Source organism: Antechinus flavipes, chromosome 3, assembly GCF_016432865.1.
Source record: "Antechinus flavipes isolate AdamAnt ecotype Samford, QLD, Australia chromosome 3, AdamAnt_v2, whole genome shotgun sequence".
Classification (NCBI taxonomy): Eukaryota; Metazoa; Chordata; class Mammalia; order Dasyuromorphia; family Dasyuridae; genus Antechinus; species Antechinus flavipes.
The window spans coordinates 585,068,101-585,139,887 of record NC_067400.1 but is presented as its reverse complement, the minus strand read 5'-3'; the positions used below and the strand labels follow the sequence as shown (position 1 = coordinate 585,139,887).

Genomic DNA, 71,787 nt, shown 5'->3' with positions numbered 1-71,787 from the left:
GGTAATATATGGTTTTATTTAGATAATACATAAAATGGGGAATAGATGGGAGATAAAATATGACTATATATGGATAATACATATACACTGTATATGTATGGAAAGAGAGACAGACACATACACACACATTCAGAGATGTGTTATCTTATTTAAGTAATATATGGCATACAGAGTAGATAGGAGATAATGTATGGTCATATATGGATAACTCTACATATACAGAGTAGATGGGTGATAACATATCTTCATATTTAAAGTAATATGTAGCATACACAGTTTAGAGATAATGTATGGTCCAAAGAAAAAGGAGAGCAAGAAAACAGAATGGTGAACTAATGAGGTTTCCCAAATAACTGAGGAAAGCAGGAAAATTAAAAAGTAAAGGAGAAAAAGAACGATATACCCAACTGAACATAGAAAATAGCAAGAGAACATAGAAAAGATGAGAAAGTTTTCTTAAATAAATAGTACAATGAAATAGAAGAAAACAATAGACTGGGAAAGACAAGGTATCTCCAAGAAAACTAGAACTATCAAAGTAAAGTTTTGTGCAACAATGATAAAAGGTACTATAAAAGTAAAAAAAAATGGTAGGGATTTAACAGAAGCAGAGAGCATTAGGAAGAGTTAGCAAGAATATACAAGAGAACTATTCAAGAAAGATCTCAACATCATTGATAATCAAGATGGTGTGGTTTCTGATCTAGAGCTAGACATCATGAAGAGTGAAGTCAAGTGAACCTTAAAAAAACATTGCTAACAATAAGCCTAGTAGAGGTGATGGAATTCCAGATGAACAATTTTAAATCCTCATAAATGGTGCTGTTAAAATGCTGGCTTCAGTATGTCAGCAAATTTGGAAAACTCATTAATGATTGCTGGATTGGAAAATATCAGTCTACATCCCAAACCTAAAGAAGAACAGTACCAAAAAATGTTCAAATGAACAATTGTGCTCATTTCATGTGCTAGCAAGATTAGTCTTAAGATTCTACAAGCTAAACTTCAGCAATATGTAAACCAAGAATTACCAGAAGAGTAAATTTGTTTTTAAAGAGGCAGAGGAACTAGAGACCAAATTGCCAACATTTCCTGGATTTTGAAGAAGCAAAGATATTCCAGAAAAACCTCTATGTTTGCTTCACTGATTATACTCAAGTCTTTGATTGAGTGAATCGTAACAAAATGTAGTAAGTCTTCAAAGAAATGGGTATACCAGATTGTCTTACTTGTCTCCTGAGGAACCTATAAATATGGCAAGAAGCAAACATGGAACAACTAATTGGGTTAGTGTGATGACCGTGTATTTAAAATCAGCTGGAGTCAGGAATTCAGGTTAAGGGAAAAATTTTCAATCTTTATTCTCAGTAGAGTTGAAGAAGGATAGCAATATGGGCAGCTGTGACACAAAGCCAACTAGCAGAGATGAAGGGGGATTGCAGGTGAAAGGGGATCGGAAGTGAAGGGCGGTCGCAATAGCAATGTGAGCAATGTGTCAAAACGCCAGCCAGCAGTCTGTCTTTCTGCTTCCCTCTCCACTCCTCTGCCTCCACCCACCAAAAGAGTCATTTCCTATACTACACATCAGGACTTGCACAAAGAATGGGCGGGGGCCATTCTTTCTCCAAGCATATATATCAATAAAGTATGGTCCAGTTACTATTTAGCCTCACGTGCTTGGGACTTCAGTGCATCAACTCGAGCCTCAGCCCATTACAGGTTAGGAATAGAAAAGGATTACAATAAAGCTCTATGTTGTCACCTTATTTATTTAATTTAAATGCAGAATACATCATATGAAATATCAGCCTGGATGAATCAAAAACCAGAAATAAGGTTACCAGAAAAAAAGTATAAGTTATCTCAAATATATAGATGATTATCACTCTGATGGCAGAATATAGGGGTAAAAGAGGAGACTGTAAAAGCTGGCTTGAAGTGTAATGTGAAAAAACCCAAGATTTTGATAATTTAGCCCATTGGTGAATAGAGAAGAAATGGAAGCAGTGGTAGAGTTTATATTCCTGGGCTCAAAGATCACTATAAATGGTGACTACTGCCATGAAATTAAAGACACTTGCTCTTTGGAAGGAAAACTATGGCAAATCTGGATGGAATACTAAATAGCAGAGGCATTACCTTGCAAACAAAGATCTGTATAAGAGTACGATTTTTCTAGTACTTTTCTAGATATGAGAGTTGGACTATAAGTAAGGCTGAGTGCTACAGAATTGATGCTTTTGAATTGTGCTGCTGGAGAAGACTTTTGACAGCAAAGAGTTAAATAAGTCAATGTTTAAATAAATTAATTCAGGCTTTTCACTGGAAGGTCAAATATTGGAGCTGAAGCTTAAATTCTTTTGCCACATAATGAGTAGGTGGGACTGTTGGAAAAGATTAAAAACAAAAGGAAAAAAAAGAATGGCAGAGAATGAGATAGAGAGTGTCATGGAAGCAATGAACATGAACTTGGACAGACTTAGAGACATAATAGAGGATGGAGGTTCCTGATGAGCTATGGGCTATGAGGTCAGAAAAAGTCAGACATGAGCAAACAACTAAAGAACAAAAGAAAAATACAAATATACATAATATAAACAGAGGAGATGAAAAGTCAGACATAGATAATATAACATATAGCAAGAACAGATGGGTAGTAATATGTGATTATATTTAGGCAACATATAACATATATAGGTTGGTTATTGTCCTTCATTCTTGAACAGTTCCAAAAGGACATCACTAAGTTGGGATCAAGGTACAAAATGTCCAACATGTGGCTAATCAGACCAATATGAACTTGGAAGGTTGAGCACAAATTGTCCATATGAACATTTGGAATAGATATGTTCCTAATTTTGCATGCCGCATGGTAAATTATTTTACCATCAGCAAAATGCAGTTTTTGTCCTTACTGAAAGTGTCTGATGGCATTGCTGAAAACATTATGGGATGTAAAAGGCTTGGGAGCAAGGACACACGTCCTGCTTCACTCCATTGGTGACTGGGAAAGTGTGAGAACATTGTCCATTATCCAGAACTTGTTCAAGCATTTCATCATGAAACAGACATACAATATCAATGAATTTCTCTGAGCAACCAAATTTTGCCATGTTTTTCCATAATCCCTTACAACTTACAGTATCAGTCTTTGGTCAGATGTATGAATATTGTATTCTTGGGTGTATGACCATCTTCCAAGTGCAGGATCAATCTTGCCAGCAAAAATAAAGATACCCTGCTCCCCCAGCTGCCACCAATTATCACAGGACAACCTATTTCCTTTTCCTTTATAGAGATGGATAATGACTGATTGATTCTAACTTTTTATGCTTTTCTCACAACACTTCTGTAAAGTAGGACTTTTTCATTTTCATTTTATAGTTGAGGAAACTGAAGAAATAGATTAGGTCTATGTCATTTTCCTTTTCCAGCACAGTGAAGATAGTAATTTGGATTTGGACTTGGAATCAGGAAACTCGAATTCACATATCAGCTCTGACAGCTTATTAACAATGTGAGAGAATCACAACCTGTTTTTCATCTCTAAAATGGGTCAAATAATACTTAGACTACCTGCCTATCTCACAAGTCTCTTCTGGGAAAATGTAATATAGTCGGGAATTGCCTGCCCTTATTGGCTCCAGGACCTCTTGAAGCTCACAGGGATATCAGGGGATTTTTTGTCCTTTGGAGAAAGCTCCAGGATATTTGACTCTTGAAGAATTTTGTACTTAGTGGAAGTATTGGGGTCTGAAGGCTCAAATTTCTAAAAGAAGAGAGAGGAAAATAAAAAGATGAGATGGGGAACAATATATAGGGGCAAAATCCCAAAATGTCCCTGGGCTGCCAGGAGACAGAGAGACAACTTGGAGGTTGTAGTCCTGATGGAGAAATTGAAGGGGAAGTGTGTACAGTGGAGCTGACATATTGGCTCTAAACTTAGAAGAGCTAGTGGAAATCTGATGACCTGAGAGCCATATTGAGGGTTTTTTTTTTTTTTTAACAGATTTCAGTCTGTCTTAAGAGGGCATTTCCTTGCTGGCCAAATATTTGTAGTGGAGAAAGCCAATCAGTTGGCAATTTCTTCATGCCATCTGCCCATGCACTATGGGATAATTTTTATACCTTTTTGTGAGTTTCCAATAGAAAGTTTCTATCCCAGACAGTGCATGGAGGTATTGAAGCTCATACCCCATTGGGTCTGGGATGGGGGAAACATAGAAAAATGAACTTACTATTTATTTTTTTCTTTTTTTTGCATTTTATTGTCTTAATTAAATGCTTTTGACCCATATGTCCAAAAATGTTTGTGGCAGCCCTTTTTGTAGAGACAAGAAATTAAATGGATCAATTGGGGAATGGTTGAATAAGTCGGGGTATAGGAATGTAATGGAATATTACTGTTCTATAAGAAATGATAAGCGGGCTGATTTCAGAAAATCTGGGAAAGACAAGAATTGATGCTAAGTGAAGTAAGAAGAACCAAGAGAACACTGTACCCAGTAACAACAAGATTATGTGATGATCAAATGTGATGGACTTGGTTCTTTTCAATAGTATGGTGATTCAAGGCAATTTCAATAGACTTGGGATGGAAAGTGCCATCCAAATCTAGAGAGAGAACTAGGGAGACTGAATGTGGATCAAAACATAGTATTTTCACCTTTTTGTTGTTCTGGAATTATTGAGAAAGTGCTAATCTACATGGAAATTACTCGTGAGGACTTCTCCCCATCTATGAAATCACATGAAACCACAGTCACATGCACAAAGGTGTGTAATTGTCTTTAGTCCTCTCTCAATTCATGTGTCCAAAAACAAAACAAAACTAGCTAATAACAATAAAGGCTGTCCAACCAGAGCCCAATCTTTATGAGTACATACAATTAGCCCCACCTGATCAATGTTTCTTATGGACTTTGGAGTTTGAACATATGTCTCCCGTCCGCTTTGTAGTATGAAAGCTTTTTTCCATTACTCTGAAGCCAGAAATGAGAATGCATTCCAAAGGCACCAAAAACCTGCCCTTTTCCTCCTTTCTTGCTGAACTTCTTTGAGTTAGGAGCCATTAACTACCTTAAGCCTCTCAGTGGGGAAAATGCTAGTAGCCTACTCTCATCTGGGTAACAATGAAACCTTGCAATTTTTCACTCCATCATTGTATAAAATATCACTCTGCTTAATTGGTGTCTAATGTCTATGATCCTTACTTTAGCTGATGATCTTTGCATCCAATATGACTTCTTTCCTCACCACATCTTGTAGAAAAGGGCAGTATCAGACAATGCCAGTAGAAAGTAAGCTAGATGAATATTCATTTGAGTCTTGAAGTAAGAGGGAGGAGTGGGGAATTGGAGTGGTAGGAAATTAAGGCGGCTAAGGAAGGGTGCGATAGTTCATAGAATGTCAGGTCTAGAGTCAGGAAGACTCATCCGCCCTCAGACATTCACTGGGTGATCCCGCCAAGTCCACTTAACTCTGTCTGCCTCAGTTTCCTCATCTGTAAAATGAGATAGAGAAGGGAATGGCAATTTACTCTAGTGTCTTTGCCCCTCCCCCCCAAAAAAACCCCAAATGGGATAGTGAAAAGTGGGACATTACTGAAAAAAACAAGAACAAGCAAAAATGGCACAAAATGAAGACTTTTAGAGACCACCAAATTCCCTCTGTTTGTAGGATCCACTGAAGGCAGACAGATGGGGGAATTCCCTAAAATGCATTCCTCTTTGTAGGATTGAGATCTTGAACAGGGCAGAAAGGGAAGTGGGGCCAGACTGATGCCTTGAATACAGAAGGGCCCAATGTTTGTTGAGTTGAATTGAAGCAGGTTGCCTTTTGTGCCCCTGAGACTTTATTCTCTGGCTTCATGTTGGAGAGAAAATCTTCCCTTCCACTCTGCCTCTCTCCCCCCTTTAAAAACCATATGTTTTGTCCATCAAACCAACCAAACCTTCCAAAATTATGGGAGAACTTGGCACCATATACATGAGTCATAGTTCTGTTTGAAGCTACACAGGAACAAACAAGGCTGTTTTTATAAAGACTTCCTCATGGTTTCAGAAGCCTTCTCAGTCACAACTTGAATGTCAGTATTAATGTCTGGACTTTGCAGATGATAAGGTGAATCCCAGACAGTCAAAGTGATGTGGTGAATCCTCTGAACAAGGATTAAGACTTCAGCCCATTTTGCCATCTACCAACAGACTACTTGTAGGGTTACCCCTTTTAGACCCAGACATTTCAGGTTTTACCAGATCATTCTGTCTGTCAATGATGGTCAAGTGTCAGTAGCCTCAGATGACCAAGAGAAATAACTTGTATTACTGTCTACTTCATCCATCCATAAATGGAAACACAGTCTTCTGCTTCAAGGAAATGAATTAAATAAGTGTATAACACATTGGAAATGCTTCAACGATACTTATCTGCTAGTCATCTCTTCATCACCCTGTCAATCTCAACTCCATGACATCATCTCAGACAAGCTCCAGCTGTTGCTCTGGCCAAAAAAATTCATCATCTTAGGATCATTTTGGTGATGGGCCCCATGCTGTGGTGTAAAGACAAAATAAAATATTTTGTCCTCAGGGAGTTTATAATCTAGCCCCAAATAACTGAGCTGGTCCCCCCCAAACAATTAATAACTAGGGTCATATTAATTGGCACTCTGATGGTGAGGTCTTTGAGAACCATAGGTTACTTATCTGCTATGACAAGGTATTAAGGGAGGCATTCATGAAATATACTGGAAATACTAGAAATAACTTGAGCAGTAAAATAAGACTCACAGGGAGACTTAAATGAGCTGATGTGAAATAAAGGAAGTGGAGACAGGAAAACAATATATATAGAGTGACAATAATAGATCCCAGAGACCATACCCTAGAGGAACTTCTACTCCAGGGCCCTACATTCTGACTGATCATTGCTTCTAGAACATTATTTCTGGAATAATGATATATTATTACATATATGATATAATATATAGCATATATATCATATGTTATATACATAATTGTCCCAGTGACACTTCCTGTTGCTTCCTATTCTCTGGCCACATCATCCACTGCTGCTTCCTCCTAGACAACAGTGAACATATACTTTCTTCCCAGTCTTTCAGTTCTGGAACCATAACTCATAATCATTTCAACTCTTCCAATATCCCTGGATGGGGCATGTCAATTTACTTCTCTAATATTCCACTCTCCAGCTTTGTAAATTTTTGGAGCAACATGTTCCTCTCTAGTCATCACTCTCCTATATGTGTTGCTTAAAGACAGGTACTGTCTTTGTTTTTATTCATGCATACCTTATTCTTGGAACATGATAAGTAATTAATATATGCTTTTTCATTTATTCATTGGGCAATGACTACAATTATATGAATGGAAAGAACCACAAAACAACAGAAATTGAATGTGGTGCAATTATAATGACCAAGGTTGCTCCAAAGAAAAACTATGAGAAGATACTCTACCCACTTTTTTGTAGAGGTAGGGGACTGTGAGTGTAAAACACCACATACAATATCAAACTTGTTTATTACATTGATTAGTATTGCTGAGCAGTTTTTTGTTTATTTAAAAAACCCCAATAACTTTATTTTAACAGATGACTCTCTGGGAGGAGAAGTAATGAAAGGTGTAGGTGATGTTTACTGTTTCATTGAAATGGCCTCTTTTGTGAATCCCTACTCTCATTGATGAGAGAACTTGATGAGAGTACTTTTGTTTGAGGGAAGGGCCCTAACCCAGCCATCTCTGATTGTCCAGATTTAGCTGCCATATTCTTATGCAGATACCTCTTCTCTCCCCCTACCACTTCTCACTTTTCAGCTTTCCTTTTATGTGTCTTCTCCCACTGGAATTATAAGATCCTTATGGGCATCTTTTTCTAGCTTTCATTGGTATCCCCAGTACTTAGTTCAATGCTTGGCATGCAAACAGAGCTTAATGAATGCTTAATAAATTTACTGACTGTGACATAAAAGTAAACAGTATCAACACAAATTTCTCCATTTCTCTTTTTAAAAAAATAAAAAAAAATTACGAGGAATTTGATAAATCTCGTGATGAGAAACATTTATTTTTACCCACTCATTTCCTGAAAATAAGGAACAAGGAATAAGAGGCAAACGTAATATTTTAATTAGTGCAGTGTTTTTTGTTATTATTGCTTGTCCTTCATTATCCAAGAGTGTAATGAGCCAGAACTTTGGAGAAAGATGTTAACTCAATGGAATTGATAAGACAATGGTTATCTAGTTCAGCATGGTGATTAATAGTTCTCTAGTTCAGTACATGTACTTAGGACTTAATATAGTTCTACAAGATTGACACCTATTCTACAAGATTCACACCTATGATGATGTAATTATACTAAAGTATTTAAGAGGTCAGAGACAGACCTAGAGAGGGCTGGGAAACAAATTTAGGGAAGATAGAGGACTGGAGGCTGGAGCTCAAGGTCTTGGAGCCAAGGAGAGATATTTCATTCCATCTCCTACCATTGTGGTGGTTGCTTCTGCATTTCTCTACTGAGACCAAGGCTTGTCTGAAGGCCACAAGAAAGCTAGCTGGGCCCCAGAAAAGGAGACAGACTGTGAAGGAGAATAGGCCAGCCACCACAAAGGTGGGAGATGGAATGAATGTCTCTGGCTGAGTTTGTGCCAGCTCATATATTCTATTATAATTACATCATTGTAAGTGTCAATCTTGTAAAACTATATTAAGTACTAAGTACATGTACTGAACTAGAGAACTATTAATCACCATGCTGAACTAGATAACCTTTGCATTATCAATTCCACTCACTTAAAACCTTGTTATAAAAATCCAGTATATTTCTCCAGAGTTCTGGCTCATTACACAAGAGGACCATGACATCAGGAAGGTAATGCCATGACATGCAAATGAATTGGATTTAAGTGAGGGAGGGCTCTGCAAGGTCACCTGCCTCACTTTCTCCTTTGGAACCCCTTGAGTCCAGAGGCCAGATATAGATCAGAAAGATCCTACTCCTGGTTCAATGAACTCAGATATAAGAGACCTGGGTTCAAATACTGCCCTAAGTATTTATTAGCTGTGTAACTTGGGCAAGCCACTGTACCTGGGGGGCTTCAGGTCCTCACACAATGACCATTTGTTGGATATATTACAGCAGTGACTTTTTTATGTGTGAATGAGTTGGATTAAATGATTTCAGAGAAGTCCCTTCCAGCAACACATCTGTGATTCTATAATCTAATGATATGCTTCCAAGAGGTGGGAACTGTTCACATGCCAGGCACACACAGTCCTGGTCGATTAGTCTTTTCATGATGTTCTGGGGCTGTGATTCATAGCTGTGATTACTGGCTGCAAAGCACTGAAATGATGGCTCTCCCAAAGGACAATGGAGGTCTTTTAGGGTGGGCATGAGGCAGGCTCCAGGATGTTATGATCAGTGGCAGAAAGAATTACATCAAGGAAATATAGGAGAGGGGAGTGGAGGAGGAAGGCAGATGTCCTGTGGCATTACAAGGACAGCCCCTGTGCTCCACTGGTATTGAGAGAACTCCAGGAAGGCCCTCAACATATTGGGTAGGCTCCCTGTAGTGGATTTGTGGGAAGAAATGGATAAATGTGGAAAGCTAGGTGGCACAGTAGATAGAGTGCTGGGTCTGAAATCAGGAAAAAAAATTTTTTTTAACTTTTTATTGACAGAACCCATGCCAGGGTAATTTTTTACAGCATTATCCCTTGCACTCACTTCTGTTCTGATTTTTCCCCTCCCTCCCTCTACCCCCTCCCCCAGATGGCAAGCAGTCCTTTATATGTTAAATAGATTATAGTACATCCTAGATACAATATATGTGTGCAGAACCAAACACTTTTCTTGTTGCACAGGGAGAATTGGATTCAGAATGTATAAATAACCCAAGAAGAAAAACAGAAATGCAAGCAGTTTACATTCATTTCCCAGTGTTCTTTCTTTGGGTGTAGCTGCTTCTGTCCATCCTTGATCAATTGAAACTGAATTAGATCTCTTTATCGAAGAGATCCACTTCCATCAGAATACATCCTCAAACAGTATTGTTGTTGAGCTATATAATGATCTCCTGGTTCTGCTCATTTCATTTAGCATCAGTTCATAAGTCTCGCCAGTCCTTTCTGTATTCATCCTGCTATCATTTCTTACAGAATAATAATATTCCATAACATTCATATGCCAAAATTTACCCAACCATTCTCCAATTGATGGGCATCCATCATTTTCCAGCTTTTAGCCACTACAAACAGGGCTGCCACAAACATTTTGGCACATACAGGTCCCTTTCCCTTCTTTATGATCTCTTTGGGGTATAAGCCCAGTAGAAACACTGCTGGATCAAAGGGGATGCACAATTTGATAACTTTTTGAGCAGAGTTCCAAATTGCGCTCCAGAATGGCTAGATGTGTTCACAATTCCACCAACAGTGTTTCAGTGTCCCTGTTTTCCCACATCCCCTCCAACATTCCGTAATGTCTTTCCCTGTCACTCTAGCCAATCTAGGTGTGTAGTGGCATCTCAGAGTTGTCTTAATTTGCATTTCTCTGATTAATAATGATTTGGAGCATATTTTCATATGGCTATAAATAGTTTTAATTTCTTCATCTGAGAATTGTCTGTTCATATCCTTTGATATCATATCCATCAATTGGAGAATGGCTTGATTTCTTATAAATTAGAGTCAGTTCTCTATCTATTTTGGAAATGAGACCTTTATCAGAACCTCTGATTGTAAAAATGTTTTCCCAGTTTATTGTTTTCCTTCTAATCTTGTCTGCATTTGTTTTGTTTGTACAAAAAACTTTTCAATTTGATATAATCAAAATTTTCCATTTTGTGGTCAATAGTGATCTCTAGTTCTTCTTTGGTCATAAATTCCTCCCTCTTCCACAAGTCTGAGAGGTAAACTATCCTATGCTCTTCCAATTTATTTATAATCTCATTCTTTATGCCTAGATCATGAACCCATTTTGATCTTATCTTGGTATACGGTGTTAAGTGTGGGTCAATGCCTAGTTTCTGCCATACTAATTTCCAATTTTCCCAGCAATTTTTGTCAAATACTGTGTTCTTATCCCAAAAACTGGGGTCTTTGGGTTTATCAAACACTAGATTATTAAAGTTATTGGCTGTTTTGTCCTTTGAACCTAACCTATTCCATTGATCAACTAGTCTATTTCTTAGCTAATACCAGATGGTTTTAGTAACTGCTGCTTTATAATATAATTTTAGATCTGGTACAGCTAGGCCACCTTCATTTGATTTTTTTTTCATTAATTCCCTTGAAATTCTTGACCTTTTGTTTTTCCATATGAACTTTGTTGTTATTTTTTCTAGGTCATCAAAATAGTTTTTTGGAAGTCTGATTGGTATAGCGCTAAATAAATAGATTAGTTTAGGTAGTATTGTCATCTTTATTATATTTGCTCGCCCAATCCAAGAGCATTTAATATTTTTCCAGTTGGTTAGACCAGACTTAATTTGTGTGGAAAGTGTTTTGTAGTTTTGCTCATAAAGTTTCTGATTTTCCCTTGGCAGATAGATTCCTAAATATTTTATACAATCAGTAGTCACTTTAAATGGAATTTCTCTTTGTAACTCTAACTGTTGGGTTTTGTTAGTGATGTATAAGAATGCTGATGACTTATGTGGGTTTATTTTGTATCCTGCAACTTTGCTAAAAGTGTGGATTGTTTCTAATAACTTTTTAGTAGAGTCTCTGGGGTTCTCTAAGTATACTGTCATATCATCAGCAAAGAGTGATAATTTGGTTTCCTCATTGCCTATTCTTATTCCTTTAATCTGTTTCTCAACTCTTATTGCCAAAGCTAGCATTTCTAATACAATATTAAATAGTAATGGTGATAGTGGGCAACCTTGTTTCACTCCTGATCTTATTGGGAATGGTTACAGTTTGTTCCTGTTACATATGATGCTTAATTCTGGTTTTAAATAGATACTCTTGATTATTTTAAGGAAAAGTCCATTTATTCCTATACTCTCAAGAGTTTTTAATAGGAATGGATGTTGGATTTTATCAAATGCTTTTTCTGCATCTATTGAGATGATCATATGGTTTTTGTTAATTTGATTATTAATATGGCCAATTATACTGATAGTTTTCCTAATATTGAACCAGCTCTTGAAATCAGGAAAATCTGAGTTCAAATTTGGCCTCAGACAGTCACAAGTTCTGTGATCCTGGGCAAGCCACTTCACCAAGTTTACTTCAGTTTTCTCATCTGAAAATGAACTGGACAAAATAATGGCAAACTACTCCAGTATCTTTGCTTAGAAAATCCCAAATGAGATAATGGAGAGTTGGACTCTCCTAGCCCTGACGCTATATATTCTAAGGTCTCTTCCAGTTCTGACATTCTATGTTCTATGGTCTTTCTCACCTCTGACATCCAGGGTTCTAAGGCCCTCCCGGCTCTGACATCCTGTTTTCTAAGGGCCCTCCCAGCTCTGACATCCTGGGTTCTAAGAGCCCTCCCAGCTCTGACATCTTGGGTTCTAAGGGCCCTCCTAGCTCTGACCTCCTGTGTTCTAAGGGCCCTCCCAGCTCTGACATCCTGGATTCTAAGGGTCCTCCCAGCTCTGACCTCCTGGGTTCTAAGGGCCCTCCCAGCTCTGACATTCTGTGTTCTAAGGGCCCTTCCAGCTCTGTTAGTATTTTAAGGATCCTCTTAGCTCTGACATCCTGGCTTCTAACACCCCTCCTAGCACTGACATCCTGTGTTCTAAGCAGCTCTGTCATTCCAGGCTCTTACACTTTATTCTAGCCTCACTCTGTAAGGCTCTCACTTGAAGTCTTACGTGTATCATTAGAGCACTCACCCAACTCTCAATACTCATGCTGAAAGCACTGATGAGCTTGCTTACAGGACAAGGCATTAGATAGGCCCCTCAGGCTTTAAGACTTTGCTCCTAATTATACTCTATACCCAGAAGTGAGCCATTCCAGCTTCCAAGAATTGTAGCTGGAAAACCATTGGCTATTCAAGACCTGGGTGGGCTTGGGCAAGTTTTCTAAGCCTTAGTTTCCTCATCTGTAAGTGGGTTAGTTAGATGATCTTCCAGATCTAAATGTAGGATACTACACGTGTTCTAGGAAGGGTGCCACAGATGATGGCAGGTACGTTCAGGATCTAGACATTTAAAGTGAAGACTCCCACCACCAATGAAAAAATGAGTTAAATAATATATTGTTGGTGCAGTGGAAAGAGTATTGGATTTGGAATTAGGAAGATTTATCTTCATGAGTTCAACATGACCTTAGAAATTTAGTGGTTGTATGACCCTATGCAAATCACTTAATCCTATTTTGCCTCAATTTCTTCATCTGTAAAATGAGCTAGAGAAAGAAATGGTAAACTACTTCAGTATCTCTATCAAGAAAACCCCAAATGGATCAGTGAGAGTTAGACATGATTGAACAACAATAAAAATCACACTGTAGGGTTTGCAAAATGTTTTACCTGAATTATGTCATTTGAATCTTACAACCCTGTGAATTAAGTGCTAGAGGAATAATTATTCTCATTTTGTAGAGGGAAATTAAGGTTCAGAGAAGACAGAAATGTCAGAAGTGGGATTCAAATTCAAATTTCTTCTGCCTAAAAATTAAGTCCTCTTTCCAGTATACTGCCACTAAATATTGACCTGAACCTGGGATTTCCCTGGTATAGATAATACCTGACAGGAAAATTCCTACTGATGCAGATAAGCACTTGTTCTGAGAATTTGAATCCTGAGTCATCTGGGAAGGTTGAGAGGTGATTTACCCCTCATCCTACAGCCAAGATGATACGCCAGAGAAAGGATTTGATCCCACACTTCCCTGACCCTGAGAATGGTTCTCTACACATGATTCCATTTATCCACTAATATTTAAATAGTTCAGGTTTTAAGATTTTGTTGGGGGATTTATTCCAATTTTCCATTGATTTGTGTTTGCTGAGAAAGCCATTATGTTCATAATAAGTATTTTAACTTAAAAAAGTCATGTCCTCAAAAGGGAACCCAATTCTCACAAATCACCAACACTCTGATCCTAGTCTTCTGGATGGGGACTAGAGGACAGGTTATCATGTCCATTAATATGTTCATTTCAAAAGTTCATAATTTTTTAAAAAAAAATTGTATCCATTAGGGAGCTCAACTCTTATAAATTGCCTCTGAATGGAGACCAGAAGGAGCATCCCTCATGACTTCAATTAGAAGGTCAGGTCTATAAAGGGAACTTTTCTTGAGTGGAAGGTGAGCAAAGAAACCAAAGCCAAATAGCTCAGCGGCCTTTTGGACTAGAATTCCAGGACAAGCAGGTGGCCCTCAGTTCAAATATAGAAGAAAAATCTTTGCTGAAATTGCTCCAGAAGGGTACATTTGGCTCTTGTATGGCCTCTCCCCTCGCTGAGAACTGACCTACATCTCTGTCCCTAGTCCACACTGGTAATTGTCTACAGCAGGGTGCCCATTCTCTAGCCACTGTCCTCTCTTTGCTTAATGGACTGTTAATTGGTTTCCAGGGACTCAGTTGATCCAACTGTGATTTCCTTCCAGTGAATGAAGCTATCCACTGACTTCCTTAAGGGAAGAGATGCCCCTCATGATCCACCCTGACCCAAAAGGTACATTCGGTCTATAAGATCCTCTTTGAATAAAGGGCTATTTTAATCTATCCTATGTTTTAAACCACTATATAAATGTAAAATATTTCTTTAAAATTTTTTAATAATAGCTTTTCATTTTTGAAATACATGCAAAGATAGTTTCCATCATTCATCCTTGCAAAACCTTCTGTTCCAAATTTTCCTCTCTCCCTCCTCACCTTTCCCCCTCCCCTAGACAGCAAGTAATCCAATATAGGTTAAACATGTGCAACTCTTCTAAACATATTTCCACATTTAGCACACTCAACAAGAAAAATCAGTTCAAAAGGAAGAAAAAATGAGAAAGAAAAAAAAGCCAGCAAACAATAACAAAAAAAAAAGGTGAAAATACTATGTTGTGATTCAGATTCCTCTTTCTGAATGCAGATGGCTCTCTTCATCATAAGTCTATTGGAACTGGCCTGAATCACCTCATTATTGAAAAAAGTCACGTCCATCAGAGTTGATCACATAATTTTGTTGTTGCTGTGTACAATGTTCTCTTAGTTCTACTCATGAAGTATTTCTATTATTACTTAGCTCTCTTTAATGCTATTTACTGGGACATCTATAAAAATAATTTATAACATAGAAGAAAGAACACTGAATTTAGGGGTCACAGGACCCTTGAGATCAAATTGTGGTCTTGCCACTTACTATCTGTGGGGCATCAGGCAAATCATTTAACATCCTTGCCTCAGTTTCCTCATTTGTAAAATAAGAGAAATGGATAAAATGATTTCTAGTTGTTAGGCAGGCAACTAGGTGGCAAAGTGGATAGAATTCTGGGACTCTATCTGGGAGTAGAATCAGGAAGACTTGAATTCAAATCCAGCCTCAGACACTTAGTAGTTTTATGACCTTGGAGAAGGCACTTCATTCTCGCCTCAGTTTCCTTGCTATAAATTTGGATAATAATAGCATGTAATTCCCATATTAAAAGTATCAAATATTATGTGTAAAATACTGAGCAAACCCTAAACATTGCATAAATGCTAACTATTGTTATCATATTTATAACCTTGAATTTGTCATAGCAGCACAAATTTAGAGGGTTAGTAGGGATCTTAGAGTTCATCTAATGGGGATAACAAAAGCATCTCCCTCCCAGGGCTATAGTGAGAATAAAATGAAATGATGATTATAAAGCAATTTGTAATAATAAGGGCTATATAAATGTTATTATTATTATTAGCTAGGTGGTTCAGAGTCAGGAAAATCTGAGTTCAAATGTGACTTTACACACTTACTAGTTGTATGACCCTAGCTGTGTGTTCCAGTGTTTTAAATCACATCTAGACTGGGAGGGGAGGAGACTTGGACAAGGAATTACTGTCTTTATTGAATGAATATATTTAACTCAAACCTATACTTTAGATTAAAAAAAAGAAAGAAAAATTTAAAGAAAAAAAAGATACTTAGAAATGAATACAATACATTTTGTAGGATTAACAGTAGAAAGAATGCTGGCCCTAGAATGACAGGACTTGGGTTCGAATGCCATCCCTAATGCTTATTGTTTATGTGAGCCTGAGCCATTGCTTCATCTCTCTGGGCCTTCACTAAAATGAAGGGATTGGAATCGATTTCTTCCAAGATTCGCTCCGGTTTCATCTTGGATTCTATAATCCCACCACCTTGTTCTTAGAATTTAGATGAAACAAGATCATTTCCAGTTTCTACTTGGAAAGAGGAATAAAAAAAGCAGTGGGGAAAGTCCCTTACACTAGGGATGACATCTTTGGAGCAGCCCTCTCTGGTCCAAGCACGGTGGCAGTGTGGAAAACTATAAAAGGTTTTCTATTTTTTTTTTCTGATCTCCATGAAGACATTTTCTTTTTATGTATTTTAAAGAAATAATTACAATGGTGTTACTTAAATTACAAATTTGAACTCTCCATCATTGTCCTCTGGACTCTTCCTATATCTCTTCTCTTAAATAAAACCTAAAATAAAGGAGGAAAGGGAAGAATGTGACAATAAATGGAAAAATATACAAAGTATGAGAAATTTTAAGAGAAGGAAATATACAGGAATTCAATTATTTGTTAATAACATCCCTGTTCATCCCTCTCATAATCTAGAAAATGCACTCTTCAGTATCATGCTTACAGTTTAATATTTTTAGGGCCTCTCCCACTGGGCTTTCCTGTTCTTAATTTGCTCAATGGGCTGGTTTTGAAATCTCAAGAACACAGAGACAATTTAGATTCCTGGCATCTATTGCATAAAGCCTCTTCTAAATCCCTCCTTCCTATCTCCTAATGCTTTTCTCCACACCCACCTCCTTCATCACCTTGTATCCATTCTCTCTCTGTCTCTGTCTCTGTCTCTCTGTCTCTGTCTCTCTCTGTCTCTCTCACTCTGTATATGTGCCATCACCTCCAGTTGGATTGTAAACTCCTTGAGGGAAGGGCTGTTTCATTGTCATCTTTGTATCTTTGGCACTTAGCACAATGCCTGGCACATAGTGAAAGTTTAAAAAAAAAGTTGTTGATTAATAGGGATGATTCAAAACTAGAAGTCAACCCTGGTTACTTAAGATCAAGGTCAAGGCTTAGTCCAGGCTTGACAACAGGGCATTTGGATCATAAAGTCCCAGCATGAGTCTCCACTTGAGCTGAAAAGCTTTAAAACTCCCCTAAAGCCTCAGCTTCATCAAAGAAAAAATAGAAATGGTTCATGGTCCTAGCATCTCCTCCCACGAGCACTTAGAGCCTCCTGGATGTAAGGAGGCTTCAGTCCATGATAAAAGGAGCTCATCCACTCTCAGGCAGTCAAAGAAAGACAAAAAGGAAAATGTGAAAGGCTGCCATGAGGTTTCTGGTTATTCACTGAGCCAAGAGCCTTTACCTTTCACTCCCCAGCCCTACCATACATACTTTTCAAGAATGTTCCTTTTCTTGTATCCTGTTGTGGGCTTTGTATTGTTTTCTTGGGGATCTGGGGGTGGAAGGTATCCTTAGTCAATGGCTATTGCTTTCTCCCATTTCCTTTGAAAATGACACTGAGTAATAGGGAGTCTCTGGTTCTTTCACACCCAGGTGGATTTAAATCCCTGTCTTTGTATGTCCTGTCTTTTAGCAGCAGTAAATTATAACACAAAAGCTGAAGTTCTTCAGGTACTGAGCCCTTGCTCGGGAAAGGGCTGAGCAGTTCCTATACGGGCAGATTAATAAAGGGAAAATATGACAGGACAAAAAAGTCTGCTATAGGAAAATTGGCTCTGAATTTGGGATCAGAGATCTGGATCTAGTTCCTGACATTGTTACTTAATAACTATGCTCCTGTAGGAAAGACACTTCTCTAATTGGGCTTCATTTTCCTGCTGTGTAAAATGCAGAGATAGATAGAAGTGGCTCCTCCTAGATATAAATCCTATGATCTGAGGTTCTTATAGATACATTAGTAGAAAGAGTGTGAGACTTAGAATAAGAGATACTTGGATCTGAATCCTAACTCTGGTACTTATTAGCTGCGTGATCCTGGGTGTATCACTCTGAGACTCAGTTTCCTCATCTGTAAAACAAAGATAATAAATAGCACATTCCTTACAAATGAGATAACATTTGCAAACCTTAGGCATGTTATAAATGTTAGCTACGCCCCCTTACAGTTGTCTGTAAAGCTCAAATGAGATAATGTGTTTCTAGTGCTTTGCAAACTTCCAAACAATGAATCTAGTTTTGTCTTCCTGATGTAAGCTATTTTTGTTAGTGGTTTTCAAACCTTTGTCCTCAGTATCTTTATGTTATTAAAAACTATTGAGGATCTGTTCAAAGGGTTTTAATTTATGTGGGTTAATTATTTATAGATATTTACCATATTAGAAATAAAAACTAATTTTGAATTCATAGACCTCTGAAAGTGTTTCAGAGACCCCCAAGATTCTCTGGACTGTACTTTGAGAACTGCTGATCTATATGACCTTCAGGCTTGGGCTCTCTGGCCTCTTGGACCCCCTTCAATTCTCAATCTAGGATCTATGAAATCCCAACCTTTGCAAGCCTCCGTTTCTTCATCAGTTAAATAAGGTTGGACTAGATGATCTTTGAAGACCCTTCCAGCTGGAAATCGAGAATTCTACAATCCTAAATTCTTCTCTTCAGTTTTCAACCCAGAGATTTGCTCCAAACGCTGCCTTAGCAGGTGATAGAAATAACTACCAATGGCAAGGAGAAGTTTCCCAAACACCATCCTTCTCTCTGGTCAGGATAGCAACAGAGACAATGGCTCTTTGACCACTAGATGGCATTGCATCTCCAATTGCAGCCTGGCCAAGGACAGTGTGACAGATACTTGGAGGTGTCTTATTTTCTCTACTTGGCTGGGCACAGCCCAGGTGAGAGACTATCCTGACCCTTTCAGGTGCAATCAGACTTTTTTAAGAGACAGTGGAGGTTGAGGCTTGAATCTTTTTTTAAAAATTAATCTGCTTTTCAAACTGTAGAATTTAAGTTAAAAGATGATCATGAAAAGTTGTTGGCATTGGCACATCTGGGGCTCTGTGAACCCCACATCCCAACCATATTATGGGAATTTTGCTGTAAGGTCTATGGTGGCAGCTATTTGGGGAGGATTTCTCTTGTCCATCTGTGACTCTTTGTCAGAGATTATATCTTAACCTCTGTTCTTTTTGCCTACTTTTATTTAGAACCAATCCCACTGATAACCACTTCCATTTGGGTAGTGTTAAATCATCGTTTGACCCACAGGGGTATAACTCTAGGACTGAAAAGGACCTTAGAGACCATTTTGTTGAACTCCCTCATTTGTAGATGAAAAAACGGAAGCTGAATAATTTGCCCACAGTCACATAGCTAGTTAAGTGTATGAAGCTAAATTTGAACACCTGATTCCATCAATCTAGTGACTAAATAATGGTAATACTGAGAAGCTTGGGAGTAGAGAATGAAATGGCCATTAGAGGTCTCACTTCATTTCTCACTGGGTCCCAGAGGAGGCCCAAGGTCAGAAGGAAGAACCAAGGAGATTTGTGTTGGGACACTTAAAGATAATGTGATCCTTGGAGCTAATCAACTGCTGAACCTCAGTTTCCTCATTGATAAATTATTAGTTGTTATTAAATAGCAAGCAATTGAGTGGCTCAGAGTGCTGGACTTGGAGTCAAGAAGACCATCTTCCTGAGTTCAAATCTGGCCTTAGATACTTACTAGCTGTGTGAGCCTTTACTCCATTTGTCTCAATTTCCTCATCTATATAATGAATTGGAGAAGGAAATGGCAAACGACTCTAGTATCTCTGCCAAGAAAACCCCAAAGGTACAGAACTTTATCTTACTTTATAGGATTGTAGGGGGAAAGGGGATAAAAGAGAGGGGTATACAAGGGATAGCAAATTGGGGGATGGGTAGTCAGAAGCAAAACCCTTGAAGAAAAGAGAGAGAGAATAGAATAAATAGAGGAAAATACAATTGGGGGGAAATTTGAAGCAAGTTTCTCTGATAAAAGCTTCATTTCTCAAATACAGAGAACTGAATCCAATTTATAAAAATAAAAGTTATTCCCCAATTGATAGATGATAAAGAGTTTTTAGATGAAGTTAATCATAGCTATCTATAGCCAAATTTTAAAAAATGCTCTAATTCACTATTGATTGAAGAAATGCAAATTTAAACAATTCTGAAGTACTATCACATAACTATTCAATTGACTAATAGGAAAGAAAAATGACAAATGGTGGAGGGGATGTGGGGAAAATGAGGTATTAATGCATTGTTGGTGGAGTTGTTAACTGATTCAACTATTCTGTAGAACAATTTAGAACTATGCTCAAAGGGCTGTAAAACCATGTATACCTAGCAATCCCCAAAGAGATAAAAAAACAAAAAAGAAAAGGAACTATATAATCAAAAATATTTACAGCAGCTCTTTTCTGAGGTCAAAGCATTGGAAATCGAGGGGATTCCCATCAATTAAGGAATGGCTGAATATATTTTGCTTTGTAATTATGATGGAATATTATTATGCTATAAGAAGTGATGAGTGAGATGCTCTCAGAAAAACCTGGAAAGACTTCCATGAGCTGACAAAAAGTGACTGTCTACTGTGTATGAAGTAACCGCAGTACTGTAAGATGATAAGCTGTGAATGACTTAGCTATTCTCAGCAATACAATCATACAAGACAACTCTGAAGGACTTGGGATGAAAAATACTATCCATACCAGAGAAAGAACTTATGCTGTCAATGATTTGAAGTATATTTTGTTTTTTACTTTATTTTTGAAGGGGTTTTTTTGGTCTGTGTTTTCTTTAACAACATGACTATTATGGAAATGATTTGCATGACTACACATATGCAACCTATATTGAATTGCTTGCCTTCTCAATGGGGAAGGAGGAAAGGAGAGAATCTGGAACTCAAAGTTTTAAAAATGAATGTTAAAATTATTTTCACAGGGAAAAATAAAACACTAAATAAAAAAAATGAACAAAAAGACAGCAGCAAACATTACACGAAAGAAAAAAGAAAACCCTAAAAGGGGGTCATGAAGAATTGGACACAACTGAAAAATGACTGGACAGCAACAACAAACTTAAATAACACCTATTAAATTGCTCTTTTTGTCTCAAGTTGTCTTGAAGCTTTAAGAATTTAGACAATGCTTTGCAAATTTTAGGAACTATAGCTGTGTCAGCTGTTATTAAATGCCATCCAGGACTTAAATACAAGTCCTCTGACTTTAACTCCTGTGTTCTTTCCAGGAAATTAGTCAATTGCTTATATTTTCATGACATTTTAAAGTTTACAAAGTAACTTCCTCATAATAAGTTTGTGAGGAAGATAGTAGAAGGATCATTCATTTTACAGATGAGGAAATTGAGGCTCAAATTCCAAAAACATTTATTAAGTGTCCACTATGTGCCAGGCACTAAATGGGACAAAGATGAAAATGAGAATTGTTCCTTCTTGGAATTCTCCTTGAGGGAGTTTCTATTCTTCTGGACAGAAACAACATGTGCATATATGAATAAATGAAAAACATAAAAATGAAATAAATACTGAATATTTTAGCAGTTAAGTAAGTACACCAAGAGTTCCAGGAAACCAGAAAGGGCTTCTTGTAGGAGGAGGCACTGCAGTCTTGAAGTAAGTTAGTTATTATTCCAAAGTGGATAGCTAGGTGATGCAGTGTATAGAGTGGAGAAATCTTTGGACCTGAGTTCTAATCTTCTCTCAGACTAGTTATATGACACTGGATAAGTCATTTAACCCTGTTTGTCTCAGCTTGCTCATTGGTAAAATGAGCTGGAGAAGGAAATGGCAAACCACTCTAGTATCTTTGCTAAGAAGACCCCCAAGTGGGGTCAGTCATGACTAAAATAATTCAACAATAATAAATCCCAAGAGACAGAGAAGGAAACAGCACCTTTCAGGCATGAAATACAGTCTGTTGAAAAGTATGAAAGTAGGAGATGCAATGTTATGTGTGGGGAATAGCAAGTAGCCTAGCTTGGCTAGATACCAAGGGCATAGGCAAAAATCTCCAGCCTTATTAAAACCTGAAAAAGTAATAGAGACCATCAAAATCATCGACCCATCTGCCTATTTTTTCATCCATGTATGATTTTTATGATTATATTTTATATGTGTCAAGGATATCTTGTTGATGTTATGAGTATGTTAGTAAGGAGAGGAAGACTGTGGAAGGAAAGATGCCAGTCTAGACTACGTTTTTCCACAACATAATTGTGGCCAATAAGAGATTATACTGGGTTTATTGTTTGTGGATAATTTTTTAAAAATTATTGATTCAGGAGAACAGAATGACTGCTCTAAAGATATCTCCCAACTAGATGTTATCTGTGCTTATGTCAAAAATTATACAAGTTTTCTTGGGGAAAAAAAAAAAAACTAACACTGGTAACCTCATCTGACAACCTTCTGATCATGACTATGAGGAAATACATAAAACAGGGACATGTCATTCTCAAAGAGGATTTAGACAGCATGATTGAGAGTGTAAGTCCAAGGGAAATCCCCTCCAGAGGTAGATGCAGAGATGGGCCTATTATCAATGGTTCTGTGATCATGATGCTGAGCTCCAAAATGCTACAGATTAAGATCCAGAGGTCCTGCTTGACCAGAGCTGTGCTGATAAATGTTTATGACTCTCCAAGGAAAAAAATATATCCATGGCACACTTTTAAATTTAATCTGCATTATTAAAATTTCTCCCATCACTTTCTAAAGCTTAGGCCATGAACTAAGTAATAAAACAAGCCACAATTTAGACAGCTGGTTTCTGAGCTGTAAATGCTTACACTGATGATTTAGCAAATAATTCATCAATAAACATCTATTAAAAACATACTATGTGCCAGTCACTGTGCTAAAATCTAAGGATATAAAAAGAAGCAATCTGCTCTCAAGAGGTTCTTGATCTAATGGAGGATATACCATCCAAGCAAATATATACAAAGCAAACCAATATAGGACAAAAGGGAAATAATTAACAGAAGGGAGGCATTGGGTATTAAGTCAGATTGGGGAAGGCTTCCTGTAGAAGGTGATATTTTAGGTGGAACTTAAAGGAAGTCAGCAATGTCAGTAGTCAAAATGAAGGGAGGGGAAATATTCCCCTGAGAGATGGGGGACAGCCAGAGAGAATACCCAGAGCCAGAGATAGAGTATCTTGTTGGTGGAGCAGCCAGGAGGCCATGACCACAGGAGCTAAGAAAATGGCACTCCTAAGCAAGCTAGTTCACCTGATTCCAGCACGTTACTGCTCTTAACTATCCACACAAGAAAAACCAAGTGGACTAAGAATGTCCATTGTTCAGACTATATTAACTCAGTCAGTCAACAAGCTGTTATCAAGTATCTACAATGTGTCAGGCACTGTACAAAGTCCAGAAGATACAAAATAAAAAGCAAAAAGTTCCCTGCATCCCTTCCTCACCTTAAATAGTTAGAATTCTTACTTTGTTTCAAAGCTTGGCTTAGATTCTACCTTTTCCTAAATAAGGCCTTTGGTGATTTCCTTATCAGCAAATTCTCTCCATCCTGCCCTCCCTCACCAACCCAATTACATAATGTTTATTTTGTATTTACTTTATAAATACACACAAATAGCAGGTATAGGGAATAGAAAACTTGTTTTAAGACCTCAGCTCAAGTCTTACATCTGACCCATGTGATTCTGGGCAAATTACTTAACATCTCAGTGTTGTAGGAAATGTTCTAAGACTGGAAGTCAGGGAAACAAACATTTATCAAGCACTATTTATGTGTTAGTCACAGCACTAAGTGCTGAAGATACAAAAAAAAAAAAGGCAAAAAATAAAATCAATCCCTCCTCTCAAGAAGTGAATATTGTAAGCTTCAGAGAAAGTTGCTAACCAGGATTATGATAATTTTTTTCATCTTCTTCATAATTCCAAATCCAGTTGACATCACTGTTTCTTATATCCTCCCTCTGCATGTATGTGTACACATTGTCTCCCTTGATAGAAGGTAAGTTTCTTGAGGGCAGAAACCATTTTGTTTTCTCTTTAGATCCCCCAGTGCCTTGTAGCACAGTGTTTGACATAGGAAACTTATTGATTGATTGACTGAATAACTGTTTACATCCTAGGGATATTATTAAGATTAAATGAGGTAATCCATATAAAGTATTTTGTAAACCATAGAATGTTCTATCAATGTTAGAAATTCACATTTGTATATATTGTTAAATAGGAAGAAACACAGAACAGACATAAATAACCCCAGCATATTACTAACTACAATTTGAGTATACAAACCAGTATGAAAGACATATTTAAAGAAAGTAATACTAAAAGTGTGTATTCTGTGTGGAAAGCAAAAGAAAACTGATGGAAAACACAGATAGGAAATGTGCATATTATGCAAGTACCAACAAGTGAATTAGAGAAAGGCTCCTGGATAATAGGATGGATTTCTGGTGAAAGGTTTATAGAATCAGGTAAAGTTAGTTTATATAAAGTAGTAGACATGGAGTTGGGAGGCCTGCCTGTGAAATTAAATAACAGTACAATCTTAGGCAAGTCACTTAACTAACCTCTCTGTTTCCTCATCTATAAAATAGGAATACTAATAAGCACCCACCTCACATTGTTTGAGATTCAAATGAAATGTATACAAAATACTTCACAAACCTAAAAGGACATACAAATAGTTTAGTGACTTAATTTTTCTGAGATTCAATTTCCTTCATGTGAAAAATGGGACTAATAATACTATCTACCATCCAGGGTTGCTGTGAGGATCAAATGAAATAATTATATAACTGCATTGAAAATCTTAAAAACCTAAAATAAAGTACCATAAATGGTGATTAGGGATAGGAGCTAGAATTGAGATTTCAGTGGTATATGTAACCCCCAGGTGAGGAAATTCCCTCTAGTAATGCAGAACAGCCTTTTCTCAACTTAGAGTTTCAGACTGCCTAGAGTATAAAGAATCAGAGGCACATCTTTTTTTTTTTTTTTTTAATAACTTTTTATTGATAGAACGCATACCAGGGTAATATTTTTACAGCATTATCCCTTGCATTCACTTCTGTTCCAATTTTTCCCCTCCCTCCCTCCACCCCTTCCCCCAGATGGCAAGCAGTCCTTTGCATGTTGAATGGGTTACAGTATATACTAGATACAATATATGTGTGCAGAACCGAACAGTTTTCTTGTTGCACAGGGAGAATTGAATTCAGAAGGTATAAATAACCCGGGAAGAAAAACAAAAATGCAAGCAGTTTATATTCATTTCCCAGTGTTCTTTCTCTGGGTGTAGCTGTTTCTGTCCATCTTTGATCAATTAAGGCTCTCTTTATCGAAGAGATCCACTTCTATCAGAATACATCCTCAAATAGTATCGTTGTTGAGGTACATAATGATCTCCTGGTTCTGCTCATTTCACTCAGCATCAGTTCATGTAAGTCTCGCCAGTCCTCTCTGTAATCATCCTGCTGGTCATTCCTTACAGAACAATAATATTCCATAACATTCATATACCACAATTTACTCAACCATTCTCCAATTGATGGACATCCTTTCATTTTCCAGCTTCTAGCCACTACAAATAGGGCTGCCACAAACATTTTGGCCCATACAGGTCCCTTTCCTTTCTTTAGTATCTCTTTGGGGTATAAGCCCAGTAGAAACACTGCTGGATCAAAGGGGATGCACAGTTTGATAACTTTTTGAGCATAGTTCCAAATTGCTCTCCAGAATGGCTGGATGTGTTCACAATTCCACCAACAATGTATCAGTGTCCCTGTTTTCCCACAACCCCTCCAACATTCCCCATGATCTTTCCCTGTCATTCTAGCCAATCTGACAGGTGTGTAGTGGTATCTCAGAGTTGTCTTAATTTGTATTTCTCTGATTAATAATGATTTGGAGCATATTTTCATATGTCTATAAATAGTTTCAATTTCTTCGTCTGAGAATTGTCTGTTCATATCCTTTGGCCATTTATCAATTGGAGAATGGTTTGATTTCTTATAGATTAGAGTCAATTCTCTATATATTTTGGAAATGAGGCCTTTATCAGAACCTTTGATTGTAAAAATGTTTTCCCAGTTTATCGTTTCCCTTCTAATCTTGTTTGCATTTGTTTTGTTTGTACAAAAACTTTTCAATTTGATATAATCAAAATTTTCTATGTTGTGGTCAATAGTGATCTCTAGTTCTTCTTTGGTCATAAATTCCTCCCTCTTCCACAGGTCTGCGAGGTAAACTATCCTATGTTCTTCAATTTATTTATAATCTCATTCTTTATGCCTAGGTCATGAACCCATTTTGACCTTATCTTGGTGTACGGTGTTAAGTGTAGGTCAATGCCTAGTTTCTGCTATACTGATTTCCAATTTTCCCAGCAATTTTTGTCAAATAATGCATTCTTATCCCAGAAACTGGGGTCTTTGGGTTTGTCAAACACTAGATTATTAAAGTTATTGGCCGTTTTGTCCTTTGAAGCTAACCTATTCCATTGATCAACTAGTCTATTTCTTAGCCAATACCAGATGGTTTTAGTAACTGCTGCTTTATAATATAATTTTAGATCTGGTACAGCTAGGCTACCTTCATTTGATTTTTTTTTTCATTAATTCCCTTGAAATTCTTGACTTTTTGTTTTTCCATATGAACTTTGTTGTTATTTTTTCTAGTTCATCAAAGTAGTTTTTTGGGAGTCTGATTGGTATAGCGCTAAATAAGTAGATTAATTTAGGTAGTATTGTCATCTTTATTATATTTGCTCGCCCAATCCAAGAGCATTTAATATTTTTCCAGTTGGTTAGATCAGACTTAATTTGTGTGGAAAGTGTTTTGTAGTTTTGCTCATAAAGTTTCTGATTTTCCCTTGGCAGATAGATTCCTAAATATTTTATACAATCAGTAGTTACTTTAAATGGAATTTCTTTTTGAAACTCTAACTGTTGGGTTTTGTTAGTGATATATAAGCATGCTGATGACTTATGTGGGTTTATTTTATATCCTGCAACTTTGCTGAAGGTGTAGATTGTTTCTAATAACTTTTTGGTAGAATCTCTGGGGTTCTCTAAGTATACCATCATATCATCAGCAAAGAGTGATAATTTGGCTTCCTCATTGCCTATTCTTATTCCTTTAATCTCTTTCTCAACTCTTATTGTCAGAGGCACATCTTGAACTTGGACCTTCCTGGGTTCAAATTAGCTTGCTTAGTACTTCCAATAGCAAGAGAGCAGACTAAGGGAAGACTTGCTGAAGTGCTCCCAAATTCCCCTCCAAACAACTAGAAAACTTCCTCAGAATTGTTCTAAGATCCCAGAAGCAATTTACCAGTCTAGCAGGAAAGATCTGTCTCACTGGGGTTGGGAAAGGATGAGGTCCAAGAGCAGCAGCAGTAGCAGTAGTCAGCCTCACAGCAGAGCAATCCACTTGAGGGCTTTGCCTTCCTGCAAATTTCCTCCAAGGCCAGTGAGCAGTTTGCAAAACACAGCAAAGCCCCACCCCAGTGACTTTATCCCCAGCACAAACCACTTGTCAGTCTTTGACCTTATTGCTGATCAATAATGAAACTTTACCCCTAGGACCTACCAACAGAGGCCCTGTTTTCATATCAGTAAAGCAGTAGGGTCCCACCTTTCAGGCAGTTCAGTAGCTAAACACTAAACCCAAGGGAGGCCAACAGAAAAGTCAGAAGAGAAACATACCCATGGGATAAACCAAACATCTAAGCCCTGAAGCCCAGAGAAATCCAGCAGTAAAACCCAGATCTTCAACATGAAAAGTTTGGGACAGTGTGAGTTGGGAAAGTGAGAGACCCCAACTCTCACTTTAAAACACCAAGTCACAAAAAAGGTAAAAAAAAAAATGGACAAAAAATAAACAAAAAAGAGCTTGACTATAAAAAGTTATTATGGTGATAAGGACTATAAAACGATACTAAAGTGATTAGGTGATCAAGGCATGAATTTAGAAGAGGACAATAGTGTCAAAATGACTACATATGAAGCTTCAAAGAAAAAGATAATTTAGTCTGAGGACCAAGAATTCCTGGAAGAGCTTTAAAAGGATTTTAAAAAGCAAATTAGAGACGTAGGAAAAAAATAGAAAAGAAATTAGAGTAAGCAAGAGCATCATGGAAAAAGTCAATAGCATGGGAAAAGAAATACAAAAATTTACTGAGGAAAATAACTCCCTAAAAATAGAATTGACCAAATGGAAAAGGAAGTACAAAATTCACTGAAGAAAATATTTCCTTTAAAAATTAGAACTGAGGGGAAGCTAAATGGCACAGTGGATAGAGCACCAGCCCTGAATTCAGGAAGACCTGAGTTCAAATCTGATCTCAGACATTTAACACTTCCTCACTGTGTGACACTGGGCAAGTCACTTAACCCCAACTGCCTCAGGAAAAAAAAAAGAACTGAATAAGGGGAAACTAATGATTCTATGAGACAGCAGGAAAAAACAAAATTTTAAAAATAAAAAATAGAAGAAAATGTGGAATTTCTCATTAGATAAACAACTTATTTAGAAACTAGATGCAAGACACATAGTATAAGAACTAGTAGACTACCTAAAGGCCATGATAAAAAAGTCTAGACAACATCTTTCAAGAAATCATCATTGAAAACTGTTCTGATATATATTAGAAGGCAAAACAGAAATTGAAAGAATCCATCAATCACTATCTAAAAGAGATCACCAAATGGAAACTCCCAGTGATATCATAGACAAATTTTAGAGCTCATGGATCAAAGAGACAGTATTTCAAGAAGCCAAAAAGAAACAATTTAAATATTGTGTAGCTATAGTCACAATTACACAGGATTTGGCAACTTCTACACTCAAGTACTTAGAGGGCTTGGAATATGATATACTAGTAGGCAAAGGAATTAGGATTACAACCAAGAATCATCTATCCAGACAATTTAATATAATTTTTCAGGGAAAAATGATATTTAGTGAAATAAAGTATTTTCAAGCATTTCTAGTTAAAAGACTAGAGGTGAATAATAAAAAAATTGACCTCAAATACCAGACTCAACAAAATGTAAAAAAAAAAAAAAAAAGTAAAAAAGGAATCAATAAAGAGAAACCATAAGAAATTCAATAAGATTAAAATGTATTTGTATAGGGCAATATAATTAAACAATTTTATTACTATAAGACCAATTTGAAGGAATAAATGTAGACACAAAATATAGGCATTTGATGGAGTGATACCACCAAAAACAAAATAAAGGGGTGAGAAAGAAAATTGAACTGGAAGAAGGAAGGGAGAGATGGAACAGGGCAAATTATCATAAAAGATGCATTAAAATACAATAATAATAGAGGGGAAGATATGGTGGGCAAAGGTTAAACCTTATGCTCATCAAAATTGGCTCAAAGAGGGAATAACATACATACTCAGTTGAATATAGAAATTTATCTTGTCTTATAAGGAAGTAATAAAAAGAGGAAGTAAAACATCTGTGAAAAGGGAAGGGTGGGGGATAAGAGAAAAAAAAGAACAAACAAACAAAAACTAGCATGGAGGAAGTACATAGTTAACATAATTATAAAAGTGAATGGGATAAATTCACCCATAAAATGAAAGTGGATAGCAGAATGGATTAAAAATCAGGATCTTACAATATATTGTTTACAAGAAATACATTTGAAACACAGGGTAAAGGGGATAAAGCAGAATTTATTATGCTTCAGCTGAAATAAAGAAAGTGGGGATAGCAATCATGATCTCAGACAAAGAAAAGGCAGAAATAGATTTCATTAAAACAGATAAAGGAGAAAATTATATCTTGTTGAAAGGTACTACAGATATGATGATATGAAGTCATATAAATAATAAACATGTGCACCAAGTGGTACAATATTTAAATTTTTGAAGTAAAGTTGAATGAGTTATGGGAGGAAACAGATAATAAAACTAGAGTAGTAGGGGATTTCAACTTTCTCCTCCTAAAACTAGATAAATCTAACTAAAAAATAAAAAAGAAAGAAGTAAGGAAATGAATAGAATTTCAGATATAAAATTTCCCCTGGAATTTCCCCTGGAGAAAGCTGACTGAGAAAAAATATATCTTTTTCTCAGCAGTACATGACACTTATTAAAAAAAAACTGACATGTATTAGGACATAAAATCCTCACAACCAAATATAGAAAAGCAGAAATAGTAAATCCATTCTTTTTATCTCATTATGCAATAAAAATTACACTCAATAATGGACAATGGAAAGAGAGATTAAAAATTAATTGGAAATTGAATAGCTCAATCCTAAAAGAATGAGTCAAAGAACAAATCACAGAAAGCAATTGGTAATTTCATTAAAGAAAATGCCAACAATGAGACAGCATACCAAAATTTATGGGATGCAGAAAAATGGTACTTAGGGGAAAATTTATATTTCTAATTGATTGCATCAATAAAATAGAAAAAAGTCAGGTCAATGAATTGGGCATGCAATAACAAAAAACCCTACAAAACAAATTAAGAACACCCAATTAAACACCAGATTAGAAATCCTGAAAACAAAGAAGATATTAACAAAATTGAATATAAGCAAACCATCAAAACTAGAAGCTGGATTTGTGAAAAAGCCAATAAAATAGATAACCCCACAGTTAATTTAATTTTTAAAAAGGAAATGAACAAATTACTACTATCAAAAATAAAAGGAGGGAACTCATCACCAATGAAGAGGAAATCAAACCAATTTTAGGAGCCATTTTGCTCAATTATGCATCAATAAATTTGCCAACCTAAATGAAATGGATGAAAATCTACCAAAAATATAAATTACTCAGATTAACAGAAGAAAAAATAAAACAGTTAGCCCAATCTTAGAAAAAGAAAGAAATCAATAAGCCATCAATGAATTTGCTAAAAAATTTCTCAGAACCTGATAGATTCACAAGTAAATTCTACCAAACATTTAAAGAACAATTAATCCTAGTACTGTATAAGCTATTTGGAAAAATAAGTGGAATCCTAGCAAATTATTTTTATGACACAAATATGTTGCTAATACCCACAGAAAAAAATCTAAAACAGAGAAAGAAAATTATAGATCAATTTCCCCAATGAATATTCATGAAAAATTTCAAATAAAATACTAGTAAAAAGATTATAATAATGTCACATGGATCACACACTATGACCAGATGGGATTTATACCAGGAATTCAGAACTGGCTCAATATTAGGAAAACTATTCACCTTATTAATTATATCAAAAACAAAACCAACAGAAATCATATGATTATCTCAATTATCTTAATCAAATAGATTCAGAAGAAGTCTTTACAAAATACATCTCACGTGCATTTTAAAAGCAATAGAGAACATAGGAATAAATGGAGCTTACAACCACCAGCAATCATTATCTATAATGGGGATAAACTAGAAGCTTTCTCAATATAATCAGGGGTGAAGCAAGGATGCATATTATCAATTATATTATCTAATACTGTACTGGAAATTTTAGCTATAGCAATAAGAGAAGGAAAAACATTAAAGGAATTGGAAGAGGCAACAAGGAAGCAAAACTATCATCCTTTGCACATGATATGATGTTGTACTTAGAAAATCCTAGATAAGCTACTAAAAAACTGCTTGAAATTATTAATAATTTTAGCAAAGTTGTTATGGAATACAAATAAACAAATAAATATAAATTGTCAGCATTTCTATATATTACCAACAAAATCTAGCAAGAGATAGAAAGATAAATTCCACTTAAAGTAATTGTAGACAACATAAAATACTTGGGAGTTTACCTGTCAAGACAAACCCAGTAACTGTATGAACACAACTATAAAACACTTTTCACACAAATAAAGTCAGATCTAAATAACTGGAAAACTATTAAATGCTCGTGGGTAGGCCAAGACAATATAATAAAAATGACTAAATACCTAAATTAATCTGACACAGTGACATATTGATACAAGTATAAAAATTATCTTATAGAGACAGGAAAAATAATATAATTCATCTGGAAAAGCAAAAGCTCAAGGATATCAAGGGAATCAAAGGAAAAAAATGTGAAAGAAGATGGTCTAGCCATACCAGATCTCAAACCGTATTATAGAGCAGTAATTATCAAAACAATCTGATACTGGCTAAGAAACAGAATGGTGGATCACTAGAATAGATTAGATACAAAGTACATTACAGTAAAAGATCATAGTAATCTAATATAGGATAAAATCAAATATCCAAGCTTTTGGAACAACAACTCATTATTTAATAAAAACATCTAGGGAAACTGGAAAACAGTATGGAAGAAACTAGAGAATCAATTGAAAAGCTGTTTGAAATTATTATTATATTATGTTGGTTTATAAATCAAGATCTCACACACTATACAAGATAAAGTCAAAATGAGTATATGATTTGCATTTTAAAAGGTGATACCATAAACAAATTAAGAGGGCATGGAATAGTTTATCTGTCAGATTTATTCTTAAGGGAATAGGACCAAGGATGACATAACATTAAAAATGGAAAATGGTTAATTTTGATTATATAAAATTATATTGAAAAAGGTTTTTGCACAAATAAAACCAATATAAAAAACAAAGTCATAAGGAAAGCAGAAAATTGGAGGAAAATTTTTGAAACAAATATCTCTGATAAAGAGATAATTGAGTCAAATTTACAAAAATTCAAGTCATTTCCCAACTGATAGTCAAAGAATATGAACAGGCAATTTTCAGATGAAATCAAAGCTTTTGAAAAAAATGTTCTAAATCATTATTGATCAAATTATAAAAACTCTGTGTTATCACCTCATGCCTATCAGAGTGGCTAATATGACAGAAAAGGAAAATGTTAGATGTTGAGGGGAATGTGGGAAAAGTGTGACACTAATGCATTGTAGGTGGAATTGATCCAACCATTCAGAAGAGTAATTGGGACCTTTGCCCAAAGGGCCATAAAACTGTGCATACCCTTTGATTCAGCAATAACAGTGCTAGATCTACATCCCAAAGATATCCAAGAAAAAAAGAAAAGAAAAAAGGGAAAGGACCTATTTGTACAAAAATATTTATGTCATCTCTTCTTGTGATAGCTAAGAACTGGAAATTAAGGGGTTGTCTCTCAGTTGGTAAATGGCCAAAGCAAGCGGTGGTAAATAAATGTAATGGAATATTATTGTGCTAGGGGAAATGACAAGCAAGATGAAGTTAGAAAAACCAGGAAAGATTTACATGAACTGATGCAGAATGTGAACACAACCAGAAGAGCATTGTATATAATAAAAGCAATATTTGATGAAGAACTGCTGAATGACTTAGCTATTCTTAGCAATATGATAATCCCAAAACAATCCCAAAGGATTCTCTAATATTGAAGCATACTATCTCCCTCCAGAGAAAGAAGTGATATTGATTGAATACAGACAGAATCGTGCTATTTTTCACTTTCTCTGTTTCATTTTTTTATACTAGAAGTACAAAATGACTAATATGAAAATGTTTTACATAATTGTACATGCATAATCTATATTTGCTTACCATCTCAGGAAGGAGAAAGTGAAGAGAGGGAATTTAAAACTCAAAACTAAATGCTTCTGCTAGGACATAGAACAGTCACATAGCATGGGAAAATACAGATATGTTGGGATCTATATTGTTGGAGCATGTTTAATCTCCATGGATTTAGTCTTCATGACTTTAAAGTAAATTAGTACAAGTAAATGTTAAATACCCTTTATAATCCAAATATGGACGGGGGGGGGGAAGGGAGGGAGGAGGGGAGAGAAAGAGAGAGAGAGAGAGAGAGAGAGAGAGAGAGGAGAGAGAGAGAGAGAGAGAGAGAAAATGAACTTGGTCCACAGTGAGTAGGGGTAATTAGAAATTCTTCTACAGTCCTGTCATTCAACCCATCCTTGTTTACCCGGTGAGGAGTGACATCAAGGCCTTGGTCAAACATTTCTCTCAGAGTCGGTGATTGCAGCATCTCCTCCCACACCCAATCATGCCCTTCACCAGCCTGTTGGAGCAGAGAAGAAAATAAATCTTTCCCTTGCTTCAAGCAATGCAACCTTTTCACCCACCCACAAATCAGGCTGGCCCTGGATGTTACATCTTCCCAGGAAAGCAGCAGGAGCAGATCAATTAACACATAGCATAAAAGGGTTCAGAGAGTCACTTTGAGACCAACTGTATTTCTTGCTACAGAGAGATGATTTAGAAATTACTTTCTAGCAGGATATTTTACCTTTAACTATTTCAAGAATAGGTGAGAATTGGAATGATGCTTAATTAAGCCAAATCAGACAAAATAAATTCCTTTTGTATCCCTTCTTAGAGCAGCCCTCCAGAGGCTAGTAATAAGATTAGGTGAGTGGTGAAAATGTTAATTTTATTTCAGCTTTTTCAATGAATATATTTTTTTCATTATTTTGTATATAGAAGTCCATAGGGTTTAGTGCTAGAAGGATTAAGGAAGATTCTTAGAACCCAGGATGTCAGAGGTGGGAGGGCCCTTAGAACCCAGGAGGTCAGCGCTGGGAGGGCTCTTGGAACCCGGGATGTCAGAACTGAGAGGGCACCTCCAAGACCTCTGCAGGTAACTTGCAGCAGAGCTGCCATCTCAACGTCAGTGCATTAACTCCAGATTCAGTGCTCCTGCCAGCAGGACACGCTCTGTCTAGCAAAGCAAGGATTTTTAAGTGCTTAATTACTGGATACTGCATTTCCAGGTCATGCCAAGTGTTCCATACAAAGCAGACACTTAGAATATGAGGCACCAACAGTGTCATTTTGTCTTTGTAAATTGCACCAGAAGTCAGAAGAATAAAGGCAATGCTACCCAAAAACTCCAGGGATTTATTCTGCTTCATCCCGGAGATGCAAAAACCAAATGGAAAACAACTGCTTCCCATAAGGGGCTTGTACTAGGGGGATACAACATCAATCAACCAACAAATATTTATTAAAGTCCTGCTATGTACTAGGCACTGTACCAGAAATTGTGTTTAGTCATTCTCAGTTGTTTCTGCCTCTTTGTGACCCTATTTGGGATTTTCTTGCAGAGATACTGCAGTGCCATTTCCTTCTCCAGCTCATTTTACAGATGAGGAAACTGAGGCAAACAGCCCAGGGTCACACAGCTGGTAAGTTCAAAGCCAGATTTGAACTTAAGTCTTTCTGACTTCTAAGTTCAGTACTCTGTCTGCTATGCCACCTAGTTGCTCTGTTTATTAGGCATTAGGAATACACACACACTAGAAGGAAGAGAGACAGAAATAGAGACAGACAGAGAGACAGAGACAGAGACAGAAAAAAACACAGATAGAAATAGAAGAAACATAGATTAGATACATAGATGGAAAAAAGACAGAAAAGAGAGGAAACAGAGAGAGACACAGGGAGAGGAGACAGAAACAGATAGATAAAGACAGAGAGATGCAAAGAGACAGAGACAGAGAAACAGAAAAAGATAGACAAAGAGAGAGAGAATTCCTTCCCTCAAGGAGTTCACATTATTTTTGAAGGGAACAATACATGCACATGCAAATATACAAAAATATAGAAAATATAGATAGGGACTAGAATTGTGATTTCATTAATATAGGAAACTCCCAGAGGAGAAGATTCCCTTTTCCAATGCAGGTTGGAATTTTCTTTGCAACTTAAAATTTTAGAAAGTTTCCTGATGGAAAGAGCTGAAATTACTTTACCAGAGTTATTCTATTAGTGTGTGTGTCAGAAGCAGGATTTTAATTCATATCTTCTTGAATCCTGGTTCAGCTCTGTCTCTGTCTCTCTCTTTCTCCTATTTCCATATGGCCTCTTTGTATACAAATAAGAGTTGTTTGATTTACTCAATCAAGCCATCTCACATGGCACTGAAGAGGCCATGGTCCCTTAACAAGGTGAAAAATGATCAATCAATCAATCTCAATCATGGGCTTTAGACTAAGAGTTTAAAGTCCTTGAAACCAGAGTGATATATAGGAATCCTGCTCAGAAAGGCTGAAGAAATTTGGGCATTCTTTAGGAACATCTAGACATTTTAAAGTTCATTAGAACTGGAACCATTTTGGTGAATGGAGCAAGAAGGGCTTTACAATAAAACTCCTGAGGAATAACTGCCAGGGATGAGGAGGAAAAGGCATCAGCTAATAATGGCCAAAGCTCGAGCTCCCTTCCCCAATCCTGCTTTGGCTGTATCAGGACCTTGGAATCTTTAGGGGCCGGAGAATATTGGATTTCTCATCTTCCCATCAGTATCCTAGCCTTATTCTCCAATCAGCTGATGGTGGTGTCTGCATTGGAAGCCAAGGACAGTCTGGACACAGATTTATAACTCCTTAAGGAGCTCAATAAAGAATCTGCATCATGTCTAAAGGGACTCCTTGAGTGCCCCATGGATGGGAAGAAAGGAAGCAGCTAGGAGCTATGAGATATCCCTTTGCCATGAGTGCTCTCTATCATTGAGCTCGCTTGGGCTCTTTGAATGTTTTATGAAAGAATGTGACATGGACTTTTAGGGAGATGTTGTATATCAACTATTCCTATTATGGTGCCTTGGCAAATGCGCCTTTTCAAAAGCTACATAAACCTGCCTGACAAAAATAATCTTGGTGGAAAGCATACCAATAGTAGTTTGAGCTAATGGCATTAGAGACATGACACCCCTAGCATTCTTAATTAAAGATGTAGCCTTATTCAGGGACCAAAGAATACTTTTGAAAGTGGGAGTTGGGGCAAGGATCATAAGAACTTACACATACAAGGTTATTTTAGAAGGCGTGTTGGGGAAGCATTGGGAGTGGGAATGATCAGGGGAGGCTTCATATAGAGATAGCTCTTGACCTGGGCTATAAATGAAACTAGGGATTTTAGGAGGCTGATGTGCATTCTAGGAAAGGACAGTCTATGCAATATCACAAAAATGAAGGATTGAATATTTTGCAAAAAAATTGACTGGAATATACAGCACAAGAAGAGAAGGAAGAAAATGGGATTTAATAAACACTTACTTGTGCTAAGTCCTTTTTATGAATCTTATGTCATTCTATCTTTACAATAACCCTGAGAGGTGGATACTATAATTATTACTATTTTACAATGGAAGAAACTGAGGCAGACAGAAGAAAAGTGACTTGCCCTGAATCATGCAGGTAACAAATATTAGAGGATGGATTTGAACTCAGATTTTCCTGGAGGTTTTCCTCCAGACCTAGGACTCTATGCCACTTGATTGAAGTAATAAATAATAATCTTAAAAAGATAGATTGAAGTCAGGTCATGAAAGACTCTTAAAATGTAAATCAGAGGAGTTAATGATGGATCTCAGAAGCAATAGAAACCATTGTAGTTTATTAAGCAAAGAAATGACAGTCTTTTCTGGGCTTTAGGAAAACCTATTTGGCAGCTATGTGGAGGCCGGGCTGGAGAAGCCTGAGGTTAGGCTTGGGTCCAATACTCTGATGGGGACCCAACCTAAGTTGTAGTAGCTGCTCAGAGAGACCTGCCCGGTCTCACTCCATGGCTTGCAGACACACATCCACCTTGAGCACGGCCTGGTTTTGGAAGGACTCCCACTTTCTCATAATTCACTGTGGCAGGTACAGGTTTAAATGTTACCATAAAATTCAATGGGCTGGAGATGGGTGATGGAAGGGAGGGTGAGGAGACAAAAGAAAGATGTTCCAGAGAATACCAGAAGCTAAGGAAGATGGAGTCAAAGACCTAACTGCAGCCAGAATTGAGGGTGTCAACATATACCCTACTTTGAAGGCTTAAAAACAAATAGCCTTCAAAAGCCTCAGGGACAGTCAATGGCCATAGTTATTCTGTCTTATTTTTTTAATTCAGAAAAAATATTGCAGTCCTCACAGCCTGTCCCACAGGGATGTTATAAAGATGAACTCAGTATCTATAAAACACCTTAAGAGCCTCAGATGAAAAGTAATAAAGCAATATAACATTAATGCTAAATACTTGCCGTTGCTACAATTTATAGATTGTAGCAAACCCAGCTCATCTGCTCCTCCATATTTATTAGACGTGTCTCTACCTGTGATTTCACTGGTCTAGAGAGCTCCCAGTGAGGAAACTTCCTCTATCAGTGTAGGTCCTGAGGTAGCTGCTTTTCTATTCTTACAATCTTAAGAGAATTACCCCAATGCACTAAAAGGTTAAGGATCCCACAGTTATTTGATCCTTAGCTCTCTGAGCTAAGTATACTTAGCTGAGTCAGTATACTCTTATTCTCTGAGTCAGTATACTCTTATTACTCTTTCTCCTTTCCTCCTTCTCTCTTTGTCTCTCTCTCTCTCTCTTCCTCCATCTCTATTTCTGTCTCTCTTTCTGTTTCTGTCTCTATGTCTGTCACTGTCTCTTTCTCTGTCTCTGTCCCTCTTTATCTTTATCTATCTGTTTCTGTCTCTCTATCTCTCTCTGTCTGTCTTTCTGTTTCTGTCTCTGTCTCTCCTCTCCCTCTTCCTTTTTCCATTCCTCATTTCTTTTTTTCTTTTTCCCTCCTCCTTCTGTCTCTCTTTCTCCTCTCTTCCTCTTTTTTCTTCTCTCCCTTTCTTGCTCTCTCTCTCATTCTTTCCTCTTTCCTTACCTTTCTTCTCTTCTCCTTTGTCCTTTCTTTTCTTCTCCCTCTCTCCTCCCTTATCTTTCTCTTTCTCTTTCTTCTTTCTTGAACTGTCTGTCTTTGCTTTTATCCTATTTGGTATTTACTTCTCTGGATACATAAGATTTTCACACCATAGAATATGAACTCATTAGAGGTAAGAATTGTTTTACTTTTGTTTCTCCATCACCAGCTTCTGACACAGAGCCTCATACATAACAAGAAATGCTTGTTGAAGTTTGATTCCACATAATACCTATGCCATGTACCTCCCTCCCTTTTCTGCAAAGATGGAGGACTAAGGGTACAGAACAGTGCATATATTGTTGAATACTACTATCATGTTGTTTCATTTTGTTTAACTGATTTCCCTAAGCCTTTCTTATTTATATTTGTCAGAAGCGATGACTGCCTGAGTAGGTGAGGAGAAGGAATATATTGGGGAAATGAAAATAATGCAAAAAAAAAAAGAGATAAAAAATATGTTAGTTATAATTTTTTTTAATTTTTCTTTTTAAATCAAAAGCTAATGTTACAAAATCACCAAGAACAAACATGGTCCCAGAGAAGAGATAGGAGAAGACCTCATCTCCACTATTTTATAGAAGTAGGAGTCCATGGCTGTGGAACATTGCACGTATTTCCAATTTTTTCAACCTATTGATTGGGTTTGCTCATTTTATCCTCTTTCCTCTCTTTTTATCACAAAAATATTCTTTGTTATAAGGTATGGCCCTTTAGGAGAAGTCAGGAGGAGAGACAGGGGAGAGGAAGTTAGGCAAAATAAAAATGAAAACCATCATTCAAAATTGATTTTTTAAAAAATTAAACTGCTTGTTGAATTGAACTGAGTTAAACTTATTAAAGGAAACAGTTTCCAACAGGTGCTCTAAGCAGAAAAGATAAGTGGGTTTCAGAAATCTGAGCATAATACTTGCTTTTGCTAGTGTCAAAAGGGCAAGTAGCAGAAGCCACATTGGGAGTACTCTAGCACAGAAAGACAATGCCTTGAAGGATGAAAAACCTAATGGGAAACTACTCCAGAGGTTGTTCTCTAGAAGGTTAAGATATTGCTCTTTGGCCCCTCTTAACCAGCAAACTATTTAACAAAGATGGCACAAGCTAGCTTAAAAGTGTTGAATGTTGCTATTCAAAGGGATTAATTCTGCCACCCACACCTTTCTTGGCATTCAACAGGCTTTGCTCAAAAGCACACACTGCCTGCAGACAGTTGGATTGCAGACACGATGAGCTTTGAAAGGATAACCTTTCCATGTCCTCCATTTGAGAACCTGATGTTACCAGATTTTGCTCTCCCTGTGCAGTTGCCAAGGATACCCAGCACAGCTACGGATTCAAGACTCAATTAGTCCATATGTCCCTATTGGTTAAACACTTTCCCTTTTCTATTTTGACAGGCTAATTCATATCTTTCAAACCCCAAACAGACAAACTTCATTAAGCAACCTAGGTTTCTTTCCTTGCTTCCATTTGGTGGCAAGGAATGAACCTTCTGAAAGGACCAGATAGATATTTAACTACATATTCACTATCCCCTCCTTCCCCCACTGTGTAATCATGTCTTCTTAATCTTTTAGTCAAAAAGAGTGATTCTTTTGGACTCAAATGTTAGATGTTATATTCACCCCTATTCAATTTCTTTGATTTAACCCAATGTTCTTATTGGTCATGACCTTTATGAATGCAGACTCTGTATCCCCCCTTCAGTGTGTTACCTGGCTTTGTATCACCTACAAATTGGATAAGAATGTCATCAATGCCCTTATCCAATGGTATTTTAACCCATTTAATCAATGGTTTAAAAATGTCAAAGGTCATACATAGATCCTTGGATGTCTTGAGTGTGTGTTGTGCCATGTCTAGCTTTCCTCTCTTGTGTCATGAATTCTACAAGGAATAGTCATTTTCTTGGTATTTTCACCAGTTCTTTTTTTTATTTGATTTTTTTATTATAGCTTTTTATTTACAAGATATATGCGTGGGTAATTTTTCAGCACTGACGATTGCAAAACCTTTTGTTCCAACTTTTCCCCTCCTTCCCTCAGATGGCAGGTTGACCAATACATGTTACATATGTTAAAGTATAAGTTAAATACAATATATGTATACATGTCCATATAGTTATTTTGCTGTACAAAAAGGATCGGACTCTGAAATAGTGTACAATTAACCTGTGAAGAAAATCAAAAATGCAGGCAGACAAAAATAGAGGAATTGGGAATTCTATGTAGTGGTTCATAGCCATCTCCCAGAATTCTTTCGCTGGGTGTAGCTGGTTCAATTCATTACTGCTCTATTGGAACTGATTTGGTTCATCTCATTGCTGAAGAGGGCCACATCAGAATTGATCATCATATAGTATTGTTGTTGAAGTATATAATGATCTCCTGGTCCTGCTCATTTCACTCAGCATCAGTTCATGTAGGTGTCTCCAGGCCTTTCTGAAATCATTCTGCTGGTCATTTCTTACAGAACAATAATATTCCATAATATTCATATACCACAATTTATTCAGCCATCCTCCAATTGATGGGCATCCACTCAGTTTCCAGTTTCTGGCCACTACAAAGAGGGCTGCCACAAACATTCTTGCACATACAGGTCCCTTTCCCTTCTTTAAGATCTCTTTGGGATATAAGCCCAGTAGTAACACTGCTAGATCAAAGGGTATTGATAACTTTTTGAGCATAGCTTCAAATCGCTCTCCAGAATGGCTGAATGTATTCACAGTTCCACCAACAATGTATCAGTGCCCCAATTTTCTCACATCCCCTCCAACATTCTGCATTTTCTTTCCCTGTCATTCTAGCCAATCTGACAGGTGTATAGTGGTATCTCAGAGTTGTCTTAATTTGCATTTCTCTGATTAATAATGACTTGGAGCATCTTTTCATATAGCTAGAAATAGTTTCAATTTCTTCATCTGAGAATTGTCTGTTCATATCCTTTGACCATTTATCAATTGGAGAATGGCTTGATTTCTTATAAATTAGAGTCAATTCTCTATATATTTTGGAAATGAGGCCTTTATCAAAACCTTTGACTGTAAAAATGTTTTCCCAGTTTATTGCTTCCCTTCTAATCTTGTCTGCATTAGTTTTGTTTGTACAAAAACTTTTCAATTTGATCTAATCAAAATTATCTATTTTGTGATCAATAATGAGCTCTCTTCTTCTTTGGTCATAAATTCCTTCCTCTTCCACAGGTCTGAGAGGTAAACTATCTTATGATCTTCTAATTTATTTAGAATCTCATTCTTTATGCCTAGGTCATGAACCCATTTTGACCTTATCTTGATGTATGCTGTTAAATGTAGGTTAATGCGTAGTTTTTGCCATACCAATTTCCAATTTTCCCAGCAATTTTTGTCAAACAGTGAGTTCTTATCCCAAAAGCTGGAATCTTCACCAGTTCTTTTTCCAGGAGAATCAGACCCAAAATATAATTTCCTCTTGTTCATATCCTTATCTTTTGAAGTATGATGTGATCATGAAGGTCAGACAAAATATTATTAGCTCCTCTGTTTTTTGTCAGAGAGGGCTCTAGTAGCAATATCTTGATAACTGGTCTATCATTACTATTATATTATGTCATCATGCAGTATTATGATGCTTACCAAAAATTGTATATATTTCTTCTTTCTGTTTTGATGGTCTAATTTCCTTTTTTAAATAGTATTTTATTTTTTCCAAGTACATCCAAAGATAGTTTCATCACTTTTGCAAAACCTAGTGTTCCAAATTTTTCTTCCTCTCTTCCATTCTTTTCCCAAGACAGCAATAGGCTAATCATGTGCAATTCTTCTAAATACATTTCCATATTTGCCATGTGATGCAAGAAAAATCAAATCAAAAGGGAAAAAAAAACATGAGAAAGAAAAAACTACAAGAAGCAAGCAAACAACAATAAAAGTGAAAATACCATATTTTGTACCATATTAGTCTCCAGAGTTCTCTCTCTGGATATGGATGGTTTTTTCCATCACAAGTCTGTTAGAACTGCCTTGAATCACCTCATTGTTGAAAAGAGCCAAGTCCATCAGAGTTGATCATCACATAATTTTGTTGCTATAATGTACAATGTTCTCTTGGTCTGCTCACATCTTGATGGTCTAATTTCAATGGTGAAATTATCTGTTTCTCGACCAACAGGATAATTTCAGAGAGGCCTGGGGACACTTACATGAACTGATGCTAAGTGAAATGAGCAGAACCAGGAAATCATTGTACATGGCAACAAGACTATATGATGATCAATTCTTATGGATGTGGCTCTCTTCAACGAGGTGATCCAAACCAGTTCCAATTGTTCAGTGATGAAGAGAGCCATCTACAACCAGAGAGAGGACCATGGGAAATGAGTGTGGAACACAACATAGCATTTTCACTCTTTCTGTTATTATTGCTTGCATTTTGTTTTCTTTCTCAGTTTTTTTTTCCTTCTTGATCTGATTTTTCTTGTGCAGCAAGATAACTGTATAAACAAACTGCATAAATTGTATACATATTTATAAATAAGTATAAATACATATATTGGATTTAACATATGTCTCAACATATTTAACATATATTGGACTACCTGCCATGTAGGGGAGAAGGTGGGGGGAAAGGAGGGGAAAATTTGGAACAGAAGGTTTTGCAAGAGTTAATGTTGAAAAATTCCCCATGCCTATGTTTTCAAAATAAAAAGCTTTAATAAAAGGAAAACAAGCAAAAAAAGAAATTATCTGTTTCTGCTTCTATTAAAACTTCACTTCAGAGCTCTTCAATATTCTTCTCTGTTCTTTTTCTTGAATTTTGTTACATGAATATACCATACTATCTAATGTAACTATTTTCTCTTCTCTTTTTTTCACCTATCTTATTACTTTTGAATAATGTATAATTTTCCTGAGTCCTATGTCAAACTCGGGCCTCATCTCAGCTTTGGTGGATAAGGGTAGTGTGGGTCAACAGTTCAATATGGTAGTCTCAAAAGCCATACAATCTTTTTTTTTAATATTTTATTTTATTTTATTTAATAATTACTTTATATTGACAGAACCCATGCCAGGGTAATTTTTTTACAACATTATCCCTTGCACTCGTTTCTGTTCCGATTTTTCCCCTCCTCCCTCCACCCCCTCCCCTAGATGGCAAGCAGTCTTATATATGTTAGATATGTTGCAGTATATCCTAGATACAATATATGTTTGCAGAACTGAACAGTTCTCTTGTTGCACAGAGAGAATTGGATTCAGAAGGTAAAAATAACCCGGGAAGAAAAAAAGCTATGCAATCTTGTTGCTCATCTTCATGCACAGGGAAGTATAGATATTTCTATCTTCACACCCCCCAATAGGTTCTGAAGGTCAAGGCAATCTCCAGATTTAGTCCTTGAGAGGTGAAAGGGCTAGCATATCCTCTCCTATGGGATAGAAAGGGGGGATGAGACATGGAGGTAGATCCCTCTGTGTGTCAGTTCCCTTTGTCAGCATATTCTATGGTAGTAGAACAGCTTATGGAAAAGGGAAAGGGGCTATATTCAGTTTTAGATAAGGGAATTACTTAGTCTTTAAAAGTTTTTCACAGAATCACATATTTGAGCTATACTTTTGAAGTTATCCAATAAAATGCCCTTTGGACTGCTTGCCATCTGGGGGAGGGGGTGAAGGGAAGGAGGGGGGAAATCAAAACAGAAGTGAGCGCAAGGGATAATGTTATAAAAAATTACCCAGGCATGGGTTCTGTCAATAATAAGTTATAATTATGAAAAAAAGTTAAAAAAATTCTTCAAAATCCATACTGTCAATAGAAAAAAAATAAAATGCCCTTTGAAGGCAAAGGATACTTTGGTTTTGTCTCTGTGTCTCTTGAACTGTTGTGCACTATTTGGAACACAGTAGATGTAATTGTTGATTGGCTGACTGAATGAGAAGCTAGAAAATATTCAAAGGACCAATTTTAGCCTGAAAAAGAGAAGATTAGGGGAGAGGTGGAGAAGGGAAGTAGGGCATGGTATGTTACATGAGGGAAACAATCAAACTTAAGGTTCAGAGGGCAGAATTAAGACTAATTTACAGGGATTTAGGTTTAATGTTAGGGAAATTTTCCCAAGTTTTGGAGCTATTTAAAATGCTATGGGAGATGGCAGTTTCCTCCTTATTAGTGGTCTTTAAGCAGAAATTTGATGACCACTTATAGGAGATATTGTCTAGAGGAGTCTTATTCAAGAGGTTTTGAAATAGATGTATCTAAAATCAATTCAACTCAATTTGACAAGAATTTATTAAATCCTTGCTTGGTACTAGAAAACATGGCATTGTGACTGGAAAGCCAGACCTAGACTCAGCCACATATTGGCTGTATAAGCATGGGGAAGTCAATTAGCCTCTCTGTGTTTCAGTTTCCTCATTTTCAAAATGAATTTCCTTGCAGGCAACAACATATACTAAGTATTTAGCAACATTATTTTTTCCCAATTACATATAAAAATTTTTTGCATTCACTTTTTAAAATTCTGGAGTTAAATATTTCTTACTCCCCTTCTCCCCTCTTCTTCCCCAGAAGGTAAGCAATTTTATACATATTATATATGTGTGATCATGCAAAACATATTTCCATATTAGTCATATTATAAGAGAAAACAGAGACCAAAAAAAAAAAAGAAAAAAACACAAAAAATAAAGTAAAAAAATATTATGTTATGATCTTTATTCAGACTGCATTAGTTCTTTCTTTGGATATGGATAGCATTTTTCATTATGAGTCCTTTGGAATTGTCTTGGATCATTGTATTGCTGAGAATAGTTATGTCATTCACAGCTGAGCATCACTAGCAGATTGTTACTGGGCACAATGATGTAGTTCTGCTTACTTCACTTTGCATCAGTTCCAGGTTTGTCTGAAACCATCCTGCTCTTCATTTTTTATAGCACAATAGTATTTCAGTACAATCATATGGCACAACTTTTTCAGCTATTTCTCAACTGATAGTTATCCCATCAGTTTCCAGTTCTTAGCCACCACAAAAAGAGTTGCTGTAAATATTTTTGTACAAATAGGTGCTTTACCATTTGGGGGATCTTTTTAGTATACAGACCTAGTAGTGGTCTTCCTTGATCAAAATGCTATTGTTTCCTCAAAATTGCTTTATCAAACTGTGCTTCATGCACAGTTTGATTAATTACCCTTTGAGCATAGCTCCAAACAATTTCCTAGAATGGTTGGATGAGTTTACAATTCCATCAACAATGCATTAGTGTTCCCATTTTTCCCATAGTTCCTCTAGATTTGAAACTTTTTTTCTCTCATGTTAATCCTTTCTGATAGCTGTGAGGTGGCACCTCAAAATTGTTTTCATTTGTATGTCTCTGATCAATAATGATTTAAAGTATTTTCTATGACTATAGATAGTTTTGAATTTTTTTCATCTGAAAACTTTCTGTTCTTATCTTCTGACTATGTATCATTGGGAAATGACTAGTATTTTTTATATGAATTTCATAATATTTTTTTACTTTATTTTTTGTGTTTTTTTCTTTTTTTGGTCTCTGTTTTCTCTTATAATATGACTAATATGGAAATATGTTTTGCATGATCACACATATATAAAGAATTCCAGTTCTTTATGTATTTCAGAAATGAGGACTTTATCAGAGACACTTGATATAAAAATTATTTTTCAGCTCTCTATTTTTTTTCTAATCTTGGTTGCATTGGTTTTGTTTATATAAAAACTTTTAAAATATAATCAAAATTATTCATTTTGCATTTTTAATGTTCTCGATCTCTTCTCTTGAATATTAGTGGTAATAATGAGCATCTTTGCTTCACCTTTGATGTTATTAGGAAGGCTTCCAGATTATTCTCATTACAGATAATGCATGCTGATGGTTTTAAGTGCATTCTTCCTTTCTTCAGAATGCTGACAGGTAAGCTATTCTTTGATATCCTAATTTGTTTATAGCATCACCCTTTCTGTCTAAATCATGTCTCCATTTTGATGTTATCTTGGTATATGATATAGGGTGTTGGTTTGTACCTAATTTCTGCCATAATATTTTCCAGTTTTCCCAAAAATTTTTGTTAAACAGTGAGTTCTTGCCCTCAAAGCTTGGGGCTTTGGTTTTATCAAACACTAGGTGAGTATGACCATTTACTACTGTGTCTTGTGTACCTTATCTATTCCACTGATCCACCACTCTGTTTCTTAGCCCAGACTAGACTTTATAATATAAGTGTGAGATCTGGTATAGCCAGGCCACCTTTTCCACATTTTTCCATTAATTTCCTTGATTTTTTTACTTTTTGTACTTTCAAATGAATTTTGTTAATTTTTTTTCTTGTTCCATAATGGATTTTTTTTTTAGCAGTTTAATTGGTATGGCATGGAATAAGTAAATTAATTTAGAAAGAATTGTCATTTTTATCATATTGGCTGAACCTACCCATAATTGATATTTTTCAATTTGTTTAGATCCAACTTTGTGTGAAAAGTATTTTGTAATTGTGTTCATATAGTTCCTCAGTTGTCTTGGCAGGGAGACTTCCAAGTATTTCATATTGACTAATTTTTTAAATGGAATTTCTCTTTCTATTTTTGCTGTTAAATTTTGTTTGTAATATATAGAAATGTTGATGATTTATGTGGATTCTTTTTTATCTTTAACTTTATTAAAATTGTTAATTATTTCAACTAGATTTTTAATTGAATCTCTAGGGTTTTCTTAGCATTCCATCATATTATCTGCAGAGTGCTAAATTTTTTCTTCATTGTTCATTTTAATTCCTTTAATTTCTTTTTCTTTCCTTTTTGCTATATTTAAAATTTTTAGTACAATATTGAATAATAGTGGTAATTATGGTCATTTTGGGAAGACTTCTAGTTTATCTCCATTACAGATAATGCATGCTATCACTTTAAATAGACACTAGTCACTATTTTGAGAGAGGATTGTGTGGGGTACAAGAATACTAGCACCTCTAGTATTAGGGCTACTGAGCTTTTTTCAGAGCTGTTTTCCACCTTTGGTTTCCACCTGATTCATCCAGCTCTCACCTGTGGCTCCTAGAAGTTGTAGCAGGGTCAGTTGTCATGCTCCTGTCATGTAAACTGTCTTGGCAGATGGGCTAAATCAGGTTGAAAGCAAGCAATAGGTCTTTAAACACGTCAGTAAGTTAGGGACATGTCTACTCCAAGCATATGAACTTCCCTTGAAGAAGAGACAGATAGGAACAATTTTTTTCCAGTAGATTTCAAAGGGACTGAAGCACTATAGAGTGCTTAGGACTTGGTCAGACTGGAAATATCAAGGTCATCCACTCCTGGTTGTAATCCTAGCTCCTTTGCCTTTCAGAATATTTTATTTTAAACCCTCAAGTCCTCTAATATAGAAGATGCTAAATCCTGTGTAATTATGACTGAATCTCCATCATATTTAAATTATTTCTTTCTGGCTCTTTGCAGTATTTTCTCCTTGATAGAGAATTCTGTAATTTTGCTATAGCCTTTCTGGAAGTTTTCATGTTGGGATCTCCTTTAAGAGATAATGTTTAGGCTCTTTTATTTATCATGGCTTGCAGGGAATTCATTAACTCTTAAATTATATTTCCTGGATTTATTTTCCAGGTTAGTTGTTTTTCCACTGAGATATTTCACATTTTCTCTTATTCTTTCATTCTTTTTATTTTGTTTGATTAACTTTTACTTTCTCATGAAGTCATTAGTTTCCACTTACCCAATATTAATTTTTAAGGGTTTTCTTTAGTGAGCTTTTTAAATTCTTTTTCCATTTGCCCAATTCTACTTTTTAAAGAGTGAATGCCAGTACACATCATTTTCCATTGTTTGTATTTCCTTCACCAAGCTGTTGACTTTTTGTCCCTGCTTCTCTTGCATCATTTTCATTATTTCCCCAATTTTTTTCTACCTCTCTTATTTGAGCTCTTTTAGGAACTTTTTTTGAGGGCATGAGACCAACTCAATTTTTCTTTGAAGCTTTTGAATATAGGCATTTTGTTGTCATTTTCCTCTTCTCAGTTTGTGATTTTGATATTCTGTCTCCAAAGTAGCTTTTAATTTTTTAAAATTTTGTTCATTTTACAACCTATTTCATTACTTTTAAAGTTGGGCTCTAGTCCTAGAATGCAGGGGCCACTGTCCCAAGCTTCTTCCACTAGAAATCTAGGGTCTGGCTGCTGTTCTGCTATTCTGGGGACTCCAAGGCCTTACCATTGGCCTGTTGTGCCACTGACTTGCATTGGGACTCAGGGTCTCCTGCTGACTTGCTGGGGGAGGGTCTGCTGCTGGTTTGTCCAGATGCCATCTGCACTGGACAGTCCTCTTCTTTTACCTGTGTGAGATAAACCTTTCCTGCTGATCTTCTAAATTATCTTAGCTGGAAAAAGTTTTCACCCTATTTTCCTGTTAGTTTTACCACTCCAGAATTCATTTTGAGGTGTAATTTTATAGTTTTTAGAGGTGAATTTGGGAGAGTTCAGGTGAATTTCTGCCTTATTCTGCCATCTTGGTTCCAATAAATATTTATTAGGTGCTTATTTTGTGCCAGGCACTGTGTCAAGGGCTTGGGATACAAACAAAAACAAAAGACAATTTCTGTCCTCAGGAAGTTAACATTAGAATGGGGGAAGACAATGTGAAAAGAGGACCTTAAAGGAGCCAAGTGAGGAAGAAAGAGGTCTGTAGAGTTAGAAGCACAAATATGATGGATATAAAAGATGGCTGACTTGGGCCCCTCTCCAAAATGGAAGTCCAAAAGGAACTCTCAACTGAGGGAAAGGGAGAAGACATGGGAGAAAATCTTCAAGGGTAAAGAGGCCATAGGTTCTAAGGAATAATGCAGAGTGAGAGATAGCAAGAGATGGTGGCAACATTCAGAAAGTCAGAAGCATTTCTAAATCTAAAACTAGAAGTTGCTGAGAGTAGTTGACTATCCTTAGTGTTAGGGACCAAATCAATTTTGAATCAGAATGCTCTCTGAAATAACTCTAGCAAGTGGTAATCCAGACTTTGCTTGAGAATTTTTAGTGAGGGAGTACCCACTACATCCCAAAGCAACCTTTACCACTTTGGGATAAAACTCCAAAGTCACTTCTTCCATCAAGTCTAAATCCATCTCTATGTAATCCCTATCTTCTACTTGGGTCAAGTAGAAAAAGTATAATTTCCCAGAAAAATCAAGCAGTTCCTCAAGAACCTTACATTTTACTGGTCCTTTCCAAACTCTGATATCCCATGATTCTGTGAGAATGTCCTTTCAACCCTTACACCCCACAAACTTCAGCACAAGTGTGATTTACCAGTAATAAATAATACCAGACACCTTTGAAAATAACTGTTACTTTGAAATAAATGTTAAAAGCACAGGAAAGGGTAAATGGATTGAATGAACAGACTTTCTGAGATCCTCTAGCCTATTCCTTAGGAGATTGAGAATCACTGTCTTGCTTTCTGTGTATTTGCTGCTTTTAAGCTCAAGGATAGCTTTTTACCTCCCTCTCAAGCCATCTCTCAAGTAACAGCCTATTACTTGGTTTACAAAAAGAGGACAATTTTGCCTTTCTGTCCTGAGACACTTACTGCAAAAGCCTGCTTGGATTTACTTTATGATTGAAAGGAGGCAGAGCAGGGAGCTAGCTCATAAAAATTGAAAAGGAAAAAAAAATAAGCCTCTGGATTGGACCTGCTCCTATAAGAGGGGATTAAGAGGCTATAAACAAAACTTTTTTTTTTTACCAGAAAATGCAAAATTTGGCCTTTAGAAGACAAGATTAACAGGAAGGAATGAGTTAGGAAGGAGATAGAAATCAACAAGGGTATGCAAGAGGCATTTACACTTCAGAGGTAAGTAACTAAGATGAAGCTTTTGAAAAATAGCCCCAGCGAGGCCTGTAGTCAGTGTGGGTCTAATGTGACTCAGTGGGGGGCTGTGCGTCATCACCATTGAAGTGGGACCTGTCTGCCATCTATAAATCAGGTGAATTTATCCTTCAGAATTTAGAAAAGATCACAGGATGTCAGAGTTGGAAGGGACCCTAAGTACCACCTAGTCATAGAATCATCTCTTCAGAACTGGAAGGAACCTTAGGGATGAATAATAATCATGGATTCAACATAGCACTTTAAAGTTTATAAAGAGAGAGACAGCAGGTAGAGAGCCAGCATCAAAGTGAAGAAGACCTGGGTATTTAAGTGCCATCTCTGCCACATACTGGTTGTATGACCCTGCATAAGTCATTTTAGCATTTAACATCCTAGGCAACTCTCCCAGTTGAAGAAAAGGTGCTGATCTTCACTGGTAAATGGAATCTTCCTACTTGGAGTTTCCTACATTAAATTCTGTTCTATTCACTCTAAAGTTTGCAAAATATCTATAGCTGATTTCATTTGTACTTCACAACAATCCTGGAGAGGGGATAGGCTCTAGGGGTATTACTATATTCATTTTACAATTGGGAGAGTCAAAGAGGTAAAAAGTCACCTGCCCACGTTACACATAGCTAGGAAATGTCAGAGAAGAGATGGAACTCAAGTCTTCCTGATCTATCATGAGAGTCACTTTTACTTATTTGTATGTATGTTACATTAAAGCACTTTGTTTGGCTTTAGAACCTGCTAGGTAGTTTCATAGTGCATAGAATACTGGGCCTAAATCAGGAAGCCCCAAGTTCAAATGTAGCCTCAAACACTTCCTACCTATGTGACTTTGAACAAATGACTTGACCTTTGTCTCAGTTTCTTTATCAGTAAAATAGATGGCACCTACCTTTCAGGGTTATTATGAGGATCCACATGAGATAATAATTGTAAAATGCTTAGCACAAGGTCTGACACATAGTAAGTACTATATAAATCTTTGTTGTTGCTCTTGTTATTATAACAAGAAGCAATGGGTGGAAGTTTAATGGAGGTTAGTTCAGACGATATAAGGATCTATCGGAAAGTAGAATGTGTTGTCTCTCACTACAAGTCTGCAAGCAAAAGCTGAATGACTAATTGTTGGGGTTGTTACAGAGTGAGTTCATGTTCAGGAATGAGTTGAGGCCTTTTCCACTCAGATATTCAGTGATTCTTGACCCCTTTGTTCTTTTCTCCATCTCTAAAGTTCACTATTCTCAAATACATGTGGTCTGCTCCCTGGATAGTAGGAAAAATCATTCTAACCCCTGGTTCCCTTTATAAGTCCAAGAGACTCTAACAGCTACTTGAAGTTTCATTATCAGAACTTAAGTCTATCAATCATCATTTACTTAACACCTACTATGTGTCATGCCCTGTACTAAGCATTAAAGGTAAAAAGAAAACAAAATAAAATAAGTTCCCACTCTCAAGAAGTTCACCATCAACATGAGAACATATAGGTACAAACAAAATATAGAGAAGATAAATTGGAAATAGGAATAATAAATTGGGAAGTAGAAGAAGGAGGGCACTAAGATTAATGGGGATTGACAAAGGTATCTTGTACAAAGCTGATAGGTGAAGGAAGTCAAGGAAGCTAGAAATCAGATAGGAGGGAGAATGTCTAAGCATAAGATTCAGCCAGTGAAAACTCTGAGTAAAGGTGGAGTGTCACCTTTATGTGAGTCACTTGAATTTGGACAACATGGAGGGAGAGGAAAGTGTAATAAGAATAGAAAACTAGAAAAGAGGATAAATTATAAAGCCAAGGATTTGATCCTGGAGGTAAGCATTGTAAGGAACTGTAAGGAATCTTTAAGGAATTATTGTAGTTTATTGACTAGTGGGATGGTATGATCAGGCCTGAGTTTTAGAAAGATAGCTGAGTCAGAGAGGGGTTCAAATGGAGAGAGACTTAAGTCAGGGAGACCAAGTAACAGGTTGTTATAATAAGTCCAGTCATGAAGAAATGAGAGACTGAATCTGGATGAAGGTAGTGTCAGAAGAGAGAAGGAGGAATATACAAGAGGTAGGAAGGTAGAAGTGACAGGACATAGCAACAGATTGGATATGGTGGAGGTAAGAGTGAGGTGTTAAGTATGATATCTAGGTTTTTAAACTGAGTGAATGGGAAAATGATGGTTTTCTCAACTGTAAAGGGAGATAAAGGTTTAGAAGACAAGATAATGAGTTTGGTTTGGGATCTATTGAATTCAAGCTCTGCCCCCAATGGAGCTCCATTCAATAGCTTGGACTAAAACAATTTAAAGCTTAGAATATAAATATAACATATATGTGTATATAAAAATCAATAAATATAAATATATAATAATATAGAGACAAGAACTTGGAATAAAGCATTGAGGTGAACAAATTGGATGATATTGACTTGAAGCAACTCTAACTAACAGGACTTTTCTTTCTGTGCTTGCTCCTTTCTGTGCCTTCATTTATGTGGAAAAACCAAAAGAATCTTAGTGTTGAAGAAACAGGGAGTGGAGGATGAAAAGAGAAAAGAGCCATAGATAGGCTTTGGAAGTTAGTAATACAGTCCCTAAATGTTCCTGAATTAAGTGTATTTTGGTAAGAGGACAATAAGCAGTGATTTACAATGACTTTCTAACCCTAAGTCAAATGAAACTTGGGACAGAGATAGTGCCCTTGATGGTTAGTAACTTAACAAAACCTCCAAGAGCATCTAAATTGTTTAGTTGATGTTGCAATGTGCTAGAATTCTGAGGTTAGGACTCTCTTTGGGGGGAAGGAAACATTTAGAATGGCAAGGTTTCTGAGAAATGACACTCTTCTTAAGGAGGAGAAAAAACAGCTAATTGTTTTTTTCTTAATCTGATGATGGGGGTATGAAATAGCCTTTCATTTCTAAAAGAGCTGTGATTTAAACCACTGAGCTATAAGCTAAGAGAGAGGTAACAGAATCCATTTTTTCTTATGGATACAAAGTAGCCCCAAAGCTAGGGTCTTCAGTGAAAGGCAAAATTTGGAAGCAACAGAATCTGCAACCTGGAAACAACCAGAGTGATTGATTGATCCAGTGGGAGCCTTCCAGGAGTAACCCCAGAAAGCCAACAGGAAGCAACGTCTGACAGAAACTACATGTCATCCCTGCACTCTTGACAGCATGTCTGACAGACAGCAGAGGCTTCACACATTGGACCACTAGAGGGCAGGCCTTGAGGGAATTGTGTCATGACATCACAAAAGGACATGGATCACTGCCATATGGCAGGTGTGAGTTGCTTTCTGTGCCCGTATGCTCAGACTGGGCATGTTTCCCTTATATATACCCATCCATGCATGTTACATGTATCCAAAGGCTCGCTATATATCCTAAATCAGGGGTCCTCAAACTTTTTAAATAGGGGGCCAGGTCACTGTCTCTCACACTGCTGGAGACTATAGTTAAAACAAAAACTTTGTTTTGTGGGCCTTTAAATAAAGAAACTTCCTAGCCCTGGGTGAGGGGGATAAACATCCTCAGCTGCTGCATCTGGCCCATTGGCCGTAGTTTGAGGACCCCTATCCTAAATGATAGATTCACCTAGAAAATATATATAGAAAGATAACCACAGAAATGTATGTATTTATAAAGCAAAAAATACACGCACATGTATGTATGCATTTGTTGTTTATACATATATACATATACTTATCTTTTTTTTTTTTTTTGCTGAAGCAATCGGGGTTAAGTGACTTGTCCAGGGTCGTACAGCTAGGAAGTGTTAAGTGTGTGAGGCCAGATTTGAACTCAGGTCCTCCTGACTTCAGGGCTGGTGCTCTATCCACCTTGCTGCCCCCAAACACTTATCTTTATTGTATTGCCATTCAGTACCATTTGACTCTATGTGACCCTATGGTCACATAGATACTCTAGTGGTTTGCCATTTCCCTCATGTGAGTGCAGATTGCACATATGTTCATATGTATCTATGTTGGTGTATACATATGTGTGTGTTCGTACATACATATACTCAGAAAGATAGATAAATCTGTGATCCTATAATCTTAAAACCTAGACAGTTTGTCTAAAACGAGGCCACGTGGGAAGTTGGGGGAGCCCCAAGATTCTGCAACAATCTTCAGTCTCTGTACAAGAGTGCAAAACAGCCTCTCAGCATCTTGTCCGTAACTGGTGATTACCATGTCCGGGACACATCCTCCAGTGTCTTTGCGACAAAAAAATAGTAGTAGAAAATGCAGACCCCAAAGCACTTACCCAGGTGAGCAGAAAATTGTGGTCTTTTCAAGATCCTGGCATGTTGTGATTTTCTCCCTGCTGCTTTCTTCTGAAGTGCAACGTCCAAGTGTACAATATGGCAGGTGGCCAGGTGCTGACGAGTTCAGATTAGTTACCTGGCATTGCAGGGAGCGGGTTGACTGGGGCCAGGATGGGAGAAAGAAGAGACGCTCCCTCTGAGGAGCGAAATTCTCCAGTCATCCCAAGGAAAGAGCAAAAGGCCCCTATCAGAAGGTCAAAGCTCCCCCCCTCTGCTGCAGTGCAGGCTCTGAAAACAGCTGCCTAGCCTGGGTAACAGCCTTTGAATCGTTCCTGCAAAGCTTGCTGGAGGAGCAATTAGAACAGGAGAATGCCATTTCCTGTCATAAAAAACAAAAGGCATCTGTGGACGCCAAGGCTCTTGTTTATTTTTGTATTGATCTCATCTGTCAAACACCTTGTTAGCAACCTGATTAGGGCAGATCCAGCTCCCTAATTGCGTGCTTTTCAGAGGAAGTGGGCACTGTGGCACATTGGCTAGCCAGGGGATGAAAGTTGGGGGCCAGATGGATGTTATCTCAGACAACGGTGTGCTGGCGCTCTGAGTTTCAAATGGTTTGCAACAGGGTGTAGTGGGGAAAGATGTTGGAACTAGAGCAAAATCCTGAATTCAAATTCCACCTGAGACTCTGTACGGTCCTGGGTTGGCTAATTACTCTCTGTGCTTTCCTTTCCTCATTTGTAAAATAAATGGAGGGATTGATGGATTTCAAGATACTTGTCAGCTCTGAATTTATGATCTCATGATCCTTTGGAGGAAAAGGATGACTGAATGAAATCAAAATGTATTAAGTACCTACTGTGTGCTAAAATATAAAGAATGCAACCCCCCCAACAACAAAAACCAAGGCCATACCTGTCCTTAAGGTGCTTATATTCTAAGGGGGAAGATAACTAATATAGAAGAGTGCTGACAAAGGATTTTCTTTCATTAATAATAGCTAGTTATATTAACAACAGGGGTTGTTTCTTTTTTGATTTTGGGTCCCCAGTGCCTAGTAAGCAGACATTTCAGCTCTATCACCTGTCCTTGGGCAAGTCTCCTAAAGCTCCCTCCACCTTGGTCTCTTCATCTATAAAGTGGAGATAATAATAGCTTCTACTTTCCAGAGTTGTTGTGAGGATCAAATGATCTAACATATAGAAAGTGTTTTGCAAAGGTTAAAGATTTATATAAATACAAGTTCTCCTTCCTCTCCTCCCTTTTCTCTCCCTCCTCCATTTCTTCTTCCTCTTCTTCTTCCTCCTCCAATTCTTCCTCCTTTTCATCTTCCTCTTTCTACCCCTCTTCCTTCTTCCCTGGGAAATGGGTGCTATTATTATTTCCATTTTGCAGATGAGAAAACTGAGGCTGGATGAGGTGAAATGACTTGCCAGGGTCAAACAGTAAGGCCAGATTTGAATGGAGTAATTTATCTACTTGATTATAGACTCGACTTCCCTGTCTTGTCTTCATGCCCTTCTCTGACCCCATGAAACCCTTCAGTGCTAGCCATCCTTGCAAGCTCATCACCTGCAGTGGCTGCTAACACCATCTTTGCCTCTTCCACATGATATGTCAGCATGGATTCTGGGTCAGGACATGGACGCAGTTCTCTTCTTCAGTCTTCAAAAGGAATTCAAGATTCCAGGTCATGATTTCCATTTTTTTTGTCCCCCCTTTTCTAGTCATTGACTGATGGGGAGTGCTGAGCTCTGGACCATGCTTGGTAAGAAAAGAAAGTGATACAACTGCCAATACAAAAAGCTTCACTGAGGTCACGCCAGCAAACCTTAGAAAGTCTAGGGAGGAAAGGAAATAAGCATTTATTAAGTACCTACTGTGTACCAGCACTGTACTAAGCCCTTTATGAATATTTCATTTAATCTCCATCTATCTCTGGGAGGTAGGTGCTATTATTGCTCCCACTTTAGAAGTAGGTGCTATTATTACTTCCATTTTACAGATGATGAAACTGAGGTTTTAAGGCATTTGTCCAGGGTCTGAGATTAGATTCAAACTTAGATCTTCATGACATGGGAACCAGGGCTCTATCCACTGAGCCATGAAGCTTCCTCTGTCAAACCAGGAGCCTGAATGAATCTCCATCATTTTCTTTGAGTGCCTAAGAGTAAAAGCAAAGAGAAAAAAATCCTTTTGTCTCACCCCTGGCTCTGGACTCAGAGAACCTGGCTTGAAATCCTATTTCTGGTGACTATAAAATGAAAGCTTTGGATTAGATCATCTCTAAGGTCTCTTCAGAATCCCAAATTTTTGATCCTCTGACCTCCCCCTCCCACCTTGGACCTTCCATGTTTTTAAAGGTCTCCAACAAACCCATCACTACTAGAGAAAGTTGCCAATCCAAGGCAACATCATCTCTGCAATGTACAGTCCTAGAGGGCTGCCTACAGTACTGAGATGTAATTATCAGCCTGGATGTGTCAAAGATGGGACATGCACTCAGATGCTCCTGGTTTTGAGGTTTCCTCTCTACTCACTGAGAGGTCACTAGGGGGCACCATAGGGTCTGTAGAGCAAAGGGCCTGGCGTCAGAAGGACTCATATGACTTCCTGAGTTCAAATCTAGCCTCAGACATTTACTAGCTGGTTGATCTTGAGCAAGTCATTCCTCCCTATTTGCCTCAGTTTCCTCATCTGTAATGAGCTGGAGAAGAAAGAGGCAAAAAAGGCATTTTAATATCTCTGCCAAGAAAACCCCTAATATCATGAACTCTACTCACTATGCTACATGAGGCAGTATATTTCAGTTTTTTGCATTGTGATTCTACTATTAAATAATAAGTCTGGTGAAGGTAGGGACTGTGTCTTTTCTAGATTCTATAGGGTTGTTTTTTATTTTGTTTGGGTTTTTTAATTTATTTTTTGTACATGAAGTTGCAAATCTTTCTTATATAAAGACTAAGTATATACCATATTTAATATGTTGTACAACATTGCCCTGCTTGTCTATATCCCTGTCTGGACTTCCTTTTTCTTTTTAAATGAGTCACTGATACTCTTTTCTTTTTCTTCTTCTTTTTTTTTTTTCTGAGGGGAAGGGAGGCAGTCCTCTCCCATATTCCACTTACTCCAGCAAATAAAAGCCCTCCCTCTATAAGCTCTGAATGAATGTCAGTGGTACTGTGTCAGCCTCGTGGCCCAAATCTTTCTTTCCCATGTGTCTTTGTGAAAGCTAGAAAACCTCTATTGCCTGAAAACTAGGAAGTTATTCAGGACGGTACCTGGAGCTCAAGAGAACTCTCCAGGCTCAGCTATAATTGATGGAGGCTAAAGGGCCCTCCCAGGGCAAACTGCCTGGAGTTTCAATGCATTGTAACAATTCCCTATCAGATTCTAGAATTCTAAGTTCTGAAGGTAAGGGACTGGCTACTGGAATCAGCATGGCTTGGCTGAGGAAGAGGGTTTATACTGAAAACTGATGTTCTTTCTGAAACTTCACTAAGTAGAATAAAGTTATTATTATTTTTTATTTGAACCTATGATTTTATTTATATATACATATTTTAAAATAATACTTTTATTTTCCAAAATACATACAAAGATAATTTTCAACATTTACTCTTGCAAAATCTTATGTTCCAAATTTTTCTCCTTTTTCTTCCTTTCTCCTGCCCTAGACTGTGAGAAATCCAATATAAATGAAACATATGCAATTCTTCTGCATATATTTCAACATTTTTCATGCTGCACACACACAAAAAATTAGATCAAAAGGGAAGAAAATGAGGAAGAAAAAACAAGCAAGCAAACAACAACAAAGATGAAAATACTTTGTTGTGATCCATACTCAGTCCCCACAATCTCTTTCTGGATGCAGGTGGCTTTCTTCATCTTAAGTCTATCAGTATTGGCCAGAATCACCTCATTGTTGAAAACAGCCAAGTCCATCACAGTTGACTGTGTTTTTATTAATACAGAAATTCTTTCCACTGATGCACATTCAGGCAGCCAGGTGCATAAAGCATTAAACCGTTAGTCAGAGTTCAAATTTGGCCTTGGGCACACACTATGTGATTCTGGTCAAATCATTTTAATCTTGCCTCAGTTTCTTGAATTGTATAATGGGGATTGCCTCAGTTTTCTGAAAAGTATAACGGGGATAATAACAGTATCTATGTCTCAGGGTTATTGTGAAGATCAAATGAGATAATATTTGTAACATGCTTAGCACAGTGCCTGGCACATAGGGTGTGTGATATAAAGGCTTATAATCTTGTCTTCTTCTGATCTATAACAGCTTTAAAATTAGCTGGAGGCACTGAAAAGTGAAATGACCTGTCCAAAGTGACAAAGCCAAATTTTTTGGCTCCCATTTCAATGCCTTCCTCCCTATGCAATGAGATTGACCAACATTACATCATTATAATTTTCCTCCCTCCAGCAATGTAGATGGGCAAACCATCATTTTTGAGAGGGGTTAGGAGTTTTAAAAAGGTTAACTAATTTGTTCTTCCCTGATCATGCATGTATCAGAAGGAGGTCTCAAAGCCTGGTCTTCTTGATGCCGAGTCCTCTCTCTGTCCATCATGCTATACTGCCTTGTACTTGGGTGAATAGTGCAGGAAATTTGAACCCCGTCATCCATGAAGTCTATATTAAATTTGAACTGTCCCAAAGTGGAAGATGCTGCTTTCATATGTTACAGATGCCTCTACATTTAAGATGTGAGACTCTGGAATCAGAAAATCTGGGTTTGAATCTTTCATGATACTTACTACCTCTATAGTGATCTTGGACAAGTCACTTAACCACATCTTCAGAATGAGGATCCTGGACTGGAGGACAGTAAAGGTCCCTTCTAGCTCTAATATGTGATGATACAGTGTCTTCAAGTCGGGCTGCCTGACTACCTTCTAAGGATATTGCAGAGCGCATCTTCCATCCAGGATGTGTTGGACTAAATGGCAGTTTATGTTCCTTCAGAGTCTGAGGTTCTGGCAGCATCTTCTATAGGAAGGAAGCCAAGTGTAGACGGAATGAATAGCTCTTTCAATCCAAAATGAATGAATTAATGGATGAATAAATAAGGGGGAAAAAACTTTATTAAGCACTTATTATGAACTATGTAGTGGGAATACAAAAGAAAAGTATGGCAGTCTCTGCTCTCAAAAAGTTAGCATTCTAATGGGGGAGCTCTAGAGGAGGATGTAGGCTCTTGAATGTAGTGGTAAAGCAGATGGGAAACTCCTTTATTTAGCACCATATTCATTGACAAAGCCAGGTCCCTTTCCATTAATGAATCGCTTCCTAGTGCGTAGGACTTTGGTGGCAACAGGTATGTTTTCATGGTCTTGGTACCTGAGACTGCTGAGGAGGTGGGAGCTCTTGCACCTGGAGAGGCAGTTGATAGGTCTCATTTTCACAAGGATAGTTTCATTGGATGATGATAGTAGGGACCTGGCTAGCATGAGGGTTCATGGTCTCACCAGATACCACATTGGTATTGTGAGCTTTTATTCACCTGTGAAGTCAATAGTCTAAGTGTTATTGTTTCCATTTTACAGATATAAAAACTGAGGCTCTGAGATATGATGGTATTTCCACAATTACTGAGAGAAGAAAGACTCCCAAGACTCTTTGGCAAGAACTTCCATTACTTAACTGCTAAGGATACAAAGAAAGGATTACAATATAATGGAGACAAAATGCAAGAGATTATATACTAACAAGATACAAACTGGAAGAACTAAAAGTAATCTAGAAAGAAGGCAATAGTACTAAGGAAAATTATGAAAGGTTTCTCATAGAAGGTGAAATTTTATCTGGACTTGAAGAAAGACTGGAAAACTGAGAAGCAGAGATGTGGAGAAAGAGAATTCCAGTCATGGGACGGCCAATGAAATCATCCAGAAATGGGAGATGGCAGGTCCTGAGAGAGGAACACAAAAGAGGCTAACGTCATTGGATCTCAGAGTACATGGCAGTGAACATGTTACAAGACTGAAAAAGGGGTTCAGGCTATGAAAAGGAAGGGCTTGGAACAACACACATACATATACATATTAGCATATGTATATCTATATGATTTAATTTACTTATCAAAACAATTTTTATAAGGAGTTATGAGATGAACTGATGCAGTGAATAAGCAGAACCAAGAGAACACTGTACACAGTAACAGCATCATTATGCAATGACCCACTATGACTGACTTACTTCTTCTCATCAATCCAATGATCCATTCCTGAAGGACTTAAGATAAAAAATGCCATCCACCTCCAGAAAGAAAACTAGTGAAGTCTGAAAGCAGCTGAAATATACTTTTTAAATTGTCTTTATCTTTTTGCATATTATTTTTGATCTTTTACAACATGACTAATATGGAAATCTTTTGCATGACTCCACATGTATAACTTATAGCAAATTGCTTGCCTTCTCAATGAGAAGAGATGGAAAGGAAGGAGGAAGAACATTTAGAATTCAAAATTTAAAAGCAAATGTTAAAATTTAAAAAGTTAAAATGTTAAAACTATAATGAGGGAAATAAAATACTAAATAAATATTTTTTAAAATTTTAAAGGAGCTGTGAGAAATATTGCCTATTTTCTTTCACACTTTGTGACTTTGCTCAAATCCTTTCACTATGACTCTTGTCCTAGTGCATCTGTTGAAATTGGCATACTTTCCTTGTTCCTTTCTCCTCCTCCTCCTTCTTCTCTGCATGCTAGCATATCAGTTTTCATGACACCACCTGTTAATAGGCAATCTCCATCATCCAAAGGCACATTCTACTCAAAATTCATCCAAGACTGCTCACATGTTGTGACTAGCTTGATTTTCAGAGACCAGAACAGAGAGCTTCTCTGGTCACTTTCATCTCTATGACCAGTCTTTTCCTCTATAAAATGAAGGCTGGGACAAAATTGCCTCTAAGGAGCTTGCCAGTCTTAAGACCATGATCCTAGCCTAGAGCTATTTACCTTGCCATCTAGGTAAATTGATAACCAGATCAATTAGACCAGGCCCTTTTGGTCCAAAGGAAGAGGGCATGCACACAGAGACTGCCAGAGTGATTGATAGATAACCATGAGTACCAGTTCTTGATTCCAACAAATTTCAATCCTGATGCTCAATCTTGCCTGATTACTCTAAGACTGAACTACATGTAAAAAGCTTCATCTCCCTTTATTTATTTCAATATAAAGCCCACAAACCCTAACAATAGTGGTCCAATTAGTTCTTATTGGCTTCTGGGACTGAGACAGATTACTGAGTTTTTGTAACCTGGATGGTATTTCACTTATCCACATTAGGCCAAAAAGATATATAGGGGTGGGCAGAAAGGTGGAGAGTATATAAATGCTGGGTACTTTTTTGAATGAGTAATTGACCTTATATTGATTTTTATAATTCGTGCAGACTCTGGGGTTATTCTCTGACCTCCCACAAACTGAAAACTTGTGTTCTTAGATATATATAGATATATGCTACTATATTTCCCTTCAGATTCCAGAGGTATCCCTAAGGGGTTAAGGGATTGTCTTTCTTTTTTTTTTCTTTATTAAAGCTTTTTATTTTTCAAAACAAATGTGTGAACATTTGCCCTTGCAAAACTTTGTGTTCCAATTTTCTCCCCTTCCTCAACCTCCTCCCCTAGAAGGCAAGTGGGATTGTCTTTCTAATGCTAATCCTGATGAGCTCCCACTAGTGTGCTCCCTTCTTTTATTATCAATCAATATCAGTTGGTCAGAAAGACAATTGGCTTTTAGTAAGGGTATATTTACTCATGTAGTATAAGAACAGTTGATATAAAACATCCCTCCAAAAGTCTGTGACACTCTCCTATCAGAAATACAAAGTCCTAGAGAAAGCTTCTACAAATCTTTTTTTGGTAAAGCCCTCTGGATGTTCCCTTTAGGTACAGTATAGCTTTTCTGCTGGATTCTTTCCTGCTAAGTTTTGAATTTATTTTCTTTATTCAACTAATATGTCTGTGTCTCCTGATGCAGACACTGCTATAAGCCATTCATTGCTCTTACAGGAATGCTGCTAGAACGATGATGAAAAATTCTCCAAAGACATGAGGTCCTCCTTTGACCAAAGGGTAAAAGGAAGAGATTGAAAACTAGACTGATACCTTAACACTGTCTTCCCCAGTCTGCACCAAGCTATATTTTCTTAAGGTCTTATATAGAAAGCTTCCCTTCTAAGCTATCTGATGCTTAAACCTCTCAGTTCCTGAACTATATTGGTACTTTGTAGATGACTTATAAGGCATGACCAAGTTTCTTCAACCTAATGGAAGACTTCCTTTTGTACCTAATTGAAGCCAAATTGGATTCAATTAAGATGTGCTCTTCATTGGTTATGGTACTATGGCATAGCATCTTTCACTTACTCTAGGTGGGGCAAGGTAATTTATCAATCTATTCAGTAACTTATTCTCTCTTACAACTAAATGCTTTTTTTCCCTAATGAGCCTTATAGTAGAATTAAGATAAATGTAGCTGCATCTCTGTCCCTTAAATCTCCTGAACTTTATTAGCTCATTACCTAAAAAGCAGTATTTACTCAATGAATCCTGGAAGTACCCTCTTTGTATTTTTAAATTTTGTTTAGTTTGAATCTTTGATTTCATTAGTTAAAGAGAACTCTCAGTTCTCTTGGAGTGGGGAAACTCCCTTCACTAAAGTTGGTTCATCGATTGATAGTTGGTTTAGAAGGTTGCGTAGGATCACTTCAAGGTTAAGTGATCCCCATGATCACACACATGTCAGAAGCAGGATTAATACCTCTTTCTGATATGCAGGCTAACCCTCAGGGCTCAGTTTCTTCATTTCTAAAAATGAGGGACTTAGTTGCATTAAATGATCTTTAAAATCTCTTTGGGCTCTAAACTTAAGATCCTTTTCGATGCACCATGGGAACTCTCCAATTTATCAGATTTAAGACAACAAACTCCTGGTCGATTTCCACATCCATAATGATAACAAGAATAAAAATTTGGGCATTTATATCATACTTATGGTTTGCCAAACACTTTAGATTTATAATCTTACTCAAACTTTCCAAAATGTGAGGGAGATACTACTAGTAATTATTGCAATGCAATTTACAGATGAAGAAACTGAAGTTCACAATAGTAGGGGAATACCCATGCTCATACATCTTGGAAGTCATCACATTATAAGATTAACAATTTAGACCTGGATGGTATCTTAGAACTCCTGAAACAAACAAAACAGTCTCAGAGGGATTAGGTGATTTGTCCAGGATCATAATGTTAGAAAAGATCAGAAGCAGGATTCAGTCTCACTCCTAAATCTGTGGTTCTATTTCTCATAAAATTAAGTTTGCTGCTCCCTAAGCCTGTTTCTGACATTTGCCAAATGTTCCACTAAATTAAAGTTACATTCCCAGATGGTAGCTAAAAATTCTAAGCCAAACCATTCAGAGTCCTTTTTTAAGCTGGTGTGCAGTTACTAGCTACTCGCCCTTAGCATCTGGTTTGGATGTCTCTTCCTTTATATTGGCTTAGCTAAATGGGGAATAAGAGGAAGGAGCAGGCAGATCTAAAAGCCAAACCAAATCTTTTAACCAAAAGTGTCCCCAGTGGAGCTGAAGCCAAAAACAAGCCAAAAGACTTTGGCTGGAGTAACCTCCTAATACAAGGCTCTATATGTAGCAAGTGCTTATTTGATATTGATTGAAGGAATGTTTTATTAAAGTAAACGTACCTTAAATTTAAATATGGTAAGCACATAAGAAGAGTCCAAAGAGGAACCAGATGAAGAGGGGAACCACAGAGGGAACCATGGAAGAGATAGCATTTAAGATGGGCCCAGGCCTCCCTGCCATCTCCCAGCCCTATTGCATGGCTCGAGAACTCACTCGGGGCAAGCCCTCATAAGATGGTCAGAAAAAGAAATGCAAGGACACTCTCAAGGTCTCTTAAGAACTTTAAAATCGATTGTGTGATATGGGAGACACTGATACAGGATAGCCCAGCATGGCGTGCCCTCAGCAGAGAAGGGGCTGTGCTCTATGAACAAAGCAGAATTTAATTGGCCGAGAAGAAACATGAAGTGTGCAGAATTAGAGAAGCTCCTCAAATGATCATAGGAACTCTGTGTCCAACCTATGGCAGAGCGCTCGGAGCTCATATGGATCAGCCACAGTCAGATACTTTAACTTGACTCTAACATAGTGATATCATTTTGGTTCTTTTCAAGAATGAAGGAGAACTAACCAACTAATCAGCCAACCAACCATGGGATACCATTCGAAGTCAGACCTTCACCTTGCCCTCCTCCATACTGGGATCCTGGATTCTTATCCTGGATCTCTCATTCCAGATAGGTAAATTTCTGCTTTATCTTGCTAGGATTCATGATGCTTTCCAGCCTTATTTTATTATATTAGCATCTATGCTGACCTCTTGCTTTCTTGCTCCCTTTAATGCATGTTATCTTCCTGCATTAGAATGTAATCTTCTCAAGGACAGGAACTTGATTTTTTGTATTTGTATTCCCTGTATTTTTATTTAAGCATATTCCAAAGATCTAGGTGGTCCAGGAAAAACATAGCTTGGATATTTTGCATCATTCTCCCCCACTTCACCCTCTGCCTCTGCCTCTGTCTCTGTTTCTGTTTCTCCCTTTTGTGTCTCTATGTCTTTGTCTTGGACTCTATCTCTCTCTGTCTCTGTCTGTCTCTGTCTGTCTCTGTCTCTGTCTCTCTGTCTCTCTCTCTGTCTCTCTGTCTCTGTCTGTCTCTCTCTCTCTCTCTCTCTCTCTCTCTCTCTCTCACACACACACACACACACACACACACACACACACACACAGTAATTTTATCCCTAAGAAAAGAACAACTTCCAAAATGATGGAATCCAGTCTTGAGAACTTGGATCTCAGTCTCCTCCATGTCCTCCTGGGACATGGATTCAAAAAAATCACCAGAATGGAGAAAAGCTCTACCAATCTACGTTATTCTATTCAAAATCCTGTTGCTGGAAGGGGCCGCCATTTTCTTGTCACCATGGTTCACATATTACTTGTGGAACAAGGATAATATTCTCAAAGGAAGGCCCTAGCAGAGCAAGCTTAAGGCAGATATTCTTTCTCTTGTCTCTAACCCTCAGAACTTTGGTTCCCATTTCTGGTGAAACTATTTGAACCATTCCATCTATTCTTTTGACTTTCCTCACCTTTGCAGACAAGGTCAATCTGAGGCTCAAAGCACTGATTGTTAGATAGGGAATAATTATTTAGCCCTGATTCCATAAATGCCCAAAGCCCAGGATTTCCAAGACTAGAACTCAGACTTTCTCATTCCTAATTCAAGGATATTTCCTAATAGGTCCCTTTGTTCTGAGATATTAGAGTTGAAAGATTTAAATTAATGCCTTCTGGTCCTATCTGGCTATTTAGATAGTTGTACAAACATGACTAATATGGACATATGTTTTTACATGATTGAATCTTTATAGTCTATATCAAATAGCTTGCTGTATTAGAGAGAGAAAGGGGAGAGAGAAAAATTTGGAACTCAGTTTTATAAAAATGAATGTAATTAAAAAAATAAAACATTATTTAGAAAGCTATATCGTCTCAGATAAATCATTCTTCTTGGGTCTTAGTTTTTTGTTTGTAAAATGAGGGGGTTGGATTACATTATTTCAAAAGTATTTCAAAATATATGATTCCTATTTATGCAATTTACCTACTAGTTTTCTTTCTGATGTGTCATTGATGTCTAAATGTTTTATAAATATAAATCCTTAGCAACTCCTGGTGAAACACTTTAAGGATGATGAGCAATGAAAGATTTCAAAGCAATGGATTGAGAAATAATATAAGGAAAATTTTTCCTGACTATTAGAGCCAATCTGATGGAATGGAGTGGGCTTCCCCAGTAGCCAGTGAGTTCCCCATCACTGTATATATTTGAGCAGATTATAGCTAGCTATTTGTATTTCTCCTTTCTTCAAACTTCCCTGTTTCTAGTGAAGGGACCCTTTCTATTAACCCAAAGTCATAACCTTGGTGTCCTCCTTAGCTCTTTCCCCTCCATCAATTCTTATATTCAATAAAGTCTTTTTCATCTTAATTCTACATCTCTCATATCCATCCCCCTTGTTCTGCTGACATGGCCACCACCTTCAGGTCCTCCTTACTTTTCACTTGAATTATTGCTATGGTCTCCTAATTTGTCTCTTGGTCTCTAGTCTGTCCTCTGTTCAAATACCACCACTGATACTTACCACCTGTATGATTTTGGATCAGTCATCTTCCTGGGCTTTGTAGAATGAGGAGTTGGACCAAACAGCTTCTAGGCTCATTTCAGCTCTAAATCTGCAACATTATGATCCCATCATCCTCCGATATATCCTTCACACAGCTATCAAACTGATCTTCCTAAAGCATTGAGTTGACCATGCCATTTCCCTACTCAAAAATCTTCAATGGCTTTAGAAAAAAAAGACAAAATCTCTAGATTGGTATTTAAAAATCTTCACAATCTGGTTTTTACCTTTCTTTCTATTCATTTCCTATTGTTTCCCTTTTACTTACTCTCTGTTTCAATCCAGCAGTTGGAATACATGAAACTCCATTTACCACATCCATTGCCTTTGCACAAGTAATCTGGAATAGACTCTCTCTTCATTTCTGCTATGTAGATCCCTTTTTTCCTTAAAAATAAATCTCAAATACTACCTCTTCCACAAGATTTTTTATGATTACCTTGCTTTTTTATGTTTTCTTCTTAGTGAAATTACATTGTGTTTATTTGTGCTCCTCCCTCCAGTAGATATAATCTCTTTGAAAGTAGGGATTATTAATTTTTATCTTTTTTTAAATCTCCAGAACCTAGCCCAGTGCACTAAATCCTTCCTGAATGTAATTTAGTGAGATTGAGATTATAGAGAGCATTCTTGTTTAGTTATCAGTAGAACTATATAGCTCTTGAGGTTTGGTGATTCCAAGAGTCTCTGCTTTAGTAGAATTATTTCTTAAAAGATCTTTAAAAGGCCAACTGGATACTATTTTATCTGAAATGCATTGACATATCACAATTTTTAAAAATAGTTCTGGGGAAAGAAAATGTCATTCCAAAATAGGCCAGACAATCCGATGACATTTTCCCTTTAAGATCATTCCATCCTGGGGGGTGGGGGAGGGGAAACCAGCCTTCCTCTCATCCTCTTAGCCTTGCCCATCATACCTGCCCACAAATATGCATTAAATACCCATGAGACTTTGTAAAGGTTTCTGAGTTGATAGAGTACACAGAATCCCCTCTTGGGGAGCTTACAATAAACAGTAGGAAATAACAATGGAAGGATCTAAAAATTCCACTCCCCTATATGAGCTGCTCACATAGTATCTTTGGCATAAGAGGTAGAGTGTTGGACTACAGTCAAAAAGTCCTGAGTTCAAATCCTGCCTATTGAACTAGATTATGATCTTGGAAAAGTTCCAAGATTTTGAAATGAAGGGGACTCTAGAAGCTTTCATCATTGAGTGCAATCATCTCTGGTCACTGGAATAATTTAATTTAATTTGGGAAAAATTAAATGTTATAGCCAAGACTGTATTAAGTTGGTTGGTTGGTTAGTTGGTTAGTCTTTCATTCACAAAGAAGGGCCAAAATGATATCATTCTCATGGACACAATGGGTCTGACTGGGGCTATTCAGATCTTTGTGAGCTTGGAATGCTCAATTGTAATTTAGGCACAAATAATCCACATAAACATTTGGAGTGCACATGTCTATAAATTGGCATACTTCACATTTTGAATAATTGTATAGATATATAAGGAAGTACGTCATTGGAAGGGATTAACACCCAAATTTTCTTTCTTTTGAGATTAATGGACTAATTATATTCTATAAGTTAGCTTTTCTTTAAACCCCTGGTTTCCATGTCTGTCAAGCAGAGATAATAATATTTTACCTTACAAGGTTGTTGTAAGTTAATATATACAAATCATTTTGCAAATGGATGGTGAAATGAATGAATGAAAAAGCATTTATTAAGGACTTTCTACATGTCAAACATTATTCCTTGGAGATTCAAATACAAAAGCACTATTCCTACTTCCAAGGCATTTCTATTATAAAAAGGAGGGCATGATACCTAAGGGGTATGGATCCCTAGGAAAGAATACCACTGGGCTCTGGTAAATTAAAAGGAGGTGACTGGCCCATTAGAGGTTCGGGATTTTCTTGAGCAGTCCATGACATCCTTTCCTGAGACCATAGCAGGGTTAATTTGGTTGCAGTTTTAGGAACAAGAATTAGAAAGGCCAGTAGGATTGGCGGTTAGATGTCTGGAGCAAAAATGAGTGAAAAGCCATGGTCCCTGGGAAATCAGAGCCCAGTGGCTGGGAGATGGTTTCAGGTGGTCAGGTTTGGAGATTGTGGCAGCAGGGCAGAGAAGTGCTTTAAAAAGCCATATAAACATGAGTTACTATTATTATTATTATTATTAGACAGCCAGATGGTGCAGTGCATAGAGTGCCAGGCCTGAAGTCAAGAAATCTCATCTTCCCTAGTTCAAATCTGGTCTCCGACACTTACTAGCTGAGTGATCCTGGCTAAGTCATTTAACTCTGAGTCAGTTTCTTCATCTGCAAAACGAGCTGAAGAAGGAAATGGCAAACTATTCCAGTATCTTCTATAAGAAAATCACAAATGAGATCATGAAGAGTTGGATATAATTGAACAACATTATTATTGTCATTATCATTATTATCATAAAAGTAGAAATTCATTTTTGTAATTCTTGGTTCTAGTTCCTCTTTATCTGTGTCTTCTAAGACCAACTAGCACAATAAACAGAGTGCTAGTTAGGAATACCTGAGTTCAAATTCTGCCTCAATCACTGGTTTGTGATTCCTTATAAGTCACTTAAATACTCAATTTCCTCATCAATAAAATGGAAACAATAAATAGCACCTACCTCACAGGGTTGTTGTGAGACTCAAATGAGATAATATTTATCAAGTTCTAGATAAAAACTAGTTAGCTTTTATACCAGAGACTACATGGAAGTTCATCAGTCCAAGAGCTCTTTCTCCTGAAGAATGACTGCTTCTCTCAGAATGTTATGTTAGAAAAGCTCCAGCCTACTTCCCATCATTCCCTCCTCTCAGACCTCCATTCGGAAAGAAGAGGGACAGGGATGTGCATGTTTTTGCAATTCTCTTTAATGTGTGGTTCAATAAAAAACAGCTGGATCCTCCTATCTGCTTCTACATTCTGTTCCTTGAGATATGTTGTTTTGTTTGGAGTGTATAAAGACAATCTGGCTTCATGCAGACATATAATTGGAAAAGAAGTATAAAGTAATAGCTAGAATTTATGTAATACCTACTATGTATTAGGTACTACTCTAAGCATTTAACAAATATTATCTCTTTCAATTCTCATAATAACCCTAAGAAGTATTATTCTCATTTTATAGGAAAAAACCTGAAATAAACAGTAGTTAACTGACTTGTCTAGGCTCACACACCTAGAAAGTGTCTAAGGGCTGGATTTGAATTCAGATTTCTCCAAGTCTAGCATTATTTTATCTAGCTGCCTCTAATGGACAAATGAGCCACTGTTTCATGGCAAATGTTATGATACATCTTAGCAGTATTATAAAACATCTTAGTATTAGTAGAAAACATCTTAGTATTATTATAAACATAGTTTTTAATCTAGTAGAGCCCTGAAAGGATCTTGGAATATCTGGAGGTTCACAGAGCACACTTTGGGACTTCAGTAGATTGAGAAGGGATAGTCAGATAAAAAGAACTAAGAGAGATCGCTGTCCCAACAAAAGAGAGAATCCAGGAAGGAGTACCCATAGTTTCAAAAGAACAGCAAAGAGGACAGGGATTTATTAAAGGCAATGAAACTAGATAATTAAGATCATGATAATATAGATTTAGAACTGGAAGAATACTTAGAAACCTCTTAATCTAACTTCTGCAGATAAGGAAATTGAGGCAGAGACTGGTTTAATGACTTGCCAAGGATAAGATAACAAGTGTCTAAGGGAGAATTTGAACCTAGATTTTCCTGACTCCTAGACCATCATTTCTTCCACTCCAACAGGATGACCAGAAGTGCAATTTTAGTCTGATGATAAGGTAGAAAGCCATATTGCAAGGAGAGAGGTGGAGAAATGTAGGCAGTGAGTTGAAGATAGTTTTGTAGGTTTCTCCAATGAAAGAAAATAAATAGAAAGCAAGAGAGGACAACAGCTTGAGGATGTGATAAAGTCAAGGGAAAGATTTTTAGCAAAGGCAAGATGAACACATTTATAGGCTGTAGGTCAGAAAGCAGTAGAGAGAGAAAAATGGCATATGGGAGAGGAACAAAGAAGAATGATAAATGCAGATGGAGATAGGGAAAGAATTGGAGGCACATGTCTCAAGAAGTGCTAGTATTCACAAAGGAAAAACCCATTTCATTTTCTGAGTTGGGACCAAGAAGTGCTACTTTTCCTCCATCCCTTTTTCCTCTCCTCTCCTCTCCTCTCCTCTCCTCTCCTCTCCTCTCCTCTCCTCTTCCTCCTCTCCTCTCCTCTCCTCTCCTCTCCTCTCCTCTCCTCTTCCTCTCCTCTCCTCTCCTCTCCTCTTCCTCTCCTCTCCTCTCCTCTCCTCTCCTCTCCTCTCCTCTCCTCTCCTCTCCTCTCCTCTTCCTCTCCTCTTCCTCTCCTCTCCTCTCCTCTTCTCTCTCTCCTCTCCTCTCCTCTTCCTCTCCTCCTCTTCCTCTCCTCTTCCTCTCCTCTTCCTCTCCTCTTCCTCTCCTCTCCTCTCCTCTCCTCTTCCTCTCCTCTCCTCTCCTCTTCCTCT

General features: G+C 37.1%; 1 long non-coding RNA gene across 1 annotated transcript; it reads left to right on the top strand.

Annotated features, from left to right (window-relative positions):
* The first annotated feature begins 38,488 nt into the window (after positions 1 to 38,488).
* On the top strand, positions 38,489 to 61,510 carry LOC127555794 (uncharacterized). The gene is made up of 3 exons (XR_007952287.1): positions 38,489 to 38,928; positions 46,622 to 46,704; positions 60,496 to 61,510. It is a non-coding gene; the product is annotated as an uncharacterized LOC127555794 (long non-coding RNA).
* The last annotated feature ends 10,277 nt before the right edge of the window (positions 61,511 to 71,787 follow it).